Source organism: Triplophysa rosa, linkage group LG17 (assembly GCF_024868665.1).
Source record: "Triplophysa rosa linkage group LG17, Trosa_1v2, whole genome shotgun sequence".
NCBI lineage: Eukaryota > Metazoa > Chordata > Actinopteri > Cypriniformes > Nemacheilidae > Triplophysa > Triplophysa rosa.
Genome location: NC_079906.1, coordinates 21,223,225 through 21,295,313, shown reverse-complemented (window position 1 = coordinate 21,295,313; position 72,089 = coordinate 21,223,225). Strand labels below are relative to the sequence as shown.

The 72,089-nt window shown below is 39.5% G+C and overlaps 1 protein-coding gene across 2 annotated transcripts; it reads left to right on the top strand.

Annotated features, from left to right (window-relative positions):
* Positions 1 to 27,841: 27,841 nt before the first annotated feature.
* On the top strand, positions 27,842 to 59,935 carry lrrtm4l2 (leucine rich repeat transmembrane neuronal 4 like 2). 2 transcript variants are annotated; one of them, XM_057357423.1, is made up of 3 exons: positions 27,842 to 28,301; positions 35,862 to 37,465; positions 55,221 to 59,935. In XM_057357423.1, exons 1-3 carry the CDS (start codon positions 28,298 to 28,300, stop codon positions 55,284 to 55,286), a joined length of 1,674 nt encoding a protein of 557 aa, XP_057213406.1. In that variant the 5' UTR covers positions 27,842 to 28,297; the 3' UTR covers positions 55,287 to 59,935. The 2 variants fall into 2 exon arrangements, with proteins under 2 accessions (XP_057213406.1, XP_057213407.1); XM_057357424.1 differs by having other exon boundaries at positions 35,862 to 37,513.
* The last annotated feature ends 12,154 nt before the right edge of the window (positions 59,936 to 72,089 follow it).

The window sequence follows — 72,089 nt, the reverse complement described above, 5'->3', positions numbered from 1 at the left end:
ATTGGTGTCTTGTAAAGCATCTCAAGGATTCTTCATCTTTATTCTATAGATGTGTCGCTATTCCAGGAAAGTCCGTCTTTTGAGGATGACCTGTAGAGCAACGTTTCTTCACAGATGACATCCACACCTGTGGGGTTAAAGGAATATTTTTAGGGTTCTTTGTAACTAAAACTATGTACCAATGTGTAGCACGCTGTCAATCAAAAGAACAGCCTCAGCATTCAGAATGAATACACTACAGTTTACAGTATGTGTTCAAACAGACATCATACTGTATAACTAAATTTACTGTCTGACAATCACGCACAACGTCCAGACAACCACTAACAACACCACAACAACATCCCAACAAAATCCCACAATGCTTGCAATGCCCAGACAACCACCACCAATGCCCACACAACCACTGACAACGCCACATGCAACCACCAACAGTGCCCACACAACTAACAACACCCTGACAATCACCAACAACGCCCACGCATTTACATTTATTCATTTGGCAGACGCTTTTATCCAAAGCGACTTACAAGTAGGAGAGCATATGTGACCCTGGACAAACAAAACCAGTCTTATGCGTCAATTTTCGAAATTGAGAGTTTTACATAATCTGAAAGCTGAATAAATAAACTTTCTATCGATATATGAGTTGTTAGAATAGGACAATATCTGGCTGAGATACAACCGTTTAAAACTCTGGAATCTGAGAGCGCAAAAAAATCAAAATATTGAGAAAATTGCCTTTGAAGTTGTTAATCAGGGGCACTGTGGCAGACCATCCACTCACAAAAATAAAGTTTTTATATATTTAAGGTAGGAAATTTACAAAATATCTTCATGGAACATGATCTTTACTTAATATCCTAATGAGTTTTGGCATAAAAGAAAAATTGATCATTTTGACCCACACAATGTATTTTTGTCTTTTACTAAAAATGTTCCCGTGCTACTTAAGACTGGTTTTGTGATCCAGGGTCACATATAAACATTTTTGTCAACACGCTAAATGGTACCGTTAGTTTACAAACACACAACCACCAGGAACGCCCACACAACCACCCACAACGCCCACACAACCACCCACAATGCCCAAACAACCACCCAAAACGCCCACACAACCACCAGGAACGCCCACACAATCACCCACAACGCACACACAACCACCCACAAGGCCCACACAGCCACCAGCAATGCCCAAACAACCACCCACAACGCGCAAACAACCACCCACAACGTGCAAACAACCACCCACAACGCCCACACAACCACCAGCAATGCCAAAACACAACCACCAGGAATGCCCACACAATCACCCACAACGCACACACAACCACGCACAAGGCCCACACAACCACCCAAAACGCCCAAAACAACCACCCAAAACGACCACACAACCACCAGCAATGCCCACAAAACCACCAGGAACGCCCAAACAACCACCCACAACGCCCAAATACCCACCAGCAATGCCCACACACCCACCAGGAACGCCCAAACAACCACCCACAACGCCCAAACACCCACCAGCAATGCCCACACACCCACCAGGAACGCCCAAACAACCACCCACAACGCCCAAACACCCACCAGCAATGCCCACACACCCACCAGCAATTCCCAAACACCCACCCACAACGCCCAAACACCCACCAACAATGCCCACACACCCACCAACAATGCCCAAACACCCAACAGCTATGCCCAAACACCCACCAGCAATGCCCAAACACCCACCAGCAATGCCCACACAACCACCAGCAATGCCCAAACACCCACCAGCAACGCCCAAACACCCACCAGCAATGCCCAAACAACCACCAGCAATGCCCAAACACCCACCAGCAATGCCCAAACACCCACCAGCAATGCCCAAACACCCACCAGCAATGCCCACACACCCACCAGCAATGCCCAAACACCCACCAGCAATGCCCACACACCCACCAGCAATGCCCAAACACCCACCAGCAATGCCCACACAACCACCAGCAATGCCCAAACACCCACCAACAATGCCCAAACAACCACCAGCAATGCCCAAACAACCACCAGCAATGCCCAAACAACCACCAGCAATGCCCACACAACCACCAGCAATGCCCAAACACCCACCAGCAATGCCCACACAACCACCAGCAATGCCCACACAACCACCAGCAATGCCCACACAACCACCAGCAATGCCCACACAACCACCAGCAATGCCCAAACAACCACCAGCAATGCCCACACAACCACCAGCAATGCCCACACAACCACCAGCAATGCCCACACAACCACCAGCAATGCCCACACAACCACCAGCAATGCCCACACAACCACCAGCAATGCCCAAACAACCACCAGCAATGCCCAAACAACCACCAGCAATGCCCACACAACCACCAGCAATGCCCACACAACCACCAGCAATGCCCACACAACCACCAGCAATGCCCACACAACCACCAGCAATGCCCACACAACCACCAGCAATGCCCAAACAACCACCAGCAATGCCCAAACAACCACCAGCAATGCCCACACAACCACCAGCAATGCCCACACAACCACCAGCAATGCCCACACAACCACCAGCAATGCCCACACAACCACCAGCAATGCCCACACAACCACCAGCAATGCCCAAACAACCACCAGCAATGCCCAAACAACCACCAGCAATGCCCACACAACCACCAGCAATGCCCACACAACCACCAGCAATGCCCACACAACCACCAGCAATGCCCACACAACCACCAGCAATGCCCACACAACCACCAGCAATGCCCAAACAACCACCAGCAATGCCCAAACAACCACCAGCAATGCCCACACAACCACCAGCAATGCCCACACAACCACCAGCAATGCCCACACAACCACCAGCAATGCCCACACAACCACCAGCAATGCCCACACAACCACCAGCAATGCCCAAACAACCACCAGCAATGCCCAAACAACCACCAGCAATGCCCACACAACCACCAGCAATGCCCACACAACCACCAGCAATGCCCACACAACCACCAGCAATGCCCACACAACCACCAGCAATGCCCACACAACCACCAGCAATGCCCAAACAACCACCAGCAATGCCCAAACAACCACCAGCAATGCCCACACAACCACCAGCAATGCCCACACAACCACCAGCAATGCCCACACAACCACCAGCAATGCCCACACAACCACCAGCAATGCCCACACAACCACCAGCAATGCCCAAACAACCACCAGCAATGCCCAAACAACCACCAGCAATGCCCACACAACCACCAGCAATGCCCACACAACCACCAGCAATGCCCACACAACCACCAGCAATGCCCACACAACCACCAGCAATGCCCACACAACCACCAGCAATGCCCAAACAACCACCAGCAATGCCCAAACAACCACCAGCAATGCCCACACAACCACCAGCAATGCCCACACAACCACCAGCAATGCCCACACAACCACCAGCAATGCCCACACAACCACCAGCAATGCCCACACAACCACCAGCAATGCCCAAACAACCACCAGCAATGCCCAAACAACCACCAGCAATGCCCACACAACCACCAGCAATGCCCACACAACCACCAGCAATGCCCACACAACCACCAGCAATGCCCACACAACCACCAGCAATGCCCACACAACCACCAGCAATGCCCAAACAACCACCAGCAATGCCCAAACAACCACCAGCAATGCCCACACAACCACCAGCAATGCCCACACAACCACCAGCAATGCCCACACAACCACCAGCAATGCCCACACAACCACCAGCAATGCCCACACAACCACCAGCAATGCCCAAACAACCACCAGCAATGCCCAAACAACCACCAGCAATGCCCACACAACCACCAGCAATGCCCACACAACCACCAGCAATGCCCACACAACCACCAGCAATGCCCACACAACCACCAGCAATGCCCACACAACCACCAGCAATGCCCAAACAACCACCAGCAATGCCCAAACAACCACCAGCAATGCCCACACAACCACCAGCAATGCCCACACAACCACCAGCAATGCCCACACAACCACCAGCAATGCCCACACAACCACCAGCAATGCCCACACAACCACCAGCAATGCCCAAACAACCACCAGCAATGCCCAAACAACCACCAGCAATGCCCACACAACCACCAGCAATGCCCACACAACCACCAGCAATGCCCACACAACCACCAGCAATGCCCACACAACCACCAGCAATGCCCACACAACCACCAGCAATGCCCAAACAACCACCAGCAATGCCCAAACAACCACCAGCAATGCCCACACAACCACCAGCAATGCCCACACAACCACCAGCAATGCCCACACAACCACCAGCAATGCCCAAACAACCACCAGCAATGCCCACACCACCACCAAAACAAAAAGTTTAATCTTATAAGCATTTACAGTTTACAGTATAATATGTTCAAAGTTAATATGCAACATACTGTATATCAAGTAAATATTTCTTTAAAAAGTATGTTTACTGTAAATGACGTTAAAATTAAGTCTGTATTTCAGATTAAAGCAAGCGGATGCTACAGTATATGTTGGTCAGACATTTACAAATGTCTTATCTGATACGGCATTCAAATAAATTATTCATACTAACCAGCTCAACAAGTGAACTTTTCCTGTTGGGGTTTTTCACGTCTGTATCCCAGAGTTGTTTGACGCAGACTGACTCCTGTAATAGGGTGATAAATCATGTATGGCAATGCATTTCAACAGCGCCATCAATCAAAAAGAATGGTGTCGCTGTATTATTTACAAACATATCATTTAGAAGTCCAAATTTCACCCAGAAGAAAAAATGATGACTGACAGTTGTGTTTGTGCGACATAATTGTCTATTAAGTCTCTGAGTCAAATAAATAAAAACGCGCGTGAGAGGGGTCTCTATGCAATAATTGTTTCGATTTAAACAGTTTTTCATTTAACAATTCCCTTTTCAAACCAATAAACGGACAAATAAACAAACTCGATGACCCCTCTTTCAACAGGGTCATTACCGGGAGGAAGGAAACCTCACACAAATGGAAATATCATAATCAGGAAGCCAGAGTTTTGCCACGGGGAAAAGCTGGTGGTTAAGCTCAAGTTAAACAACCGGAATATTATTCAAACAGCAATGATGATTTCTGTCGTGAAAAATGAGGTGCCAGGAGGCGAACTTATGAGTGTTAAATCATGAAAGAGGTTTTACAGTGTTCAGTTTATGAAAGTACAGCTATAAAACAGCACTGCGGGATCTGCCTGTCAAATACACAAAGAGACTGTAAAAGACTGTCATTTCTGTTGATCTCGTTTATTCAATTCATTTCATTACAACCCAGCTTTTAATAGTTTTCATTATAAAAGTAAGTTTCATTTATTTTCTTAGCCTTGAATCCTAGTTTATCCTCTTCGTGTTATTTAAAGCCCATCATAGATTAAATATTTTCGCATTGCCACGTGAGTCATGCTGTGTGGTTAGTCAAATCAAAACATGCCAACGTTACATTTTTTCTCATTTGCAGATGAGAAAGGATTGTCACATGAACATGAATCATGACACAAATCATTTGACGTATTGAGTAGATTGAAGGAGGGACCCGAGTCATGTCCAGGGGACAGTTCACCTACAAATGAAAACATCTCATGATGTTCACAACATGACTTTTTCATCTGTAGGACACAAAAGAAGATATTTTAAGAAATGTCTCTGTGGTTTTGTGTTCATACAATGGAAGTCAATGTGTGTGTTGTTTGGTTATAAACGTTCTTCAAAATATCTTCTTTTGTGTTCTGTGAGTAAATGATGAAAGAATTTTCATTTTTGTGTGAACTCTGTATAGAGTTTTGCATAGCAAAATAATAAAAACATTTAGGATACAATAGAAACCTCAGAGAAACACCCTGACAACCACACACAAGACCTTGAGGACCCCAACCTACCCACAACGCCCGACAACCACACACAACACCCAAGCATCATGCCAGCGAGTTTAACACAAGAAAACACCACACAAAATAAGAAAATGTACTTTTTTTACCTCTGTACACCAACATTCACTCTATTTCCTGACCTTTTTTCTCTCAATAACACCTGCGTTTGCCTTTTACTCCTAATCTGATATTTCACATTTCACATTTGGGAAGCAAATCAAAGCACCATTACAGCACATCCCACCATTACTGCGGTTGATTTCAACTTTTGCATTTCTCTGATTGGACAGCGCGTCAGCGGGGATCTGCCGTGATGGGTTTTGCTGCCATGCATTGAATGTGAAAATGCCCCCCACACCCTCTGTGAGAGACTCCGGCTACGGGGAGAAACACTAAGCTTGTTCACGTCGGCTAACAAACGCATCTATTCATTACATCAGCACACAGAAGCCCAGAAGTCTCAGATACTGCCCGGATTCTGCTATCTCTCTCTCTCTCTCTCTCTCACACACACACACACACACAAACACCTACACACACAGTGTGTGTACACAAAGATGGCTTAACCCTGCACGTCTTCCCCGCCTGTGCATGGTCTAATTGTGCTGTCCATGTTTGGAACTGTAAAAGTATGATTGTTGAAATATTTCTTAATGATTTGATATAAAACATTTCTTCATTCTGTGTAAACAGAACATTCAGAATACGAACCTTCTCCACAGTCCAAGAAAAGAATTGATTAAAACTAGATCTGAAAAACCATTTCTGACATTAAAAAGAGGATGGACATTTGTTCCAACATCCCAAAAGGCCGAGTCAATAATGGCAGAATATGTTTTCACACACCATCAGGACATCTACACAAACTTAAAGGGACATTTACTCAAAAGTGGGAAATATTTCATCATTTACTCACCCTCATGTCGTTTCAAACCTGTATGACTTTCTTTGTTTTGGCGAACACAAAAGAAGATATTTGGAAGAACGTTGGTAACCAAACAACATTGACCCTTGTTGACTTCCATTGTATGAACACAAAACCACCGAGACATTTCTCAAAATATCTTCTTTTGTGTTCTACAGAAGAAAGAGTCACATATAGGTTTTGAATGACATAAGGGTGAATAAATGATTCGATAATTTTTATTTTGGGGTGAACTATCCCTTTAAAGCAATTTTAAGCAGCAATTCTGAGGATAAAAAAACTGTCAAAAACTAAGAAATAAGCATTTAAAAATATTCTAAGTGAAGCTCAGGGAGAAAAATCAAATACAAATCAAATGTATGATCCGACCCCTTTAAAAGATAATGGCAGCTCATTCATCTCTTTGGCTGTGGCATGATGAGGGATTTCTCTGTGCCATCCATTCAAGACTTAAATGACATCACCAGGCACAGCTTCTGTTGAGATACAAAAAGATATAAATAATTATAGTGTAATGGCCAAACTCTTTGGCCTGAAAATGATAATACTGATTACGGTATGACCCACAGTTCTGAAATTTAAAAAATACTTCTAAAATTGCACATCACAAACATTAGCAACAAGATACAGAAGAAGCAAAATACTTCTCATTCTGTTTCTATCCAAAGTTAATCTTAATGTTTATAAAACAGATCATTCAGAGATTCAATTCTGATTGTACAAGATTAGTTTAAAAGACACAATATGGGAGTAGTAATACAAACCGCCATGTTTTATCATCATGTGACCCTTATGCTCTTTGACCTATCACGTATTAACAACAACCTGTATGTAGGAATTGATAAAAACAAAATTTAGTCATGAGAAATTCATTTATCACATTACATTAAAAAAAAAAACGGATATTCCGCATTAAAGCTTTCTGCTATTTTTATTTGATTAACTTTTGAAATTTGACCGTTGCTCAGCTCCCGTGGCATCATGGGATAGAGTAGTGTCCATCCAATGCACAAATCTCGGCGGAAGCAATAGACCATCTGGGTATTTCTCGCCAAGTGGTTTTTACGTACTGAGGTTTTGGACATACTGTTCGTGACTCATAAGGATTTTAGCCTACTAATATATATATACAGTATATATATAGAGTATGGAAGTAGGCGATTTCGGACGCAGAGGGCGTATTGCCAAATGAGCAACTTTGTTTTGGATTTAGGGATCTTGACAACCCTTTAGCGAGTAGCAAAAAACATCTTTGGACAAGCCTCAGCTTCGTTCAGTAGACGATAGTGTGCACAGTTTTATTTTATTGTGTTCACTTACTATTTCATACTTGTTGTGTTGTCTTTCAGCTAAAAAAGACATAAAGTGCCAACATTAGACAGAATGTAAATACCACTAGATGGTGACACAAATATGGCATCAATTGACAACATTTAACAACTTTTTAAGCTACTTTCCATTTAAAATCGTTGGCAACACTGACCGTAAACAGCCTACAACTACCAATAAACAAAATTTACCGAACTGTTTAATTCAAATAGGAATATTCATAAATGTTATTACATATCAAACAAAATGTATTTTATTTGCCTTATTGATAAACTTCTAATCCCTCATTTGTTTTCAAAATCAATTGAAATCTACATTCATGTGGCAATGCCAAATACTCAAAATGTATTGAGCTTCAGTTTCATCTAGTTCTTTTCTAAGGCCATAAGTGCAGTTCATTGTAGTAATTTGCTGTTAAAATCACTGTAAAATACAGTGTCTTGTGACTTTAACACTGCACATTTACAGTGTTCAACAACGGCTTTGACATACAACACACATTATAATCTGTGGAGTAACGTCACGGTCCAGCACGCCGTCTGTTTAGCCCCATGTAAAGCCTGTCCCATTCAGTGACGAGACACATATATAACATACGACCAGTGTTGGGTGTAACTAGTTACTAAGTAATTAGTTACTGTAATTTAATTACTTTTCCCTTGAAAGAGTAAAGTAAGGGATTACTCTTATTTTTTCTGTAATTTAATTACAGTTACTTCTGATGTAATTAAACTAAATACTTTGTGTAATATGTGTGTGTGCAGAAGAGGAATTTACATCAAAATTCAAAGTCTTAACTTTAAAATCCGTGCTTTAATGTATAATTCTCACATTTGTAATTACTAATAATATTTTATGTAGTTTCATATTATTTATTTGAATGAATTAAAAGAGCCGTTTCATGTCCATCCTTGAATCACTTAACTCATCACGGTTGGTGTAGGATATAGAAAGTAATTAGTAATAAGTAATTAAATACTTTTTGAAGAGAGTAACTTGTACAGTAATCTAATTACATTATCGAATGTGTAATTAGTAACTAGTAATTAATTACTTTTTCAGAGTAACTTACCCAACACTGCATATGACATTACAGCGTGGATGTGATTTTACACTTTCATTACATAGTCAGACAGTCATGTAAGTGTTCTTCTAAATGAAAGGTCAAACATCAGAGAAAAGCCGCACGGATGCCCACTATAGACCTACATAGACAAAGACATTATGGGTTCAATTGCTTGTAGTTTGATTTCAAAAACCTCCCATTTCCGAGCATCTCAGGCTGTTACTGCAGGCGGTGGAGATTTTCAAGTGTTTTTGCAGTGGAGAGAGTGAACGCCGTGTCTTATGCGGGTGGGCGGCAGCAAGCTGCAAATACAACAGACGAGCGAGAAGAGCTGAACTCTACACACGCAAATTCTACACACATCATGTACTGAATAATAACCCCAGAAAGGAATGAAACGATCGCACGGTATTCTATCCATCCATTCTACACAGCCGTCTCATTTCCGTCCTAACATTGGCTTCCCTGCTGGAAAAAAAAATAGAACTCTGCCCAACCCACAATGGCAAATTGAATGGATATAATGGTTTTAATGGAAACTAATGGTGTCACTGGTATGTTATGGATTCTATTGGTGGGGTGTTATCTGGTAGATTAACCCTAAAAGAAATGGTTTTAATGGATAAAGCTCACAATGGTATTTTAATGGAAACATTAAGAATTTCTGTGATGGTTTCTATTGTTTTTAGCAGTGTTGAGCAAATGCACAAATAAGGATTGTTTCTAGACAGAATGGTGATTGCTATTAGCAGGAATTATTCTGTAGTTTCACAAAATGGGTGGAAACACAGTCTTACCGTCTTGACCCAAATATATGCCATTATTTCAGCCATAGAGGTTGTCTCACTTCAGACTCCTGCCATTGGTTGAGCTAGAACTGAAACAAACACAGTAAACAGAGTCACTGAGTTTACACTTTTCAAGAGATCAACCTTTCCATTGCTTAAACTGAAAGTATTCTGCATTAAATGTGTTGTGAATAAGGCAGAGTACTGTATATGTAGACAAGCTTTCTCATCGGCTGTTGAACGCCCTTGAACATCTTCCAATCAATGTCCAGAGAACTCTGTTTTAAAGTAATGCACTCGTGTAACAACCCATCGCAAACAGATGAAGCCATTTTATCGTCACTCCCAAATTCACAGAGATATCTCAGTTATTGTTCATAGACATTTTAATGGAGAGCAAATGAAAACGTTTGATAAAAGGGATAGCTCTCCCAAAAATGAAAATTCTGTCATGAATTACTTAACCTCAAGTTGTTCCAAACCTGTATGAATTTCTTTATTTGGTTGAACACAAAAATAGATATTTGAAAGAATGTGAGCAAGTGAGATATTTTGGGGTACCACTGACTAACATTAAAATGGTAGTCAAAGGTACCTCCGAACTGGTACAGGTTTGGAACAACTTGAGCGTGAGTAAACGATGACAGCATTTTCATTTTTGGGTGAACTGTCATTTTAGTCTGGTCTACATTTCAGATGTTTCTCCATTAGAGTTTGAGAAGAGATGCCAACAATGTGTCAAACTGAGCTCAGATTTGTCAAGTCTGCTATCAAAAGTCAATATTATTGAAGATCTCAATATGAACTCGATCATTCCTCATCAAAATAACCCAAATCCGGATTATTTTACCTTTAAAATCTACATTCATTTTACACTTTGTGGATTTCAACAATCACGCTCTCATTCGTTTCCGTTTTTATTTCTCATAAACAATTTTAGTTGAAACACCGAGACTCAGTCGTTACTTAAATGAAACACAACAAAGAATTAAATCACATCTCATGAGTTCTAAAAGAGCAGCAGTTTTCAGAATAAATGCACATTTCAGACTGGACGAGCTATTGCACTTTGTTCACGTTTACTGGACTTCACATTCTGAATACAATAATGAGAGCTTAAGCCACCCTCGAGCTTTCTGTCCTGAGCACACAAACAAACAGGGAATGATATACACACAGCAGAGTGTTACCATTACATAAACACTCACTTCATAATTGACATATTATGTTTTTAATAGGTTTAGCTCACCTCTGTCAACAAGTAGCAGTCCAATACAAGAGCATGCTTTAGAAATATTAGATAAACAGTGAAGCAAATGGATGAAGACAAAACTTTCATCTATCCATAAAGATAGCCTAGATTTATGTAAAACTCACATTTTGTTACTGCTGTTATTATTAAACTTTACTGTCAAAGTTTACAACATTTCGTAAGCCGTTTAGTATCTGCATTTGAACTAACATAACCCGATTCTTTCACTTTTTAAACACTCCCACTGGGTGAAATCACAGAACAGGATCATCTGAGCATCCAAAACACGTTGTTAAAGCCGAAGCGTCTCGCAGACTCTGTCTGTTTAATAAGAGAGTTACATCAGCTAGACAGAAAGATGTTGAATTGTCAGTGAGTCAGATCTGTGTAGAGGTAAGAGACAGATTTTATGCCGAGTGCTTGAAGGTCGAAATGAGACGGGCAGACTTGCATTGCAGATTAGCGAGAAAGCAAAAAGGAGAAAAGACCAACGTCACTCTGCCAGCCTCCACTTGACGGTGTTTGGTGTTTTCTTTCTGAAAAAGTTACTTGAAATGTTAAACTTTTGCAAAATAAGAGGCTTACTTTTCTAGTTGCAAATGACGTTTGAATGAAAGACAAATCTTACCGGCTTCTTACAGGACATCAAAGTCTGCAATTAAAGATCTTAATATGAGCTCTCATATTCTTCCTAGACCAAATTATCTACATTTTGGTCACTTTAATTGCATAATTCCATATTGCACTTTCAACAAGGTCTCATTTGGGTCAATGTTTACTGTATTTTTAAGGGATTTGTCGAGGGAAGAGGAAAAACAAAGTTAGTACATAACACATGAATCTTAAAATGAAAACTCAACGTCTCTTGAGCTATGCAACTTTAAAGCAAAAAAGTTTGCTCTTTGATTTGAACATTAAAGGTCTTTGCACATCTGGTCCGAAATTTTCGTATGCGTTTTTTCGTATTTGGCGCTCGTTTGTACGGTGTCTCTGAATTGTCAAAACGCCTCTCAAAATGCTTGCTACGCATGCAAAAAAGGTCAGAAAATCGATCCCAGTCCGAATTTTTTTATGACGGACGAAAATATCGGAGGCAACGTAAATGTGATTGATACAACGTGAGGTCGTATTTATTTTTTAACGTGCGGACGTTTCGGACGCAAATTTCGGACTTAATGTGCAATGGCCTTAACTTTTACATTTGTTTATAAAAGATGGCAAAAGAAAATACTTTCTGTCATATGTTTAGGACAACATATTTTGGGGGGGTTCAGTCAACAGTTCTGTCTAAAGTGACAAATACTGTCTCCAGGTTAGAAAAACAGATATAAACTGATATTACAGTGATCGTGGCCTGAATAGGATTCAATTCTTTTTTAAAAAATCATTGAAATTGACTAAAATCTCATGTAGACTGACTGAATCAATCACCTGCTGAGGGTTCAGTACTTCATACACGATCTATAATCCATTAAAAGTCTTCTTGCAACCTCAGGAAACATGAAATGACGATAATGGAGTTTGATTGGTCTTTGTAGTATAACCACTACCTCTTAAGTCTTTCTTTATTTTGGGACAAAAGCGGACTCATTTTAGAATTGCTTGGCCCATTACCCCCGACTGTCTCACTGATAAATTACAGTTGGTAATTTTCTGACCAATATTTCCTATTCAACAGCGTAAGAGATTATTGATTAGGAAAATGTTTTAGAGACCTCATGATGTGCTGCCAATGAGAACTAACAGTCAAGTCAGAGCAGGGTGTGTCTCATTTTTCTTTCTTCTCAATGAACCAGTGGACTGTAACTCATACGCAATAAATACCAATTCTGTGCTCTGCTATTTTATAGTAGTGGGAATAATTCTTTCATCCTGGCCCGCCCTGATGAGCTTACTGAGTCTCTTAAGCCAAGAGTTTAACTTTTAACTCGATGTAATGTAATGTGTATACATGATTTAAGGTTCAAAAACGCTGTGTTTTCCACCTCCGTGAAGTTGGCACCCCATATAAATAAATTGTCACCAAAACTATACCATTCGTTTGTGCTGTGTTTGTGCTGATTTGTGCCGAAAAATGACCATTTGTGCTGGTTTGGCGCTCAAGATATTAAACATTCTTTTTCTTGGCTGTGTGACGTCACTCTCCACCCCATGTCGTCCAACTCGTATCAAATTGGTGCCGTTCGTTTGTGCTCGATTTGTGCCCGTTTGTGCCGTTAAAATGACCCTTCAATGTTTTTCCCTGGCTTGGAAATAACAAATATTATTTGCGGCAGTGACGTCACTCTCCACCCCATGTCGTCCAAATCGTATCAAACTGGTGCCGTTCGTTTGTGCTTGTTTGAGCCATTAAAACAAACTCTGTAACTACTTTCCTTCCCGAGATAAGCTATAACAAGAAGAATTTTGGGGCAGTGACGTCACTTTCCACCCCATGTCATTTAAATCTCCACAAACTACACATACTATATAACTGTATTAAAACATTTTGTTGGGGTGAAAATACTATAACATGAGACTTGTACTGTATGTTTAGTTACCACTACTTTTCTTATGACAAGTAAATTTGTTTTTCATTTGAGTTGGATCTTTTTAATAAATTGATTGATTTAATTCACAGAATGGGTCTTAATGAATCTGCTATTTTCTGAATTCAATGAATTGGTGATCCAGATCATTGGATGTCTTTTTATAATTTTAATATATATAATATTGAAATTTCATTCTGTTTATCAAAGCCAGAGATGCCAAAACTAGGAACGCATGTGTGGTATGTTCACGTAGCTCAACATTTTTGGAGCTCAAAATTAAGTTTGGCATCTTTAACATATGTATATCAATAAGGATCCTGTAAATTATTCTAACCAGCACATATGCTTTTACTCTTTTTCTTAAGTGTTTTATCTTCGAGCACATGCTTACCTTTTTCCACAACAAGAGGTTATTTCCTGTTTTGTCTTCCCACGCAATGCTTGGGGTAAATCAACTTTTTTTAAGGGGGCAGGAAGACATTTGTTCAAAGGTATAAGACATCACACAGTTATATTGTTTTAATTTCAGTTTTATTTTAAAATCAAGGGTCAGGCCCATACATAGCGTGTTCAGTAGGTTATTGCAGGTCAGATGAAACCTATCTAAAAAATCCATAAATTATGACCGTAACCATAACAACCAGCACCATTCAATGGACAGGAAAGCAACTCCGTCAGAGATTTGTGCTATTGAAAAACTTAAATTATTCCAATTTCAAACATATGTCAGATTTATGCAGGGCAGCGCTGACCGATGGGCGTATGACATCAAGTACCGCGAGAACGATTCGAGAATTACGCAGCAGTACTGATCGTAGAACTGTGCTCTCATGGTACTTTGGAGTCTGCGTGAAATCTACATAGCTAATGTCTAAAGATGGGAATAAGTTATGTTGTTTCTATCTATGGCACAAAACAGCACAAATCAAGCACAAATGAACGGCCCCGGTAAGAAGCGATTTAGACTATGTGGAGTGTGACGTCACCGCTCCCGAAATGTTCTTTTTGTATTTAACGAAGGGAAGAAGCTACATGGTTTGTTTTAATAGCTCAAACTCGACAGTTTAGAGTGATTTGGACGACATGGAGTTGAGAGTGGCGCATCTACTCCTAAAGGCTACAGTCTTGTTATATTAAAGAAAAAAATCATAGTACACAAATTTCTTTTAACAGCACAAATCGAGCAACGTTTTGGACGATTTGGACGACATGGGGTGGAGAGTGACGTCACTGCCGCAAATAATATTTGTTATTTCCAAGCCAGGGAAAAACATTCAAGGGTCATTTTAACGGCACAAATCGAGCTCAAACGAACGGCAACTGTTTGCGGCGATTTAAACGACATGGGGTGGAAAGTGACGTCACTGCCCCAAAATTCTTCTTGTTATAGCTTATCTCGGGAAGGAAAGTAGTTACAGAGTTTGTTTTAATGGCTCAAACAAGCACAAATCGAGCACAAACGAACGGCACCAGTTTGATACGATTTGGACGACATGGGGTGGAGAGTGACGTCACTGCCGCAAATAATATTTATTTTTCCAAGCCAGGGAAAAACATACAGTGGTCATTTTAATGGCACAAACCGGCACAAATCGAGCACAAACGAACGCCACCTGTTTGGGGAGATTTAAACGACATGGGGTGGAAAGTGACGTCACTGCCCCAAAATTCTTCTTGTTATATCTCGGTAAGGAAAGTAGTTACAGAGTTTGTTTTAATGGCACAAACGGGCACAAATCGAGCACAAAAGAACGGCACCAATTTGATAAGAGTTGGACGACATGGGGTGGAGAGTGACGTCACACAGCCAAGAAAAAGAATGTTTAATATCTTGAGCGCCAAACCAGCTCAAACGGTAATTTTTGCGGCACAAATCAGCACAAACACATCACAAACGAATGGTATAGTTTTGGTGACAATTTATTTATATGGGGTGCCAACTTCACGGAGGTGTATTACCTACATACCACGCATGTTTGTATCACTTGTTTATATTCTGGTTGAAAAACATTACGCTAAAGCCAGACTCTAAACATATATGGTTGGTTCAACCCATGCTTGTGTGAAATATGAACAAACCAAATTGTTTAAATGAATTTAGAAAATGTCCAGTTGACCCTGGGTTAAAATGACCCAGAATACTCATTGAAGTTTGTCTATATGTAACCAAACATGGGTTGAAACAACACAGCAAAATCCCCAGTGTTAAATCAACACTGATCAGAGTGTCAAGAACTGGCGTGAAAGAGAACCCAAGCGCAGGCAGGCAGTGAAGGGGTTAACAGATATATTTATTAAAACACAAAACAGAACCAAAACACCCACAATGGGGGAAAACAGAACTAAGGAACAAATATAAAACCAAAAAACTTCCCACGAGGGGGCAAAATGAAAACAAGACAACTAACCTAAACTCAAGGACACGACCAAACGTCTTAAACACTACAAGGCACAAAACTCACAAAACACGAACAGGCAAGGCACAGCAACACAGGCAAGGCACAGCAACACAGGCAAGGCACAGCAACACAGGCAAGGCACAGGAACACAGGCAAGGCACAGGAACACGGGTAAGCACATGAACACGAAACGTACAGATACAATCCACGAGCACAAGACAAAGAAACAAGAGGGTATTTAAAGGGAAGACAAACGAGGGATAACGACACGGGGCAGGTGTGGGTAATCAAACACTTAGGGAAAGATTACGAGGAAACGAGAGGAATGGGACCAATGACAAGACACTGGAGAGAACGTATATTATTGTCAAACGGACAACAATATGTTTCTCTCCACACATAACCTAAGGACTCTGCCCCGATCCCACCACACGACTAGAATTTCATAAACAAGACGGTGGGACCGTGACAGAGCCCCCCCCCCCTTAATGAACACCCCCAGGTGTTCACCAAGGGGTTGACAAAAAGACATGACAGACTGGGAGACAGACAGGACAAGGCAAAACAACAAAACAAAATCAAGGGTCAAACACGACAAGACAACAACAGGACTTGGGTGGACATCAAAAATAACAAACATGGGAGGGGGGGAGGGACCAAACAAGGGCCCATAGGGGGCAGTCCATAGGGTTGGGGAAAAGTCCCAGTCCCCGGCTGCACTCGAGGGCGCGGAGTCCTGGGGGACTTAGGGGGAGTCCTCGGGGGGACAGTCTTTGGCCCTGGCAGTTTCCCAGGGGCCGGCTGGAAAGGGCTTGACGCCGGCGTCCAGGCCGGTGATCCAGCCGGCGTCCAGTCCGGTGATCCAGCCGGCGTCCGGTCCGGTGATCCAGCCGGTGTCCTGTCCGGTGATCCAGCCGGCGTCCAGTCCAGTGATCCAGCCGGCGTCCAGTCCGGTGATCCAGCCGGCATCCAGTCCGGTGATCCAGCCGGCGTCCAGTCCGGTGATCCAGCCGGCCTCCGGTCCGGTGATCCAGCCGGTGTCCTGTCCGGTGATCCAGCCGGCGTCCAGTCCAGTGATCCAGCCGGCGTCCAGTCCGGTGATCCAGCCGGCGTCCAGTCCGGTGATCCAGCCGGCGTCCAGTCCGGTGATCCAGCCGGCATCAAGCCATGTCCAGCCGGCCTTCCAGCCGGCGTCCAGTCCGGTGATCCAGCCGGCGTCCAGTCCGGTGATCCAGCCGTCGTCCACTCCGGTGATCCAGCCGGCGTCCCAGCCGGCCATTCAGCCGGCGTCAAGCCCTGTCCAGCCGGCCTTCCAGCCGGCATCAAGCCCTGTCCAGCCGGCCTTCCAGCCGGCGTCAAGCCCTGTCCAGCCGGCCTTCCAGCCGGCGTCAAGCCCTGTCCAGCCGGCCTTCCAGCCGGCGTCAAGCCATGTCCAGCCGGGCCTTCCAGCCGGCGTCAAGCCATGTCCAGCCGGCCTTCCAGCCGGCGTCAAAGCCATGTCCAGCCGGCCTTCCAGCCGGCGTCAAGCCCTGTCCAGCCGGCCTTCCAGCCGGCGTCAAGCCCTGTCCAGCCGGCCTTCCAGCCGGCGTCAAGCCCTGTCCAGCCGGCCTTCCAGCCGGCGTCAAGCCCGTCCAGCCGGCCTTCCAGCCGGCGTCAAGCCCTGTCCCGGCGGCCCCTGGGAAACTGCCAGGGCCAAAGACTGTCCCCCCCAGGACTCCCCCTAAGTTCCCCAGGACTTCGCGCCCTCGAGCGCAGCCGGGGACTGGGACTTCTCCCCACCTCCCTTTTGGACTGCCCCCTATGGGCCCTTGTTTGGCCCCACCCCCCTCCCATGTTTGTTATTTTTGATGTCTCACCCTAGTCCCTTAGTCTTGTTGTCTTGTCTGCCCCTTGTCTTGTTCACCATGTTTGTTTGTTTTTTGTCTTTGGTCCAGTCTGTCAGGTCTTGTTAGTCAACCGCTTGGTGAACACCTGGAGGTGTTCATTAAGGGGGGGGGGCTCTGTCACGGTCCCACCGTCTTGTTTATGAAATTCTAGTCGTGTGGTGGGATCGGGACAGAGTTCTTGGGTTTTATGTGGGAAGACCATGAGATGTTTATGCCTCTCATGTGTTTTTCCAGTGTCTCGTCTCTGTTCCCGCCATCTCGTTTCCTCGTTATCCTTCCCCGAGTGTTTAATGTCCCACACCTGCCCCATGTAATTATCCCTCGTTTGTCTTGCCTTTAAATACCCTCGTGTTTCTTTGTCTTGTGTTGGTGCATTGTATGTATGTGGTTGTTCTCGTGTCCTACGGTCCTTGTTCCTGTGTTTGCTGATGTTCCTCGTTTCCTCCCGTGTCACTTGTTCCTGTTATCATTTGTTGTAGTAAGTGTTAGTTTAGTTTGTCAAGTGTTTATTCAGTCTTGTGTTTAGTCAGTCTTCGTTCTGTGCTTGTTTATTATTTCTTGTTGCTGTTTTACCCCATCGTGGGTCCTTGTTTTGTGTTGTTTAATAAATATCTTGTTTAACCCCTTCACTGCCTGCCTGCGCTTGGGTTCTTCTGCCATTCCCTGACATCAGAGTGTATATGGTCCAACTCTACATAGTGTTAAAGTAACACTGGTAGTGTTGAAGATAATGAGGCAATTAAGTAATTAATTAGGGATGATTAAGCTTTAATGATGAACACCTGCCTTTAACAAGCAGAATCACTAAAGGAATGAGAAACACCAGAACTACAATTGACATCCAATCATAACAGTATGAAATCAACTGAAGATAAAAGAAGGCATTACATTTCTCAAGATTTGAGTAAACAAAAAACAGGATTAACAACTTAACTTACTACTAACCAATGTTTTTTTTTATGTGAAAGGTTTAGATGTTGCCGTTTTATTGGTCAAAATTATGTCACCATTATGGTGGACAGTGTTTGCTTTAGCTGGTCTCTTGACCCTTAATTACATATACTAGGTTTTCTCTGCAACAATATAGATATATATTGTTGTAAAGCAGTAGCGCTAGCGTTTCTAGAGTCATTCTGGCTTGTTGTGGTTGCATTAAAAGACACTATTCAATATGCCATTATTAATACATCGCAGTTTTTTTTGTTGACTATTCTGTAAAACTGAACATGAGAACATCATTTATCATGCTTAAATTTTAAACTGATCCATTGTTTGATTTAGACGCACACAGACATCAAGAGTCAGCGTATGAATCTTGACAATGGTGAAAATAAACAGACAGTTTCATGCTGCAATGCATGCTGGGTACCGCCATAGTACAAAAATCCCAGCATGCACTGCGTCATGCATACATTATCACCACTGTTGAGGACTGTAGGAGAAGTGTTGATATCTTCTCTTCAGCAGTAAAATTTCCCATTTCCAGCACTGTCGGTTGTTCTAATGCCTGTACCTTGGTCAAAGATCCAAAGAAAATCATGAATCTTAATTATGACGTTCATTCTAAAGACTTGCAAGCAGAAAGAACTGGCTTGTTGAGTGCATTTCTTTAATTATGCACACGTGTGTATCATGAAACACTACACGTTTAATTAAAACATTGTTTTTAATGGTAAATGTGCTAAGAGCCCAACTAAAGCAAACACGTGACAGAATTTTTTGACCAATGAAACATCAATATTAATTCTCAATAATGACTTCTGTGGACGTCTGACAGGAATAATCTGGTTAGTAGTAAATTCAGCTGGTAATGCTGTTTGTAGAGTTGTTTAATCAGATCTTGAGAGATTTCATGTCTTTTTTTCTTCAATTGATTTCGTCTAATGTTGTGATTGGATGTCAGTTGTAGTTCTTGTGTTTCTCATTCCTTGAGTTATTCTGCATGTTAACAGCAGGTGTTTGTCTTTAATGCTTAATCATCTCTTAATTAATCACTTAATTGCCTCATTGTCTTCAACACTACATCAGTGTTACTTTAACACTCTGTGGAGTGGGACCATATGTACTCTGAGTAGTGTTGATTTAACACTGGCCATTTTACTGTGAACCCAACATTTTTTACAACTACCCAATCAAATTTAGCGTTTAACATGCATGTGTAATAGAAAGTAAAAAAATAATCATTTTCTCCACACAGAACAAATTTGTAATGACAACATTCCATAAAAATCTTTGCAAAAAAACAATTTGTAATGATAACATACATTACAATGTATGGAGATGTCCAAACTTAAAACAGAACATCTAAAATCTGAAAGTATTTATGAAGATCTAAAATAAAAAACGTTAATGAAAATGGAAATTAAGTATATGATGATTAATAGTAATTTTGATGAAAATGGCCAACACACCAAACATGCCAAAGTTAAATGATAAAATTATAAAATAAATGAATCAAGTTATAAAATGCAAAAAAAAAGAATTTTACTCTGATGAAGCATAGCAGAAGAACCTGCTAAACACTCTCTCTATTTTGTCTCGCGCCTTACGCCTTGCCAGGAACTAAAAGCTTTCTCATCTCGCACTCGTTCCAGACTCATGGTTCCCTCATCCACTTCATCCAGCAGCAGACTCAGCGTCCCGACGGCTCGCCTGCCTTCTGAAGCATTTCTTAATTACTTTCAGATGAGAGCTGACAGCGAGCGCTCTCTGTGATTAACTGGACTCAACCGGAGCTCATTCCACTCACAGCTTTTAGAAAAGTAAAGACTTCTGGACCATTGTCATGATATCATTCTCCATTTCTCCATCGCTTCCTGACGTCTTGAATGAAGTGAAGAAGAAGTTTATTTTGTCCTCTCAGCGAGTCATTTGCGGTTAAGCAAAAGTTCAAGCAGTAACAAGCAGAACTGCTTGTAATCCCGGCCGACACAAAGAGTCATCACAACTTCTCCAGTCAACTGGGCTCATCAACCATTACATCTACCAGAACGGCCAGAAACCTGGGAGTGGTTCACTGATCATGTTGCCAGCACCACCCGGTCCTGTAGCTTCATCCTCTACGATATTAGGAAAATTAGACCTTTCCTATCCGAGCATGATACGCAAGTCCTAATACAGGCTCTTGTTCTGTCCAGACTGGACACTGCAATGCGCTACCGGCTGGACTTCCAGTTTGCACAACCAAACCTCTACAGATGATCCAGAATGTGGCGGCAAGAGTGGTCTTCAATGAACCGAAGAGAGCACACGTCACTCCTCACTTCACTAAGTTACACTGGCTCCCTATAGTCGCTCGCATCAAATTCAAGACTCTGTTCCTGGCCTACAAGACCACCACTGGTTTGGCACCCCCTTACCTTCACTCGCTAATGCAGACTTATGTACCCGCCAGATCCCTACGCTCTGCAAACGAACAACGTCTTGTGGTGCCATCCCAAAAAGGTAAAAAATCACTCTCACGTACCTTCTCGGGATAGGTTCCACATTTATGGAATGATCTGCCCGCTGCTACAAGATCAGCAGATTCTATAGCCATCTTTAAGAACCGTCTGAAAACACATCTCTTCCGTCAACACCTGACTGATCAGTTCTGACTTCTATTTCTTTTCTACAATTGATACAATTTCTACACAACGGGTGATATTTTTTTGAATACTTTGTCACGTACTCTCTCAGATAGTATATATAGAGAGATTAATAAAGAGATTCCCATCATGTATGTGAGTTTGAGGGCAACAGAGCAGTGAGCAGAGAATGTTTCCATTCAAATAAATGAACACCTTAATACAGTGGTTCTCAAACGGGGGACCCCAAAATGGATCCAGGGGGGCCACAGATTTTGTGGCATTTTATGAAATATAGAAATTGATCATAGATTATATGCAATCAAACATCAGAAAAATAAGACCACCACCACCAAAAAATGTATGTTCCACCATTGTTTAAGTGAATATGATTTTGGTTTCATTAACATTCTAAGTTTAAGATATTTAGGGGGTCGCAAAGCAATGCACTCTACACAAAGGAGGCCTTACAACAAAAAAGTTTGAGAACCACTGCCTTAATAACATTATGTCCATTATTTATAGATATAATTTTTCGGTCAAGACATAAAAATGGTTTTGTTCAATTCTAGTGTCACAGTTGCACACCCAAAATCCAAAATCTCGTACAGCACGGCAATCTAGCGATAAAACATATAGATAAAACAGAAAAAAACATGTAGATTGGAAGGCGTCGGAACTCAATTAAGAATCTCAGGTTATGTCACGTCACGCATTTGAAATGTAATTCAATGTGTCAGCTTCACAAATATATCATGTGGACCACAATATTGTTTTTGACATTGAAAGGTCAATACACACACACACACACACACACACACACACACCAAAACCTAAAACAGGAAGATGCTTAATAAAGCAAAATAAAGTATGTATAAATGTCATGTTTTTCTCTGAGGGACACCTTATTCTTCCTCTGAAGATGTTGGAGAGAGGCTATACATTATTAATTCATGTTGACTGTATAATGACACACTGAACAATGTTAAAGCGGTTAGTGAACGGAAGAGAAACAGCAGGATGTGTTACAGCACCAGTAAATGCCAAACAGTCATCAATAGAGTCTGTGTCCACATGTTATAAAGACTTTCGAAGTGTCAGTCATGGTCATAGAATAAAAGATACAGCTACAAAACACTAAGACATCATATGGCCCTTTTTACAGCCCATTTACTGTAAGTAATTACCCAGAGGTCAAAGCAAAGAGTGTTGCGTAAGTTCTTGTATCTAGCGCTAATGTGATCAGATCCTCTGGCACTGAAGTTCTGGTCTCAAAAGCTGGGTGAACTTTCAGATTACACCAGCGTGTCCTGTTAGGAGAGTTTGTCTCAGACACAACAGCGGCCACAAAGATGAAAAAGTACAAAAACTAAATCGATACTGGAGTTATACTTTCTTCCAATGCATTGTATTCATTTTTGCAATCAAACTGTCAATCAAAGTCATTTCAACTTACTGTTTTAAATTTGGACCAGCGGTGAGTTACCGTACACGTACAAATGAGCTGAAATTGCATCAAACTTACTTGTTCTGAACCATTTCATAAAATTGAAATTGCATCAAACTTACGGTGAGTTATGAAGTAACGTAATAACATTTAAAAATGTAGAATAGTTCGCTGAAAAAATGACTTGTAAAGCCAATTTAATTGTATCTAAAGGGTCGGTTTCCCAGAGAGGGCTTACCCAGAATACCTCAAAGGTGTCTTGATCGTAAAACACTGCACTGGCATATTTTAACATTTATCAGCGCGATTCTTTTGTCTCAAGATGCACACAGTAATCTTACTTTTTTGTAAAGTATGTTTTTTAAAACTACTTAATATCCTAATTTAACAAAGGTCTAGTCTCGTTATTATTAGCCAACATGTGTTAGGCAACCATTTTTTCAGTGTATACATTTAAGATGAACTTTACTAAACTGAGCTGAAGGAAAGCGACTGCTTAAATGATCAAAGACTTGCTCCATGTGGTCACAGTTTAACGACTAAAAACCATTAGAATAACCTCTCAAGCCATCTAAGAGACTGGAACCTCACAGAAACATCCATTTTTCAGATACTTGAATAACCTTGACCTGGAATATATGTGGACTATTGATGCTGTTTTTATTTTGAAACTCAGTCTCAGTGCGCTAGAATCCTCAACAGAATCCTCTGGGAGTTTGTGGAACGGCACACAGACCACTGTCTACGTGTGCTGTATATAAGGATATATTTCTCACTCCCAATGACATTTAAAAGACATTCTTTTTTTAATTCAGTACGAAGACAGTCGGTCCTGTAAATGAAAAGTCATGTTTTTAAAATTAATTTCATGTCTGTAACGAGCTCTCTTCAGTCGTCAGCATCTGCACCTTCCCCCGGTTCACTCGTTCCCTTTCACCGGACTACACTTCCCATGATCCTTTGCACCAGCCACTCACCATGATTGCACCCACACCTGATCATCATTCCCTGGACACTATTTATAGCCTGTGTTTTCTCATGTTCACTGTCAGATCTTGTTGTTGTACTGTTTCCTAGTCTGCACCTCTTTGACCCTCCCGTGGATGTTCCTCGCTTGTTACCTGTGGCTGTTTACCTGTCATTGGATGTTTCTCGTTTATTGTGGATGTTACTTTTGGGTTTACTCACCTGTTCTTACCTCTGGATTAAACCTACATCTTGCACCTCAGTTCGTTTGTGTGGCATCGTCCTTCTGACCATCTGTAGTGTTACAATGTCAGCTTAGAAAAACCCACAAAAACTTTGTACTTTGAACATTTGTAGTACAGACTTTATACATTCTACATTTTCTATGAATAATAATATTCATAATAATTATAATAACAATAATAATAATGTTATTTTTGTTGTTGCTATCATTAATATTGTTATTATCATTAATATCCATATTAATATCATTGTTATTGTTATTATTAGCATTCATATTATTAATATGATTATGCGTATTATTATTATTAATAAACATATTTCTTTCATCTGGTCAGTAGAAAACAGCTTTGCAGTTATTCTTATATAACTGTTATTTCTCATAAGAACATATTCAGACATGTTTTTGCATTCAGAACCTCTTTACCACATCATTACTTTAAATGAATTAAGCACATTCATCTCCAAAATTGCTCCTCATTATATTTATGCATGCCCACAAAATGCACATGTTAAAAAGATGAAGTCTGACCTAAAACCACTCCGTCTGTTATGGGTTCATCATAATTTGATGGAAATGATTGACTAGTGATTGCATTTTCTTTAGACTATAGGGTAATTTTGTAATGATAGCTGCTGTCGCGTTATTGCTGTGGGCGAAGATGAATAGCAGATGGTCATGTGATGAGCTGGATAGATTTAATGTACTTTATGAGGGTCTGAAAGATGGTCTCAGAGAACAAATCACATCTGAGTTTTCAGCATAAGCTATGAACAAATGACCATCAGAAAAAACCCTTATCATCATGTTATGGCCCAAAATACACTAAGGAAAAATTCATTCTATTTCACCTCCTTGTTTTTCCCAGAATGTCGTACTTCAGCAATATAAGCTTAGCTGTCCTGACATTCTTTCTGAATGTCAGGACTGCAAGATTGAAGAAAGCGAGATTGTAAAAGTGATGTTTACAGACCTGCTGCATTAAAGGAACAATCTGACATCAAGCAAGTTGCATTTTACACACATCAGGTATAATTATTTTCAATCTGCTAATAAAAACAATTTTAATTGAAGACTAAAAAGAATCAACCATCAAACTGGAACAACACAAACACAGATGAGCACAAATATATAGTCCTAAACAGTGATGCTTACCAATGATGTTCTGCCATATATTGGCATGTTGACCGTCCAATCAGACCAGAGGAACAAACAAATTGTATAATAAATGTTACTGCACTACTTTCCTGAACAGCTATATGGCATGCAAGCCTGTCAATCAAACAATTGAAAACACACAATTTAGTTAAGGTTAATTATGAAGTTAAATAAAGTTAAAGGTTAGTTAAAATAAAGTGCAATCAACATTTGTAAAAATATATGTAAGGGATTATGATCATCTAGCCGATCATTATTGCAAAAAGAAATCCTGGAAGCTGCTTAACACCTGGCCACATGAGTAAATAATTAGACCAAAAAAAGATGATTCAAAATATTTATTTATTAGCTCATGTATCAAATGCAAACTTTCGTGAAGAAAAAAACTTGCAATTTGGTTGCATATAATTGCAGCACAACGACATGATAAACACAGTCAAACTGTATGAATGAGGTTATAAAAAGTCATTTAAAAACACATAGCACCGGATCAGAGCTGATACGGATCCAAACCAATAAGAGCTGTTTATCTGTGATAGCTTGTGAGTCAACAGCAGCTGTAGAATTTGGCTGATGATGAGAGAATTACAACATAATTACATTTGACATTCATTAAAGATCACAAGAGCACCCCGACCGCCTGCCAACAAGTTTAATGTATTCAAAAATTGATTTCAATGAAGCAATAAATAGTCAATATCTTTTCCACGGCACGCCAAATCATTGCAAATTGTCACTTTCGGATTGCTGAATATTAGTTTATTTTCTAAGCACACTGTGATATCACTGTTGATGGAGGACATCCACAGACTGCACACAAAATTAGATTCCCTTAAAAATGAAAAATCAGCTACCCTTATGCCATACCAAACCTTATCGACTGACTGATTCTGTGGAACGCACACACAAAAAACAAAAGAAAAAATGTGAACATGGTAAATGACACAAAAACAGAATCAGTTGTGGCTTTCAGTTTCATCAGTTTGAGAGCTAAAGGTGAAAGTAGCAATTACTGTGAAAAAATGTTTCCATCTATTCTTCATAGTAACAATTCCATAAAAAAATCTTCTAAAGACTTGATAAACAAAAGAAATTCATACAGGTTTGGCAGAGCACATGATACGTGTAATTACTTGTAATGATGTGACCAAAGGTTTGAGATTCAGATAAGTGATGCGTTCTGAAGAATGACAATAGTTCTTCTAATACTGTCCAGTAACATTTTAAAAAGAACTAAACTTTGTGAAGAGAAAAGAGCTAAGAGATTAGATGCATAAAAGTCCCTTGGATAAAAACACATCTGTTGAACAATCAACAAACTTCTGAGGACACAGTGAATACATTTTCTCTGAAGAGTCTGTGACATTCTTGGCAAACTTTTCATGGCCTTTCAAAGCCGAAGGATTGTCTGCTATCTGGTTCTTCCATAGCTGGACAATATTACTGCTTCAATAAAATATCATAAAAGCAAAAAGACAGACACAGGCTACAGTCTCTATTTCCCTGAAAACATCTTAAATAAAGCCTGAATGTATGTGCTGTTGTCTGCATCAGAGACAGAGATGTGATCTGAGGTCAGATCAAGCCATTCATACATCAGAATAACAGTTCAATGCCATGCCCATCAGTGAATCATGAAAAAAACATGAAATGGATCGGCTCCCGCTATACCTTTATTACTGTTATTGTTATATTTTTATTCATGAAGACACGAAATGAACTGTAAACACCTAATCATCAAATTAAGTGAGCTTTAGATACAACCAAATGAATATCTAACAACAATAGTGCTTTTTAATATACCTAGAGTCATAAAATGCTACAATTGAATGTTATACATATGATCATTTATTAAGTAAATGTTATAAATATATTCTATAAAAATGGAGAGACAGACAGAGTGTGTGTGTGTGTGTGTGTGTGAGAGAGAGAGAGAGAGAGAGAGAGAGAGAGAGAGAGAGAGAGAGAGAGAGAGAGAGAGAGAGAGAGAGAGAGAGAGAGAGAGAGAGAGAGAGAGAGAGAGAGAGAGAGAAACGAAAATATAAAGAAACACCTGAAATATTTCTTAATAAATTGACCGTTTTTTACTTTAGAAATAACAGATACCACTAATACCAGCAGGGAGCACATCACATAATGAAAATGCTGCGCATATTAATTATATACCATCATATTTCAGCTTCAAATTCAATTCAAGTGCGCAACGGTGATTAACAAACACTTTCATATAGGTTCGACCCCACAGAGTGCATGTCAGATCGAAGCCCCGTTTCTAACTACTCCACAACCCACCCACCCCCCATCAATCGCGTGACGCGTGATTTCTGCTCTGTTCGCTCGCTCGCTCGCAGCGCAACATTGTCACCGGCGCGCATGCAACACGTCCCTTCAGAAACACTGGGCTGGTGCTGATGCTGCGAGCATCCCACGGATTATGACGCTCTGCATTCAGCACCATTTCACATTTACACTATGGATCATGACTGCTTTTCTCATCCACGCCTGATAAAACTTCTGCGTGTTTTGTTTTTTGCATTAAACGATCGCGTATCAGGTCCGTCTCGCATCTTAACGTGATCATCTCTGTTTCTGGTAAGACTTGATATCCGTGGGAATCGGAACCGGGGATTCTAACTCGTTTTGGGGTAGTTATGCTTTCACGGTCAACTCCGAAGCCATTGCGCGTAACAAACTGACGCTTTTTATTTACTTGCGTTCTTTTTTGGCATCGCCAAAAAGCTCAGAGGAGATTTCTGAAGTCGGGGACTGAATTGGCTTCTCAACACCAAACTGAAAAAGAACCTGTGCAATGGGTAAGAACATGAAGCAGTGCATATTTTCTATCTCGGTTTGTTAAATGAACACGTTGTCGCATTAAAGTGCGTATGCCGTGCCAAATTCACATTCGCCAGAGGCACGTAACGGGACGCATGCAAATTAAACTTAAATCCTCTGTGCCAAATGCAATAATTGCGTAATGTGTTTTTGAAAGCGCTTAATGAATACGCAATGTGTGCATATGCAATTGTTTTCTAATTCATTTCACTGGGAAATGCATTTCTCAACCTGATTTCTGGCTGTTGTGTTTCGCCTCCCTGATCGCAAATCACTACACACATTCATCTACAGATGCCAGGAATGTAGTCTAAAGAGAATTATGAAGCTAAAATATTTTATAATATGTATTAGCAATATATTTAATGACATACAGCCTATAATTGAACCTGTTGTCTACAATTGTTGAAACCTTTAACTGTTTATTTTCTTATTTTTTGTGGTTCAGACTTTAATAGTCTTGAAAAAGAGATACAATGCATATTCAGATTTATAAGCCTCAAAAATACTTAATTGGATAGAAAGGGCAGTCAGTTATATAATTGTTTTTTTAACAGAGGCATATATGTCACATGCAAACGCCTTGCGCTTGCTCTGACTGATATTAAAGTGAGGCTTTTTACTGTGGTGTAATTGGTCTCCCGCTGGCAGTGCAGTGGAATATGATCAAGATCGTCTGGGTATCTTTGCATTCTGGACTTTTCTCAGAGGTCGGCTGGGATTCATAATTCTACATTTCTGTGATGGCTTCCACTGAAATCCACAAGTAGTTCTATCCTCATTTGAGTCAGTAGCCATGTTACCATCAATTACGGCCGTGTTTTAGAGAGAGCGCCTGCGTCCGTGGACACTGCTGATTCTTTATGCAGCTTCTGTACGTGGTATAAATAGACGTCCGCCCCGGCAGTCACTGTACTCAATCTCTGGCAGTCACTCCAGATCACCTGGTATAAAACAGAACTTGTCCTCGAATGCACCGATGAGTCACGATTAACTTTTAACATCCGAGATTCATTTGACATGACAGATAATCAATTTAATTCCATATTCCTGGAATAAAAAGTGAGAACCTAATGGAAGTTCTTAGCCTTCCTATAATGAAGTTTTAATATGATATCCCTGATTTAGTGAGATATGCTGTCTGTTTGAAATAAACACTTTTGGATTAAAACCAAGCAGTCTTGGCCATGGTCTAATCCATTTGAGCAAAACCAACAGTTGTGTTGAAATAAACCTGGAAGGACCCACCTTCCCCCAGTCTGTAAAGCCTGTAATGTGGTTCGAGCTGAAAAAGCAGAAGGGTTCTCCTCACGGGAAACCGAAGATGAATAGATAAATCCTTCAAAAAAAAAATATTCAAAGGATGAAACCATTCCCGAGGCAAATCAGTGTGTCATATTATGTAGACATGAATAACACAACAGATATGTTAATCTGACTGTACACTCAATGTATGCAAAAGCAAGCAAGAGAACACCCCAGCTGATAGATGCAAGGTCCGTCAAGATTCATTTAATTCAATATTAAGAATAAAATGCATTTATCTTAAAGACTCCTGGGCACGGAGGCCCTGCACATATGGCACAGGTCTAAGTGCATTAGAAATATTCAGAACTCACAGTCGTGCACTGCAAATGAGCAGTAATATAGTTCACCATCTCTAGTGTTTTTAACAATGGAGTCTATTCGAATATCCCAGCAATAATGGAAACACTGGATTTGACTAAGCAGCGATACCACTGAGATATGAGGTGATGCTGTGGAAGATGAACTTGACCTCTATGTCCATAACAAAAATCTGAAAAGCAATTTTTTTTTATTTTAATTTTTCAGATTAGCACCTTTTAACAATCCAATCAATTCCTGAAAGATAAAATCAAGATCCGCATTTCATTCACATTGACATTCATTTGTATAGCGCTTTTCAAAATGGATATCATCCACAAAATGCATGTTAAAGCAACATAGTTTTAATCAAAGTTGATATCAAAAGGCATAGTAAGATACAGTACATGCATACATTTTTTGTGTGTATTTTACAAAATCAACACAATGGCAATTTATTAACAGAGATTTGACATTTGTCAAATTTGACACGTCTTGTTTTGTACTATCGGTCTTGTTAAATATCTGAAATTTGGGGCTATGAATGCTGTTTAATGTCGACTTCAAAAGCAAAAAAGCTACGGGGAAAGACGTGGTTGAATGATTCTCAATTCCAGCCGCACCATTCACGGAATAATTGAAATACTCACCACCATAAGATGTTTTCATCTTCTCCTCAGGCAAATGTTGGTTGGCTCTCTCTTACACGGTTTGTGTTTCAATCATTTGATGACGCATAACGGACTCAAATTAGGATTAGCTATGCTTTTATGACGGTCATATCAGAAAGAAAAAAAAAAGAAAGTCCAGAAAATCTTGCAACAACGGTCCACCGGGGGCACCCTGCCTCTCCTCGTGGATCGACAACTTGAAATAGCTCGAAAACTTTGATGAATCTCAGCTTAAGGTGTTTTACGGTTAGTAACTCATTCTGTGAACTGGGGATTGACTAGACATCACAAGTCTGAAGGATGGCTGGAAATGAATCCACCACAAAGCGAAACATCAACCAACATCCTTCAAATGTTTAAACACAAAGGCCGACCCGAGAGTAACGCTCAACCTTCTCCCATCTGCTGCATTTCTAGTTGCTGTTGGTCGGCTCTTTTGATGAAACGATGACTCTCTGCCGGCATCAAAGATGTAATTACTCTTGTGTACCCAAGAATTGGCTAAACGTGGCTCGCCTGCCACATTTGCTTTATTCGGTTTGTTACCCTGGTACTTTATTCCTCCCACCTCACAGCATTACATCTAGTTTCTTAATCATCTCCTGCTGGGTCCAGTCCGGGTATTACACTTCATGTCAGGGTAATAGACCACTGCAGCATTCCTCTGAAATATCAACTTGTCTTTTTGCCAAAGGAGACGGCCGCGCTGTTTCTCCCACTCGCTCGCTTTTGCTCCTGATGTCCACATCAGGCTTAATGGCCTTTGCGAGAAGAAACATGAATATGACTGTCATGAATTGTCAAATTGAAACCTAAAACAGAGAACAGATGTGTAAGGAATATCCTAGCTTCCTTTCGGTTGTATATTGACAGAATGAGGCATTGAGAAGATTTGTTAATTCTTTAAGAAGCTTTGTAATTCTTTAAGAAGATTTTAAAAATGTTGGTTCAGCGTAGACACAGCAATTGTCACAAATGAAAATGTAGGCTTGCGATGGATAGACGCGTAGTCCCATTTATTGGGTTGTCATATGTCATGTCTAAGTTACACAAGCCATAGTGTTTTGTCACCTGCAAATGTTTCAGAAAGCCGTTTTGTTGGCTGAATGATTGATGCTTTCTGTCCCACAGCTTCATTTAGATCGAGTTGAATGCGGTCTACCCTGAATATGTTCATATGTTTAAAGAATGTTAAAGGGATTTCATCCACAAATAAAAAAATCTCTCATCATCTTTTCACCCTCGTGTTGTTCAAAACCAGGGGCGCAACTGCACATTTTCTGAGGGGTATGCGAGATCAGTATTGGCGCCCCCCATCGGCCACCCCAATTTAGAAAACACACAACAAATAAAAATCCGCAGACAAGTTGTATATTACCTTTATAGTCATTCTATTTTACATCATGTGAAGGTGACAATCAGATTTGCATCTATAACACAAGCATAAAGGTTTCCTTTTACAGAAACACTTTTCCAACTGCTTCACAGTGTAACAGATACACAATTCTGAAAAGATAAATAACAATCTGAAAAGTAATGAAACAAAGCAGCAAAAAGTACATAAAGTTTATGTTCAGACATACACAATAAATTAGGGCAGAAACTAACGATTATTTTAATAACTATATAATTGGACGATTGTTTTTTTGATTAGTCGGATAACAGGCTAAACAGTTTTTAAATTGATCTTTTGCTTATAATAACTAAATAAGACTTCAAATAAGGCTATTTATTGTATTCTTTGAAAAGTGAGTTTCACTTATGTAGTCTAGAATTTTGACATTTAAAACCTTTAACAAAAAAACTTGTCAAGTTTTAAACAAAAAAACATTTTTAAATATCCCAAATATAAGTAACAATCGAGTTGTAGCCCATAGATGTGCTGATGAGGAAATAAACTTATTTTGATCTTTAAAGTTATACATTTAGATTATTGTTATCAGAATAAGACGTATCACATGATATACTCGCATTGTATTTTTTTGTTCTTTTCCCACTTAGGCCTACTTTAAAACGAATGCTTAGTTTGTGGTTCATTAATATTGAATAAAAACACAACAATAAAATTAGCCTATGTTAAACATACCTTTACTGTGCACTTATAATTAAAATATTATTGAAAAAACGAAATAAGATGGATAACAGATATTATAACGCAAATAAATAAAAAATCTTTGGATTTTCCCCTTGCTTTAAGCATTTTTAGTTTGTGGTTCACATTTTATGAAAACATAATTAAAGTAAAACAAAGACAAACTCACTTACATTGAACGCTCAAATTATTTTTTTATTAACAAACGTTCTTTTGCGCTCTTGTCTCTGTCATCCTATCAATCATTGCGCTGTTTCAGTGTCCACACGCAATATCTCCGGTGCTCTGTGCTGCGCGCTGTTTGCAGAAGACGTAACTGCTCGCGTTATGTGAAGGACACGGACCTGACGTTCAAACTGCACAGCTCGCTTTGTCATATGGGGAAAACGCGTCCGACGATTAATGAAGAACCCGATAATGCGTGATAGTGGGAGACGTAACAGCTTTAACAACTCAGACTCACCCGAATGTAATTATAAAGTGTCATGAATGGTGGGTGGTGAGAGACACGGAGACAGAGGACCCAGGTGCAGACAGCGGGTAAGGGGTTAACACAAACTTTAATAAATAAAAAGCAACAAAACAAAGACCCACGTGGGGGTAAAGTAACAAACATNAGTTTCTTTGCTCAATCCATTTGGTCATTTGACTGTGAAAGAGTGATTGGTTGACATAATAACTTGATTAAATAAATTATATATTCATTGAACTCGTTTAAAATGCTAGACAAAAGTGAAACTAAAACGTTTTAGATAATGACTTTTTCGTTATATTTTTTATAACGTTTTATTTAAAAAAAACGTTAAATAATATTTTGGCACAATGGCGCCCCCACTTGTGCGGCGCCCCTATGCACCGCATATACTGCATACCCCATTTTTGCGCCCCTGTTCAAAACCTATATGACTTTCTTTCTTCAGTGGAACACAAGAAAGAAAACGTCTCAGTGGTTTTGTGTTCATATAATGGAAGTTAATTGGGGACAATGTTGTTTGGTTACCAACAAAATATCTTCTTTTGTGTTCAGAAAAAAGTCAAACAGGTTTGAAATGACATGAGGTGAGTAAGTGATGAAAGCATTTTTATTTGGGGTGAACTTGCCCCCCGTAGACCTCTCAACGGAATCTGTTTCCACAGAACACTATTTTGACTTTCTCAAATAAGAAAAATAAACAGGAAAGGTAAAAAATTACGAAAGGAGAACTCTAACGTTGCACCATTTGCACGTTTAAACCAGAATGGGATGTGATGCAACTACCTGTAAAATACTGTTTACATGGAGAAAACGGCTCTCATACTTACTTTGGTAATGCATAACCAAGACCCTCACTTCAGATGACAGCTCAAAAATTAAACTTGAGTTTTTTATTTTGTATTTATTCTTTTTTATTTGATTGCATCATTCATGTACAGCAGTGACCTTAAAGTGATGTCTGGAGGATGCGCCGTCAGATTAAATTAATCCATCAAAAAATGAGGTGAAATGTGATAAAGGCCTATTTATGTTATCCTAATATACAGCACAAATGATTGGAAATGAACAAAAAGCACAGATCAAATAAAGCAAACATTGATAAAGTTTTATAATTTATCATACAACATTTTTAATACATTTTTAATACCCACATGAATAAAAAGCAAAGATGTCAATTTCAAAAATTGGACATCACTCATGGCTCCATATAAGCTCATACATTTCAGCTTTTAAACCCTCCACCCTCCTGACCTCTTTAAGACAAAGTAGTTTCTATCAAGTCACAAATTCTAAACTTTGTACCCAGAAAAGAGTTGTGAGCTGAAACACTGTGTATCTCAATGCTAAATTCCTTTACAACACAAAGTTAAAACCTCAGTCCCTGTATCCTCCTCCATCCATAAAGACCACACGAGGTGGCTGTGCTTTTGAAAACAGCCCTATCTTCTCTTGATTTTAAACAGTTAAGTAAGAAGAAAACATTAAGAGAATCTCCCCCGCAAACCTTTAGCTTCTAATGACTCTCAAAGGCTTAATTTCCTCATTGATTTCTTTAGCAGCCAGACCTGAAGATTGATCGCCCAGCTTTACATCCAGCCTTCCGTGGACAAAGTTTTTCTGTTGTGCGAATTTAATAACCGACGAGAAAAAATGTTCACGAACCATCGAGTAACCCATTGCTCATGAAATACCCTAAAGATCAACCTCAACATACCTCCATATCGCCACCATTCTCTTTCGGTGTTTTGTCGGCAATTAAAAGAATATGCAGTATTAATGGCTCATATAATTACTTACATGATATTGTCTAGCAAGGCATGTAAGGCACTAGGGAAAACAAACCACCTTCTCGGTTGCAGCGTCTCTCGTCCGAAGAATTACCGCATTCTTGTGGGTATTTATCCATTAAGGCCATGGCACTAATGATCTCCGCTGCTAAGAGCAGCCATGCTCTTTCGGTGCCATCTCTGCTTTTCGATAACTAATCAGCAGACGACGGGTGACTGGCCTTTAGACACAGAACAAAACATATTTACTGCACCAATAGGATGCTATTATATAAAATTGATGACTGTGTAAAGCCTCACTGGTGTTGCACGGCTCCTCTTGTAACAGGAGCGGAGCAAAGCAGAAGAACAGCAGGGTACGAATCGTTCATATGTTCCCGGCTAATGATACAAGTAAACTTTTTAGAAGAATGACACTGATGTCGCTTTCCCTCGCACGCAATTTAAGATGCTTAACTATTGGCTGCCTTGAGCCGAATGGATTTGTGAATGTATGCTATTTTTACCCAGTGCCATTAGTTGAATCTTTGATGGGGGTGGAAACGGCAAGTTGTTTGGCGCGAATGCCGAGTGCACACGTTGGATGTATGCTAATGAGTTCTGCTCCATTCATTAAAAATCTCTTCCCACTAACCTTCCCATTTTGGCCTAGGGTACATTAAATGGTGTTGTGCTAAATCACAGATAATTTTGCTCAAGCTCAGTCAGCTTCCCAATGCATTTTCAGATTTTGTGCATTACGGCCCCCACACTTCATAGGATGTTCCCTACCCATTGTTGTCATGACTCATCTTGCTCTGTTTGATAAAGAAATGGGTTGTTACACACACACACGTACCTGCAAACCTCGAGTGAGCACTTTAACTGACCCAAAATGTCCGTCTGTGTTTCTGTCTGTCTCTCCGCAGGGCTCTCACTATGGGACGGGCGTCTGTCATGTTTCCTTCTTCACATTTCTGTTCTCCTGCTGCTCAGCAAGGGGGAGAAGATGTGCCCAGCGAGCTGCCGCTGCGAAGGCAAGATTGTTTACTGCGAGTCTGGCGGCTTTCAAGACGTCCCGGAGAACATCTCTCTGGGGTGCCAGGGGCTATCCCTGCGGTACAACGGCCTCCTGGTGTTGTTGCCGTACCAATTTGCTCACCTCAACCAGCTGGTGTGGCTCTATCTGGACCACAATTTCATCAGCATCATGGACAGACTGGCCTTCCAGGGCCTTCGCCGGCTAAAGGAATTAATCCTGAGCTCTAATAAGATCACGCTGTTACAAAACGGCACGTTCGAGGCGGTTCCGAACCTGCGCAACCTCGACCTGTCCTACAATCAGCTAGAGGATCTGGCAGCGGGGCATTTTCAAGGGCTTCGCAAGCTTCAGACCCTTCACCTCCGGTCAAACAGTATCAAAAACATTCCCGTTCGTACGTTTATGGAATGTAGAAGCCTGGAGTTTTTAGATTTGGGTTACAATCGCCTGCGGACTATAACTCGGACGACCTTTCTGGGCCTACTGCGGCTGACGGAACTGCATCTCGAACACAACCAGTTTTCCAGGATTAATTTTTTCCTTTTTCCACGCCTCTTAAATCTGCAGGCTCTGTATCTGCAATGGAATCGCATACGGACGGTTATTCAAGGATTACCTTGGACGTGGCACACCCTGCAAAAATTGGATCTATCGGGCAATGAGATTCAGGTTTTAGATCCTGCCGTTTTTAGGTGTTTGCCCAATTTGCACACGCTCAATGTGGAGTCTAACAAGATCAGCAACGTTTCACAGGAAGTGGTGTCATCGTGGATCTCCATCAGCACCATCAACCTGGCAGGTAACGTATGGGACTGTAGCGCTAGCATCTGCCCTCTAGTGTCCTGGCTGAGAAATTTCAGAGGAACGAGAGATGCCAGCATCATCTGCAGTACTCCCAAATCCCTACAGGGAGAAAAGGTCATGGACGCCGTGAGGAACAACTCTGTATGTGAGGAGATATTCACGGTGGAACCCACCACGGAATTAACTCTTCTTTTAACCACAACAACATTTTACGTGACAAAGCCACCCACAACCACCACGACAACACCTTTCACCACCACTACACAGCTTTCTCAAGTTACCCAAAGACTTTCTCCAAAGCTTTCGTTCCCTGTTCAGTCCGATAAAGGATTCCCACCACGTCTCACGGTCACGGCCAGCACCTTACCTTTCACCCCGGAGCCGGAGTTCGAGCACATGACTTTCCACAAGATCATCGCCGGCAGCGTGGCGCTGTTCCTCTCCGTGTCGCTCATCCTGTTGGTGATCTACGTGTCGTGGCGTCGATACCCCAACAGCATGAGGCAACTCCAGCAGCACTCCATCCGACGCAAGCGCAGGAAAAAGACTCAAGAGCCAGAGCCCGACATCAACTCCCAGCTGCAAGAATATTACCTGAGCTACAACCATGCCAATGTGGAGACCATTGACTCTTTGGTTAACGGGGGGGCATGCACCTGCACCATCTCGGGCTCCAGAGAGTGCGAGGTATGACCGACCGCTAACAAACGCATTCTCTGCACCGGGGAGTCAGAGGTAAACTTTTTCAAGAGCATGACTGCCCCTCTTTTTCTTTGCTTTTTTTTCCCCAATGAAGCTTTAGCCTATGGTTGTTAACACATTTGAAAAGCTCCCATTTAACTGCATAAAGAACAGTTGAAAATTACATTTTGTCATTATTTACTCGCCTTCATATCATGCCGTTGTTTTCCGTGCGGAAAGAAGGGGAATGTTTTTGATTAACCTTCGCACGTTTCTTTCATGCAGTTCACAGTCGCCGTGTCTATTAAGTTGGGAAAAGGACTATATATATAGATAAAGATCATGTAGTCCACATTGCTCATGCACTGTGTTTTTCAGAAGCCACGGGGCAGCTTTGTGTGAGAAAGTCATGTGGTGTTGAAATGATGTGAGGGCGAGTAAATAATGGCAAATTTTATTTGCGGTGAAACTTTTCCTTTAAGTTCTGTTTACTTGGAGCTGTGGCACAGTGAGTAGAAGATGTGCTCACATCATATAAGATCAGTGTGCACTTGGGAACACATTTGAATATTGCCTGTGGCATTCCCCTACTCGCTCCCCTCACTCCCTAACTTCAGACTGCGGACCCCTGTTTTCATATACCCCCTATACTGTACTGTTGTCTTTGCCTTTACATACAGTACATATAGAGACAGACAGGCAGGCAGGTAGACAGACAGACAGAGATAAAACAGCTAAAAAAATAGAAAGTATTGACAGATAGACATACAGACAGACATACCAAAACAATGAAGAGAGAGAGGTGGAGAGAGACAGATGAAACAAATTGATATAAGAGAGTGTATAGATAGATAGACAGACAGACAGACAATGAAAAGAGTTTGAGGAGAGATAGACAGACAGACAGATAGACATACAGACCCAAGTGGAAGAAAGGGAGGTGGAGAGTGGCAGATAAAACAGATAAAAGAGAACAGATAGGTGGATGGATGGATGGACGGACGGAAGGAAGGAAGGAAGGAAGGAAGGAAGGAAGGAAGGAAGGAAGGAAGGACGGACGGATGGATGGACGGATGGACGGATGGATGGATGGATGCATGGATGGATGCATGGATGGATGGATGGATGGACGGATGCATGGATGGATGGATGGATGCATGGATGCATGGACGGATGGATGGATGGATGGATGGATGGATGGATGCATGGACGGATGGATGGATGGATGGATGGATGGATGGACGGACGGACGGACGGACGGACGCACGGACGGACGGACGGACGGACGGACGGATGGATGGATGAGAGAGAGATAAATGAAGAGAGGGATAAAACAGATGATAGAGAGAGAGGAGAGGAGAGACAGACAGAAAAACTGAACGATAAAGGACAGACAGACAGACACACACACACACAAGACGAAGAAAAGGAGGTGGAGCGAGACCGATAAAACACAGATAGATAAAAGAAATATGTGGAGAGAGACAGGTTAAACAGACTAATATAAGAGAATGTATAGAGAGACAGGCAGACAGACACATGAGGAAGAGACAGAGTTGAAGAGAAACAGAAAAAACAGACCGATAAAAGACGGACAGACAGACAGACACAAGAGGAAGAAAGAGAGGAGGAGAGAGACAGATAAAAGAGCAGAGTAAAACGGCTTTTTATCTCTCTCTCTCTCTCCACCTCTCTTTCTACCTGTTCTGTCTGTCTGTCTATACATTATCTTATATTAGTCTGATATAGATAGATAAAAGAAAGATGTGGAGAGAGACAGATAAAACAGACTAATATAAAAGAGTGTATAGATATACAGACAGACATAAGCAAGAGAGAGAGGTGGAGAGAGACAGAAAAAAACAGACAGACAGACAGACACAAGAGGAAGAGACAGAGGTGAAGAGAGACAAATGACAGACAAATGAAGAAAGAGAAAGATAAAAGACAGACAAGCATGAGATAAATTCATCCTGTGACCATGGCATAAGTTTATTCAATACAAGGTTTTAAGTGCTTTATAATAGTCTCTATACTTTTCACTTCATAGTGTTATAGTCTTAATTCAGAGCAAACAATGTTGAAGTGTGGTGTTAGTTGACTAACATTAAACCAATCACAGCAGCATTATTGTGAGTCCCTGTTATCAGCCTCGTGTTTATCATGAAATAAATAGGAACCGACAGCGTTCAGTAATTATACACTTAAATTATGACGTTTATGTTGCAAGGCATTGTTTCTCTCTAGATGCATTATACTGCATGGATGCATTCTTTAGCCTTCACCAGCACCAGCTGTTAGAAATCATTGTACATTCATGTATTCCATCACCTTCAATTACTGCCTAGTGTTTAACTCCAGCATCGTTCATTTGATCCCATCTTCAGCACTCTCTCACAAAGAGTATGACATATTCAGTTTTTACATTTGTTAAGTGGGAATGCTTATTTGTTTGTGCGTGCGTGCTTGTGTTTGTGTTTGTGGCCAAATGGCGTGGTTCTAACAAGCCTAGTCTATCTCTGTCTTTTTGGAAGGTGCAAAATAATTACAGGTGCTTTATAAAAGCTTTCACACATCTAACAAGAAAATAGGCAACCTGTTTGAAGGAGAATAAACTTTAATTACAGCCAATTTGATTTCTAGTCCCAAGAGAAAAATGAAGGCAAGTCGCAACAGGTCATCCTCCTTGCGTTCTTAAAGTTTAAACATCATTTTTTCTGCCAAGCATCACAAAGTGGCCTTAAAAGGGGTCACGTCATAGGAACCTGAAATTCCTTTACTTTCAATGTACCATGAAAATATGCAGCGCTTCAAATGACTCAGAACTGCAGACTTTCCAGCAAAAAAAGCAAACTTTTGCAACTATCTAACGTCGGACAGATAACAACTTCTTTTCCCAGGGTAAGGAGAGAGGGTGGTTATTTAAAAAAAACTTGCAGGTCACACTAGGTCAACGTGATCTTCCTTGTTCATCATTTTTTGCCAAGCATCACAAAGTTAAAGGGGTCTAAAACGAATATTACCGTTTGCTTTAGATGTAATGCAATGTGTATACTCGATTTAAGGTTCAAAAACGCTGTATTTTCCACATACCGTGCATGTTTATATCTCCTCTTTGCCCCGCCTCTCTGAAACAAAGCTGATGTGCTATGATTGGTCAGTTCACCAGTGCGTAGTGATTGGTGGAATACTGCAAGCTTGTGACGGAAATGTAACGCCTCTTACCATATTTGGAACATCAGGTTCCTCTTCAATTGTGCTGACAGGTACGCCCACCTTACTTGAGTATACATTTGGGCGGTCTCAGTCAAATCAGACCACCAACTGATGTAGATTTGTGGGGGTGTGGTTACACGAGGCGTTTCAGGCAGGTCTGTGTGAGCGTTCGCTTTTAGATAGAATGCATCTTTTGTTCTCACACTTTCATTTTTGCAATTTTACGTGTCTAATACATGCACGGGCAACTTATAACACACCAAAGACACGGAAAAACATGAATTCGCGCCATATAACCCCTTTAAGACGAATGGTGATCATAAAAATATTAAAGTTTTATATATTAAAATATTAAAGTTTCTATTAAAGTTTCTGAAATGACGTCTTTAAACTTTAACAATAGTGATAAAAGCCTGATGGGTGATATTCAATGCCATTTTACTCTGCTCTGTGGTTTCATACTGACGTTCGGTCAGCGCCCCTCTGCGTCACCTAACACGCAGGATACCACTTTGCCGTCGTTTTTCGGCGAGCGGGGTATTCCGTTCGCTATACACTCCAGGCCGAGACACGTTTAATTCATCGCATTTGTAAAAATACAATTGGTTTCATAAACATTTATTGTTTCAAAGAAATTTGGAGCACCTAAACTCACCCCCGCCCTTAACCCAACCACTTTTCATAAACGAATGAAAGTACAGTCACAGGTATTTATTGCACAAACAGACCAAAAACAGTATAAAAGTATTACAAACAAACAACTCGCGTTGCAGACCTTTTGAACCGAAGCAGTACGATAACTTTCTATGGAGAACTCCACGTAAGCATGTCGGAGTTGACGACGTGAGCCAATACCGTTTCACGTTCAAAGCAGACATAATGATGCAATTAGTCACGAGACACACGAGAGCCAATGCTTTATTGCACAAGCAAAACTGACGTAATGCTTTCTTCTTGGCGGCAGATTTTGAACGACTCTGTACACGAGATGTACGGCAGATGGTGATCACTTTCGCAGCTGTTCCTCATACTAATCGATCGTTGGGCTTTGGTACACTTATTTGTATATTTGTATTTTTTGAACGACACTGTGACTGCTTGTATCTTGTATTTAATTTTATATAATAAATAAACTGTTACGTTAATTGATCAGACTGCCTGAATAGCGTCACGTAAACACAATTATTCTGGCTGTTAAACTGAAAATCAAACCCCAACACGTCATCATTCCAAAATTACACCCCAATATATAATTTCAAAATGACAGTAAAATTTGCGTGGCCATCGCGTCTGCGTGTTGACGCCAATTGTTTCTCATGAAAAGCAACATATTTCCAACACTACTGTTGAAAACCACTTAAACAAAAATAATGTCATACTCTTAAAAACTCTTTGATCTGAGAGCATGTCTAAACGAGTGAAAATAGTTGTGGAGAAAAACACAGTCACGCCAACAAATTAATTTCATTACAAAGATAAAAATGCTTTTAATAGGCAGACAACAATAACTCAGAATAGATGTGAACTTCTTTAATGCTGTTTCAAAGCATCTCAGACAGAGACCTCAAGAATCTGTTTGAAGAAATAATTCTACACAAATAGTGAGTGATCAAATAGGACAGTCTAGATCTAATTTGAATTCTTTGGAGTCACAACATAATTCCTATAATAACATTTATGTTCTTTTATGAAGTAATTTGAATTGGTTTACTAATGTTCTAAAATATGAGGGAAAAATGAAATAAAACCTTTGAATGGTGGAGAACAGAACATATCTATCAGGCCTGATTTTAAGAAGCCTTAAATATTTCAGGATTGGTCACTTTCAAATATAATTATTGATCATTATTGGTCATTATAGAATCAGCAAATATAACCAAATCTGCCTTTAAAGGGATAGTTCACCCAAAATTCTGTCATCATTTATTCACCATCTTGTCATATCAAACCTGTATGACTTCTGCAGAACACAAAAAAAGATATTTCGAAGAATGCTACCAAACAACGGCAGCATCCATTGACTTCTGTTGTATGAACACAAAACCAATACAACTCAATGGTTACCGCTGTTGTTCAGATGACAGAATGATGACAGAATTTTCATTTTTGGGTGAACTATGCCTTTAAATACAAATGTTATACAGTATGCTGTTCAGGCACAAATGTGTCTCGTGTCAAGTGGATGCTGTAATTCTATATTCTGCATCTCCAATCTTCTGGTCATGGTAATCATCAAGAATGTTTCCTCGTCTTGTCAATAGCCCTTCCACCTCAGACCTCCGACTCTCAGCATGAAATAGTTCCGTTTTTCCGCTGAAGGTTTTTAAGAGGATGCTTGCTTGGTTATTTATGTTTCTGGTGAAGATGTTGTGCCCTAGGCACCATAGAGAAATCGACTGTACCTGAAGCTGTAATTCTGAGGCCTAGCACGGGTTTCTTCATGACAAACAGCAGGATCAAACTCTGGAAATGTATTTCAATGTATATACGCAGCAGGTCTGCGTAACGCGGCTCTTCAATAAGGAGATTTGTGATTATTACAGCATACGCCTGAGTGAATACAGATTCACAAGAGATTAGAGTCCCTGTGTGATTCTCTGAAACTTTGACAGCTTTTATTTCATTCCCAACTCAAATGAGGAAGTAATACAATTAGATTCTGCATAAAGCAAATGAAGCCTATTTTAGGACAATTAATATTTTTCCAATGTAATCCTATTATGATGACAACCACATTTCCTCCCAAATTCTAGTCATCATACGTTTTGGGTTCATTTCCATCACTTATACTCAGTAGATTTACATTGAAGCTTTAACAATGAAGGCATTCATCTTAAATGTAATGTCATACAAAAATTACTACACAGCATACAAAAAATATACTGTATATATATATATATATATATATATATATATATATAATATTAGTATTATGTAAAGTGATAGTTCACCCAAAAATGAAACATCTGTCATCATTTACCCACTCTCTTGACATTTCAACAAAGGCATGCACTTGCATTGGTTTTGTGTCCATGCAATAGTTCTTCAAAATATCTTCTTTTGTGTTCTGCAGATGAAAGAACGTCATACAGGTTTGAAATGACACGGGGGTGAATAAATGATGACAGAATTTTCATTTTTGGGTGAACTATCCCTTTAAGCCAATATAACAAATACAGTACATCACAATTATTTACAAAAGCCAGACTTAATTTCTATTGTTTAAAACGTGATTTCTGCAATACTACTGTCATCATTTTAATGACTTTAAATTTGCACTCAGATCAAAAACGCGCATTTCTTCCCAGGGGTGAGCCAAAGCCATCATCTTTAACACAACAGGCTAAATAGATGAGTCAGAAAGTAAATGTGTATTAATAGACAGCACTCGGCACGTTCCCGCAGGACAATCAAGCGTTTGTTTGGTTTCAGGAGTCTTCTGATATCAGACTGCAGACTGACAGATCCGAGTAAAGATGCTAATATTCTTTGTATCTGCATGACACGGTTAACGGATGAAGAGGGATTTGTTACATGAGACGCCAAAGAAAAGAACCAAAATGACAAAGATCTGTCGTCGATAAGAATTAATATGGAGCACTTCTGTATCTGTGCTTTATTTTAAGATTTTTAGATGAAATATAACTCCTGTAAAAAATGTACTTGGGTTATGGAGAGTCCTGGCGGTCATATAAAATTTATTCCGAGGAATATTACATCTTCACAAAGAGATGTGCTCATATATTTCACATGTTGAAAATGTCAAGTCGGTGTCGTCATCCTGAGGGAGTCATTCACATCACCTCAGAATATTTGTGAGAGGAATAAAATCCGGCAGATGATCATAGGCTTCGCTTTCATCTTCCCACCTGAGCCCCCAGTTTGCATTTATTCCTTACTGCAAAGAAAAAAAACACCAGTCCATCTTATTTTTTAAGCCCTCGTCTCTGACCAACCATACAGGTTGTCATACAGATCACTTTTACAAAATCTATTTCCAGTGAATGAAACGAACGCTGCCTGGATTAGACTGGTCCACCTTACACTCTTAAAAATAAAGGTGCTTCACTATGCCATAGAAGAATTTTTTTGGTCTAAATGGTTCCATATCGAACCTTCAACATCCGAAGAACCTTTCTGTTTCACAAAAGGTTCTTCGTAGCAAAAAGGATTCTTCAGCTTATAAAAAGGTAAGAAAGAAATGGTTCTTTAAAGAACCTTTGACTGAATGGTTCTTTGTGGAACCAAAAATGGTTCTTCTAAGGCATCGCTGTAAAGAACCTTTTAAGCACCTTTATTTTTCAGAGTCATTTCTATAAGATCAAACCTTTATGCTAAAACACACCAAAAATGACGTGATTTTAATGTTGCGACATCAGTTTGTCCTGCCCCATGCCAATGTTGTTGCGTCAAGCTGGTCACGATCCACAAACAAGCAAAGCCATGTTTTGAAAGCACCACAGAGGTTGACATCTGCTTGACACTCAACACAGCAGGTTGGTGGTTTTGCGCCCGCTTAACATTTCGCCTTAAGAGTCACAACGGTTACGAACTCTCTGTGCCACCCCACACCATGACTCATTGGCCAAACAGGAGAAAACACAAAACAAACAAAATCATTTGCATATCGACCGATAGCATCATTTATTTCATTTCAAAAGATACCGCAATTATATTGTCTTTGTGAAATCTTTTAGCCGTGATAACCGCGTAATGAAAATCTGATACTGTGACAGCAGTAGGCCTATACCACCAGCAAGCACAATTACATAGTGTATATGTGACATCTTATGTTGACTTTAAATGTTTAGGTTTTTCAAAAGCACTGTTGTTGTCTGTATCTAGCTGATATAAAGTACAATGGCAGCAATGATTTCACCTTTATTTCGCTCCATCAGCTATAGAGCTATTTAGTGCCCTGTTTGTTGAAAGCTACTGCCCTCTCAAGCTCTTACAACACACACACAAACGCACGCAGAAAGACCCACACACACACGGAGGCCGCTGGCTGGCCCACACTATGTACAGTAGGTGATCTCAGGTCCACAGGCAACAAGAACACACACACACCCACACACACACTGACAGACACACACACGTCTGGTTTATTATCCTCATGGGGACAGTCCATAGGCGTAATGTTTTGTATACTGTACAAACTGTATATTCTATCCCCTATCCCTAACCCAACCCCTAAACCTAAAGATCATAGAACACTTTTTGCATTTTTAGATTTTTAAAAAATATTGTTCTGTACAATTTATTAGCTTTTGTGCCCACGAGGACCTCAATTTTGGTCCCCACGGTGACACGAGTCCCCATGTGTTGGTGTGTATTCAGGTTTAGGTCCCCACCGGGATATACAAACATGAACACGCACACTCACACATACACTGACAGACACACACACACACATACATACACTGACAGACACACGCACACACACACACACTGACAGACACACACACACACTCACATACATACACACACAGACACACGCACACACACACGCACACACACACACGCAGACAGACACACACTGACAGACACACACACACACAGACAGACACACACACGCAGACAGACACACGCACACACTGACAGACACACACACACACGCACGCACACACATGTCTGGTTTATTATCTCCGTGGGGACAGTCCAGACAGACAGACACACACACACACGCACACTGACAGACACACGCACTCACACACTGATAGACACACACACATACACTGACAGACACACGCACACAGACACACACACATGTTGGGTTTCCATGTTTTATGGGGACATTCCATAGACGCAATGGTTTTTATACTGTACAAACTGTATATCATATTCCCTAACCCTAACCATCACACACAACTGTCTGCTCTTTCACGTTTTCAAAAAAGTGAATTCTGTATGATTTATAAGCTTGTTTCCTCATGGGGACAAAAAAATGTCCCCACAAGGACAAGGGTTTTGGATTTTGCCATCTTTGTGGGGACATTTTGTCCCCATACCGTATGGTTTACCCTTTCCACACACACACGCGCACACACACACACACATACACTGACAGACACACACACACACAGGCTTTGGTTGACTATCCCCGTGGGGACAGTCCATAGGCGTAATGTTTTTATACTGTACAAACTGTATATTCTATCCCCTATCCCTAACCCTATCCCTAAACCTAAAGATCATAGAACACTTTTTGCATTTTTAGATTTGTAAAAAATATTGTTCTGTACAATTTATTAGCTTTTTTGCCCCTGGGGACCTCAATTTTGGTCCCCACGGTGACACAAGTCCCCATGTGTTGGTGTGTATTCAGGTTTAGGTCCCCACCGGGATATACAAACATGAACACACACACACACACAGACACACGCACGCACACACACATGCACAGACACACACAGCGTGAAGGGAATGTATGCAGAGTTGGAGGGACAGTTCAGCAGAGGGGGGTCAGAGGAAGACCTGCCTTATTACAGAAATCCATTGGCTCAATCTCTTCATTACTGCTCTCTCGCTCTCTCTCTCTCTCTCTCTCTCGCTCTCTCTCTCTCTCTCTCTCTCTCTCTCTCAGCACTCCATCTTTCTTTAAGGAGTGAGGGAGGAAATTAAAGTGAGCAGGAAGCAAAGAGCAGAATCCATCTTGGATTAAGGGTGCAGATTAAAAACAAACGGTGCAGCGGGATGTTAAGGCTATTTTTATCATACTGCCGTTGCACTTCATCACAGAGACGTCGAATTTGCAGGAACCTTTAACCCAGCGGCTAATTAAATGCTCGATCGTTAACTCATGTGTAGGCAGTCAATCTTCAAACTTTTCTCACCTGTTTTCTTTCTTCTGTAGAAATTTTGCAGACACCCTCAACTGCTCTTTTTCAGTAATGAAGTCATGCTGTCAAACTCCAGAATTAAAAGCATCATCAAATACAGCCGCAGAAAAAAATGAAGATACGTATTATGTATTGTGGTCATTGCAGTGCAGTGTCTGTGGAATTTCAACAAAATCAAACCTCAGGAGTGACAAAGTCATCCGACAGCAATGTGAAAAATAATGTTTGAACTTTTCCTAAATACATGTCGAAATATTACTGTCGTATTGCTTAAAAGTGAATATGAACTTGTTTTGTTTTTGAGGTCTGAAAAAATACAAGAGCATCTTTTCCGTTATGTTCACCTGTTTCTCCAGTTTTCATTTTCTGCAAATAAATGCAAATAGAAATTTGAAAATTGGGAGAAATATTGTTTTGAAAAAAACATTTAAATTTGGGTCTGTTCCACACATCAAGCTATTAAAGGTCTTAAGTAGGGGTCGGGTCGCAAGGCCGCGAGGGTGGGGTCGCAAGATGATTTCCAGAAATCATTTTTTATTATTAGGAATACCGTATTTAATCAATAAGTGTAACAAAACATAAAAATATTAGTTAAGTTAAAAATAAAAGCATGCAAATAAAAAGCCATCAGCCTTTGGAATTTCCTCCCCCTCGATCGTGACCGCTGAGGTGATTACGTCACATTAGCAACCGCATTAGGTTAGGTGCAGCAAATCAGTTTACAGCACCACGTTAAACATTCCCATTTGTGCACGCAGATTGTTTTTCAGGCTTTAAATTAAGGATATTATTTCGCAGACAGAAAAGCCATCATCCTCAGGTAGCTACGAAAAGAGGCTGGCATTTGCATAAAGAGGACATCCATCAGCACTCGAATCAGTTTGATGAAATTTGACTATAAAGTCAGATTATGTTAGACTGTGTTCTTTTGTGTTGTCATTATGTGCGTGTTTGGACAGACCTAGTGCGCGCAATGTTTGTATACTTTAGCCACCTCCGAGGATAGTGGGGGTCTCGAGTCCCTGGCACTGTTATTTTGGGGGTCGCGGGCTGAAAAGTTTGGGAACCCCTGATGTAGAGGAATGTTGTGCAAAAGTGGTATGAATTACCTTTATGGTGGTTTTCTTGTGAGTTTTGAAACTTGACTTGGCTAAAGTATTCCTGCCATATTCTTGAAGGTCTGAGACAAAGACAAAAGCATTGTGTTTAGCATAGTACTTTGTAATAATGTATGCATAGATATATATACCTATGGCACATTCAGACATGTTGACGTAAAACATTTCAGTCACAGTTAATGGTTTTCCAAGATGCCACAACATTGAACAAAAATTCCTGATGAAATATAAGATAAGACAATTGACAAATGCAAAATAATGATGTACAGAATGCCGCAAACAGTGCCGTATGCTTGTCTTCCATTCTGAACAAAACCACCAACTACTTAAACATTCACATCCAAACACGAGTCTATCCTGCAGAGCGCTTTGAATGTAAAAATATAACATTTAAACATTGAAAATCCCAGAATTACAAAAAATCTGGTTACTGGGCTGCATTGTAAAAGTTATTTAACTTCATTTAGTTCTTCGCCGCTAAAAGCTGCTCCACATTTTCCCTCACACAGTTTTTCACCTTTTGCTTAAAATGTTCCCCTCCGAGAGCAACGCAGAAGCCTGAATACAGCGCGCCCCTGCCTGCAGATGCCCGTCTATTTTTTCCACCAACATTTGACTTATCAGAGTCGCTCTCCTGCGAGTAATAGAGACAATTATAAAGATCCAAACTCCTCAGAGCCTCTGGGAAACGCATTTGCATACCGCAGTCGCAGCCGTCAAAAAGAGAAAATTGTTGCATGACCTACATGCTCGCTCTCACGATGCACTTTTTTCATGTTTCCATGTTACCTGATGGGAGCGCGTGTGTGTGTGTGTCATCTCTGGGATCCGATTCAAATTGGAATAATGTAAAAATAAACCAGGTACAAATGAGGTCTGATTGCCAAAGCATTTTTCTTCCCACACACCGTTATTCGACACATCTGTCCTTGTTTTTTCTTCTTGTTCTGTTCGCAGCCAAACACCGTGTAGTCAAAGGCTGGTTCCCCACTGGAGCTAAGAAGGGCTGAGCCTGGTTAGTACCTGGATGGGAGACCTGCTGGGAAAGCTAGGTTGCTGCTGGAAGAGGTGTTGGTGAGGCCAGCAGGGGGCCTGTGGTCTGTGTGGGTCCTAATGCCCCAGTAAAGTGACGGGGACATTGCACGCGCAAAAAGTACCGTCTTTCAGATGAGACGTTAAACCGAGGTCCTGACTCTCTGAGGTCATTAAAAATCCCAGGATGTCCTTCCAATAAGAGTAGGGGTGTAACCCCGGCATCCTGGCCAAATTCGCCCATTCGCCTCCTAATCATCCCCATATGTACTAATTGGCTTTGTAACTCTGTCACCTCTCCACCAATAAGCTGGTGTGTAGTGTGCGTTCTGGCGCAATATGGCTGCCGTCGCATCATCCAGGTGGATTCTGCACATTGGTGGTGCTTAAGGAGATTCCAGCCTTCCATGCAAAGCGCTATATAAATGTAACAAATTATTATTATTATTATTTTCATTAGATAGGCAAAGAAACTATAGCAAGCTGTCTGACGCAGTTCTTGTCATACAACACTTAGTTCACAGTGAGCATATTTGACAAGCTTGAAAAAGAACACAAATAAATATAAACTAATATCAAATACACAAATAAATATGATTTAAATATAGAATATAACACATACAAGACTTTTTAAGACATACAGCCGTGGAAAAAACTAAGACCAATCTCAAAATTATTCTCAGTTTTTCGGAATTTACTATTTATAGGTATGTGTTTAGGTAAAATGATCACAAAATTTCAAATAAATATATGTTTTTTATTTGCATTTATTCGCAGAAAAGGACAGGTCAAAATAACAGAATAGACGCTCAAATTCAGACCTCAAATAGAGCAAAGAAAACAAGTTCATATTCACTTTTAAGCAACGCAACAGTCATATCTGTATGATGTATTAAGTTTTTTTTACAGTTTTCATGCGTCTTGTCATGCTGTCAATCTTTCACGTTGCTGTTGGAAGACTTTGTCACTCCTGAGGTTTCAGTTTGTTGAAATTCAACAGACACTGGACGGGAATGGCCACAATACATCTAGAAATGTTGATTAAATGAACATTTGGAATGATCACTTCATTTTGTTCACAGCTGTATATAAGTTGATAGTAAATACCCAAATATCTGTATAAGTTAGAAATTTGTATATGAACTCACATGTTTCTCATTGAACACTCTGATGCAATGTGCAAAGCACATTTCTTTTACAGTTGATCATTTTACAAAGTACTTTAACCTTTAATTTCTGAGTTAAAAGAGAGAAACCTCCAGGCAAGAATATCTCTTTAGGACATGCCCACCATTATACTCCCATCCCTTGTCTGCAGGCTTCTGCAACAAGACGAAATGTGTTCAAACCTGCCCAAGTGTCGATGTGTTTATCTGTCATCATAAGTATTGATCAGTTTATTTGCATGTCTGCATGATTCACGATTGCGTTGTGCATCAGAAAGGTGGAACACATCGAGGTTTGTGCGTGTGGTGCAGTGCTACAGATGAATATGCATGAGTGTGTTTTGAGCGTGCATGTGTTGATAAAGCATGTACAGAGGTACATTAATACTGACCTGGAGCTATGCAGTAGTACAGAAACTAGGAGTTCTGTTCAAAACTGATGGATGAGTCAGTAAGAACTAGTCGCTCTTTTCTGGAAATCTCTACTGCAAGGATGATGAGGTGGAAATTAAAACGCTATTAATGATGCATCTCCCCAGCAATGAAGAAGGTCCTCGGGTCAGAGGCTGGAGTGATTTATGGCAATAAAGAAGAGATCATAGAATCAAGATCAAAGGAAAACACATGAAGATGTGCTCTGACAGACTGTAGTGTGGGGGTTATAGGAATCTGGCTTGCATCATTTCTCACAGGGATAGTTCACCCCAAAATAAAAATGAATTTCCTCACCCTCAGATTATTCCAAACCTGTATGCATTTCTTTGTTCGGCTTAATACAAAGGAAGATATTTGGAAGAATGTCAGTAACCAAAAGATCTTCCCCATAGTAGGGATGGGAGTCAATGGGGGATGAGATCTGTTCCTATATAAAAATATGCATAATAAAAAAAAGATATCTTGAAAGGAATCTGCAAAGTGGAAAATGTTATTGCTCAGAAGGTACTCTTTCATGGCTCAGGAGGCCTGATGTAGTTCTCAGTTGTGTTTCATGTATCAACTTAGCCTCTAAAAATGTCCAGGAGAAATAAAAACAGACAAGTGTTAAAATACATAAAATACTCTGGATTTGGTTAGATTTGAAATGAGAAATGTTTTGAGTTTAAATTGAGATCTTCGATAATATTGACTTTTGATTACAGACTTCAAATCTGAGCTCAGTTTGAGACATTGTTGAGATCTTTTGATTTCTATATGCTTTTTCATGAGAAACATCTGAGCAGAGGTGGACGAAGTACACAACTTCCTTACTTGAGTGAAAGTACAGATACTACTGGTCAAATATCACTCCACTACAAGTAAAAGTTGTAAAGACAGATTCTTACTTGAGTAAAAGTACAGAAGTACGTGCTTTTAAAAGTACTCAAGTATTAAAAGTAAATTTCCTTTATGTCAGTTGTGCATTGTTTTATTGTCGTATACCTTATGCCCCTGAAGCACCCTACTGAATACACAGAGTAGCTCACAGTATCAGTGGTATAAAGGAGTAGTTCACTTCAACATTTACCCCCATTGACTTTCCATAGTCGTTTTTATTCCTACTATGGAAAGTCAATGGAGGCCAATTTTGCAGTGAGCAACTCCTTTAAGAGTTTTATATGTTTAGCACATATATGTTTAGTTTAGATATAATCCTGTATGATCATTTAACCTAATTATCCTCATTAGCCCCCTAGGCCTATATGTATTTATGAGCAGTGTTCTTTAATTTGTATATTCCCTTAACCAGTTTTAGCAGCAATTTACCAGTAAGTAGTAAGGTTCTTGTAAATAGTAAAGTGTAGAAGCCATGTGTTTGTTGGATTTATTACCATTTGTGTGTTTGTTGGATTTATTACCATTTGTGTGTTTGTTGGATTTATTACCATTTGTATTACCATAATTTAACTACAAACATAAACTATAGCTAGTATAATGAAACTATGGTATGTTTAGTTGCTGTGGTTTTACTAAAGATTATTAATTGGAGTATGGTTCCTATATTTAGAAAATGGTAAATTTGTGGAAAAACAATGAATTTTTTAATTAGAATGAGATTTTTAAATTAAATTCCTCTTTGTAGTGTGTTTTGGGTTTTATTCCAATAGGATTTACCATCCCACCAATAGAATCCATCACATACAAGTAGACAACAAGTAGTACAATTCCCATTATAACCATTAAATCCATTACATGGTATGTTGTATTTTGGGCAGAGTTCCATTGTTTTTATTTCAACAGGAATACTTCAACTATAGTTACTTCAGTAAAAACATCATTCATTCTCCAAATCGCTTTAAATGATATAGCAGCAGATCAGAAGTTAACACGCACGTGTAGCTCAAGGTGTATGTGATGCTTATTTACCGTTTAGCCGTTATGTCGATCATTTTCATGACAATGTTTCAACGATCTTTGACTGATCGTAACCCACACATGATTACACTACACTTTAACATGTGCCTTTTTCGTCTTTTAATGGTCTATTTGCCTTTTCAGAGCGCTATCAACGGTGTAGCAGCGCCTACGTTTACATTAGTTTAGCGGGGAAGATCCCAGAGTTGCCAGATTTGCGTTAAAAAAAATCTGCCAAATGGCCATTCAAAGCTTGCCGGAAAACCGCGAGCTTAAAAAAACTGAAATACTTGGCAACAGTAAAAGGTCCTGGAAGATCGCAAGCCAGATAAATTGCGCACACAGGAAACCCCGCTGCATAGAAACCATTTTCTACTTTTGGACCTTTTTATAAATGTAGTGGAGTAAAAAGTATAATATTTGTCTTTCAAATGTAGTGAAGTTAAAGTACAAGTACTCAGAAAAAATAATACTCAAGTAAAGTACAGATACTCACAAAGTGTACTTAAGTACAGTACTCAGGCACATTTACTTCGCATGTCCACCTCTGCATCTGAGACGCAGGAAAGTTTCATTTTGCACTCCATTTAATCTCATTAATGTCTAGGAGACAAGATGTTAAAGTGATATCCTCCCAACCATTTCATTGCTTTCTTATTTTTCAAACTGTTTCATTGACTCAACATGACTTGATTTATTGGGAACTTCGCTTCTGCATTAACGACATGCATTCAAAGATTTTCACGATTTCTATCAACAGTTATTTGTGCAGGCGTGTTGTGTTTTGCATGTATTTTGCCATTGAATGACGCTCTAAAGACTACATGTCATTTCCACTAAAGGCAGATCCTATAATACACGCTCATCTGTCTGTTCAAAAACAGAAGCGTTAGTAATTGTCTCATATCTGTATCCCGGGGTGCACCTGATTGTCAGATAATCGTGATATTTCGTTAAATTTTCTCAGTGAGAGACGAGCCAAAAAAGATAAAATATTCAAAAACTGCCTTAAAAAAAACAAATGCCATCATTTTTACGAGCTCACACAACTAAGCTGTCAGTCGCAGGAGCAGAATTCTGGGATTGCTCCATCTGTTTTGATAAAAACTAGTTTATTCCCGATAACTCGTGTTGCCTGCACTTTTTGTAGCCAACAATCTCCCTATCAACTCTTTCAGTAGTTACACTTTTTCCCCGAGTGTTTCATTGCAATAAACGTTTTATCACCCTCGCCGTAGCGGCGTGGTCATGTGATCGTGTGATGTTCAGTCAAGGACAAACACAGATGTTGAAACCCAGTCTGTCCACGTTGCGAGGCATAAAAGATGATTTATTCATAAGAAGATAATTACAACTCTCAGTGGAGTTGTGCCATTGAGAGATTAGACCCCTACTGCGTTTGTGTCTCTGGAATGGAGCGTAGATCACAATTTCAACAAAACATAAAACAGCATGTAAACGTCTCTGTTTGGCACATAATTATCCAAAGATTCTTGTTGGTGGGAAGACATATTTAACCAGGGAGTTTCTGAAAACCAGACCCGGAGTTCTAGACGGTTTGGGCATTAATTCCGAGTAACTGCGTGCATGCAAATCAACGTAAGACAGCGTTTTAATTTCACCTCTCTCTCTCTCTCTCTCAGGTTAATTACTATTTTGAAATGTAAACACGAGCACGAGTTTCTTCTCTCTATGCGTAAAGGTGAGCAAAAGCGAGGCCGCGTGAGGTGAAGCGCTCCACTCAGAAGTTAATCAGAAAAAGACATGCTTTCACATTTCTTTGGGCTGCGGGAAAGAAGATGCCAAATATATGGCCGTGGCGGTTAATTGATTCTTCAACGTAGTCAAAGACAGCTTAGATTCAAAATGGCAGGGCTGTTTACGCGAGAAATATCGTCTCGGGGACCCTTTCAAATTAAACACATTTGAAAGCTAATTTGTTTGAGTGCATTCCGTCTGGGTGCGAACAACACGCTTAGCGCATTTCAATTGTGTCAGAGAAGTGCTAAACAAGACGCTATATTTGAAACTAATTTGTTCTCGCTTGTTTTCGCAGAATGCATATACGTATCCCAGACCGCTCCCGGGGCCCTGGCTGAGAGACATCCACACAATTCACTGAGGGAGGAGGCCGTGAGGACACGGAGCGGTGCAGATAAAGCCTTTCTTGGATTTGCAAACGCGAAAGAAGCCTTACTGAAAAGAATAAAGCCGGGCGACACGCATCTCCTCTCGGACAGAAACCATTCATTTCGGACTCTTTCGAAAGTGGAGAAAATCACTACGCCATGAATCTGACACCCTGTCCTTAAACTAAACCGGTCCGCTAGTCAATTCAACAAACACTAACCGTCCCCCACAACACGGCACTGGCAAACGTGAATGGCAAAACCAAATGTAATGAACTGGCAAAACGGCTTTGGAGGCTGCCATTGTTCCTGTATGATAGCTACCTGCTCTCTCCGTGGAATCTACGCCCACCGTTCGGATCTTTCCCACCTCCCGTGCCGCTCATCTCTTTGTGTCGTGTAGTGATGTGATGACTATTCATGCCGAACCATTGAAAGCGTCTCTCCTGATCACTGGACAGTAATTGCTCAATTGAGCACAACTCACGGGGATGTTTCTGGAGGACTACACGACAACAGGAGCTATTTTTGACTGCTGCGGAAAAATGATTGAAAAGAAAGCGACGAGAGCTATTTTGTAGGGCCGCGGCTTCACCGCGAGTTGCCACTGTGATTTGATTTCGGCACTGGCTGAGCTCGGACAAACCACAGGAGAATTGAATTGTGGGTAGAACGTGTTTGTTGTGGATGCGTCCTTTTTGTTTCCTGTTTTTCAGAGATTTTCCTGGATTTTTTAAAGGAGGCTTTTCTCTTTGTCCAGACGAGTTAGCAAAGTTGACTATTTTTGTACGAGGACCTGTCATCATAACTCGATGAAGCGTAGAGAGATGGACTTCAAAACATTCACATGCGTGTTTTGGAACATTTGCATCCGAATGCCTTTCTTCACCACACGTCTCCAGCCACCGATCGAAAACAGCAACTGGATGTTTTCTAGAACAAAAAACAGTACTACAACAAAACCTGGTGGAACATCAAGCAGCTCTCAACTGGTGGGTGTCAAGCCAAAAACAGGTCACGTGTATGCTAGGGTCAAGAGGGGCAGTGAAAAAATGATGTGAAAATGCGACTAACCATCATTCGTAATCAGAGCAAAAACAAACGTTTTTCATCTTTTGTGGTCGACATTGAAGGCTGTGCCATGCAAACACTTTAGCTTGGTAGAATCAGGCCAGATTATACAGATGCCAACGTGGACGGGCTGAATGAAATGCCATTATCACTGAAAACCATGAATAAAACCACACACAAAAAAATGCTGTTGTTTTAACCCCTGCTTGGGTAAAATATGGACAAACCCAACCGTTGGTTTAAATGAACCTTAAAAATATCAATTTTAACCCAACCATAGGTTGAAAAACCCCAGCATATGTTAATTTGAACTCAACGGATGGGGTTAAATGAATAATATTAAGTGAAATATAAATTGTGCATGTATGAATAACAATTATTCATAAAAATCAAGAATACACAAGCTCGACAAACCTGGTTTGTCACATTATTATCAGACCTTTGGCAAAATTAATACATTTTAATGCAAAAACAAAGCTGGGTTGCTTCAACCCACGGTTGAATAGCATATGGACAAACCCATCCGTTAACTTTAAATTAACCTATGTTGGGTTTCAACCCATGTTTGGGTCCAAAAATGACATTTCTTAGTTTATTTAAACCAATGGTTAATTTGTCCGTTTTTTACCCAACCATGGGTTAAAACCGCCCAGTATTTTTAAGAGTGTGGTACCGAAGTAAAATCCCAGTTGAGAACTGCTGACATAATCATCTGTGCCAAGTTTTTCACACTTAACCAACCACATTAGCTTCCACATTAGCAGCACCATAAGCAGATTTACAGTATTTCTGGCACAACGGTAACAAGCCACAGGTAACACGTGCAAGAGACAAAGTGCATTAATGAAAGCCATGGCAAGGATTATGTAGAAATGCACACCCACCGCCATCTGTCCGGGAGCCCCCACGACTGTTACGTAATTCTTTTAATTGCATTCAACAGAAAAGTTAACATACTGTATAGCTGCTCCTGTAACAAGCTGAATTACAGTGAAACCTGCCAAGGCTAATTCATATCTTTCGATAAAGTTACTGGCTGAAGAGAGATGAATTGGAGTTGAAGATAATATGCTGTAACGATGTAGGAGTGTTCCCGTGCGGTTGCTAGGGCATTGATAAATGGTTTCTAGGGTATTTTTGTAGTTGTTTACGACTACATTACCTACATTCTCAAACAAGTCCACACGCTATATGTGGCTTGGGCTCCTCTTTCAATGTTCATAAAGCCAAACTTTATCAAAATCATGATTCGTACCTTTAGAAATACTGCAATAGCACACTTCAACATCAACAAACCATGTGAGTGGCTGCAAACATAACTAAAGACAGCTTAAACATTTTCTATTACGTGTTCTTTAGCGAGAACTGGCCACCCTTAAAGATTCTTGTATGAAAAAAAACGTCAATCTGCCAGAAATCTATCAATGCCACTGAATCAGTGGACAGACTGCAGGGGTTCTGCCTGGTGACTTGTGCAATTTAAAGCTTTACTCTGTGATTTATGTCAGAAATTTCTAACTCAAAGGTACAAAAAACATAACCAAAAATGGTCATCTCTGATACTTTTCCATGCCATCTAGTCAAAAGTAAGAAAAGATTTCCTATGATCAACTTCTCTTGAAAAATCCAGACGTCTTTATGGTTGCATTAAAAAAACATTTCCATAGTTTACTGCAGTCAAGACAAACACATATATTTTAGTTCCTCGTCCCTTTCTTAGAATTAACAACGACCTTCAGTTTGTAAAGCAAGACGAGAATGCTGCTGATGAAATGATGTTGTTTTTTTAAATGTCATATTCAACAACATCCTAATCAACAATACATTTCTATATCTGAATTTCTATTGCATTAGAAAACACCATATGTTGATGTTTTGAATGTGTTTGTGAGGGTTTGTTTATATGCCCAGCCCATTTTAAAAATGTGTTAACTAAAATAATACATATTTCAACCCAATCTCAGTCTTTTAACTAGTTAAAAACATTCTATATTTATTCATTTTAACGCCATATCAGCACTAAAAGCTATTCATGGCAAACTAACACAATTTTACACCAACAAAATACCAATATCAACAAAAAAATGTGTCATTATACACAACGTCTAAAGGTCTTTGCACATACAGTCCGAAATTTTCGTATGCGTTTTCGTATTTGGCTCTTGTTTGTACGGTGTCTCTGAATTGTTAAAAAAGGCCACTCAAAATGCTTGACGGATGCGAAAAACGCATAAAATCGAACCTGGTCCGAATTTTTTTGTGACGGACGAAAATATCGGAGGCAGTGTGTAAATGTGATTGACACAACGTGAGGTCGTATTTATTTTTTTAACGTGCGGAAATTTCGGACGCAAATTTCGGACTCAATGTGCAATGGGCTTAAGACTATTAAAATCTGGGATGTCAACTATTTTTAAACCATCTATATCCTAGTACACTCTCCCACGCTACACTACAAATTGCTGTATACTTTTTCTCATCTGGGAAATTTAGACCAAAAGTTGATTACTCATCTTGCACTTACTGGTTTATGTCCAATAAAAAACAATGTTCCGCCCACAGCTAGCATAAACAAAACTGAGAAAACATGAATGGATTAGCAGGTTTAACACACATTCATGTAGTCCTTTCCAGTTTATTAAAGCAAAAGAGATATTACTATTATGTTATGAAATATGTTGTTTTTCAATTTAACATTTACATGCTAATAACACAATCTATATAAAAAAGAAAAGAATCTTCCTTGTAATCTCAGACTTTTGGACATCTACATATATAATTTACATTTATAAAAATAAAATTCGCAGCATAATCTGAAAGGTCAGTTTAACTACGCTGACAATTGTCTGAAAGAGGTTGAACTGCTTCTTACATATCGGACACATTGTGCATTAGTGGAAAGAGAACAAAATAACCACCTGTTATTCATCACGTCAGGTACAGATGTGCCAGACTCTCAGACAGACTGCGAGACATAATGTGGATTAGCTCAGAAAAACAAATCTCATACTTTTACTTCCCCAAAATTTTGTTTCCAGTAATACACATACAATGGACGTATATTGGAGCAAGGTAATTATATTTTAAGGACTTACATTCATTCTAATAAATTGAATTGGGTATTTTTGAGTCTAACTGGTATAATTATGGTTTGTCACCATGTAAACTTACTGGTATCCTTGCATGTGTCATATAAAGATTACCGCATTTACATGGTCACTAAAATAGTGGAAATACCCCAGAGACTTCCATTAGCTACATTTTTTAACAAACGGACAGGCGAACATGTAGAAATAAAAATCAAGTAGCTTAACTTCTATATCACATACATCACACTGTGACAAACTCTGCATCTATGTTTTATGTATGCTCATTTTCCTCTGTGGTAACTGTTAACATCAGAACACATTTCATGCAAACCACAGCAGAAGACGTGTTCACATGTACAGACTTCTCTCCTTTGACCTCTGCTCCAACAGTTGATATGTTGCTATTTGTATTTTTAACTGTATCCTCGGTATGTCTGTGGCTCTTCTTTAGAAAAATAAATGAAATACTTTCATAAAACTTGTCGGGGTGACTGTGACTTGTCATTGTGGCTTGAAGGCCTAGAGAATGATGTAAAATGTATACAAATTCTGTAAGAAAATGTCAGGATTTATAAAAACGACTTATATATTCCATATGGAAACTCTTGACTTTGCGTTCACACATTATACATCAATGCAATGTAAAAAGAGATTGACTTTCTTTCTTCTGCAGAACACAAAAGAAGATATTAACCAAGCAATACTGAACCCCATTGACTTGCTTTGTATGGACACAAAACCACTGAGACATTTATCAAAATATCTTATTTTAAATAAAAGTGTCAAATACAGGTTTCGACTGACATGAAGGTATAAATAAGTAAAGAAATACAATTTTTTAACTATTTCAGTATAAATCTGCTGTGCCCCAGTATAGATTTCAAGTTAAAGTTTTAACAATTTGTTCATTTGTCAGTGTATTCATTTACATTGATAATAGCGGCAAATAAATGGATCTATATGAAACGTAGTAACCTAATTCATGCTTGTAAAAGCGACTCATGCCTACTTTCGTGCAGAAATCCACGCAAGGGTGACAACACGCGACTGAGGTAGGCTATGAAAACATGGCGAAACTAAAGTACGTTTCTAAATAATATCGATCATCTTATTTGGACTCGATCACTAATAGCCCCTGTAGATGGACATCAGAATTTGTTTGTGCAAAGCAGGGAAATGGAAGCAGAAAGGAGAGATAATGAGTCTGAGGGAGGTAAAGACTTGATAAACAAACTTCTGTAAATCCCCAGCCAGTCAGGTCTCCGATATTAGAGGAAAATGTCTCAGGAAAACCTTTGTCAAGTCTTTAAAATTGCATTGTTGCTTAGAAAAACATTTGTGTTCTGTACTTTCAGAAATGAAATTAATATTTAATTTAATAGCTCTAGTTTAGGACATTACATAAAAAGTAGTCAGTACCTATGGCTGAGATAACTATGTGCTAGGCAGTACAGTTTAATGCACTACAGTTGGTTGAAAAAATGAACCAACTTTGTTTGGACTTGGCTGTGAAACCAGAAAGTATTGTTTTTTTTTTAGATAAAATATGTTCTTTATATTAGTTGGAGCCATAAAGCGACTGGTTTCTTAAAGTATTGTAATTGTAAATTCTTGAAAAGATGTAATTATTCATTGTTATCATTGTGAAATGAATAAATGAATTGTTCCAAACCTGTTTACATATTTTAGGTCTGATGAACACAAAGGAAGATATTTGAAAGAATGTCAGTAACCAAACAGATCTCATCCCCAATTTACTGCCTTAGTCAATAGGGAATGAGATCTGTTTGGTTACTGACATTCTTCCAAATAACTTTCATTTGTGTTTTGCAGAACAAAGAAATGAAAATTTGGGGTAAACTATCCCTTTAAATTAAAACCTGAAAAAGAAACCGACGCTCTTATCAAGAAAGTTTAGTTATTAAAGTGCTTTCATTGCAGACAGAAATTTTTCCTCATTTCTACAGCGACATTAACCGAACTCCTTTCAATACTGTCTTAAAACTAAAACACTCAACAGAATACAAATACCAACCTTGAACTACGATTACTATCCCCCACTGAAAAGACACAAAATTCACATGTGTAAAAAACACATGTGATCACGTGTTTTGGAACATTTTGGTGTGAATCCCATGTGCAACCCATCGGAATACATGTAAAAACCCATGGGATGACATGTGGTGATGTGTCTCCACATGTGATCACATGTTCTTCACATTTAATCACGTTGCACATGTCATCCCATGGGTTTTTACATGTTATCCTTTGTGTTTCACCTGGGATTCACACAAACATATTCCAAAAACACATTTCACATGTGTTTTTTGCACATGAAATTCGTGTGTATTTTCTGTAAGACAACCATGGTTCATTTTACTTCCTTTAACTGTAGGCCACATTAATAAAAACATCTGCTGAATGTCTGCTTACAGTGTGAAAAGCTTCTTATCCCAAAACCGCTGTGTTAATGTGGTACAAAAGTTGAATCAGAAAGTCTGGCACCCAATCAGCCCCATTCTGTATTTGATGATAGCGCAGTAAAGAATGAATCGCTGCTCCATTCTTCCTCTGCGGGGGTGAGATCTCTCTGCGTTTTCTTTTAGTTTCTCTTCCCCTCGCTTTTCCGCTCACACGGCGAGACTAGAGAGTTACGGGTGCGGTGATGTGAAAGTAATGGATTGCCAAGCTGTCGCTGGCTGGCGTCATTAAGAGGAGGACACTAATGCGCTTTTAATTACAAGTGTCATTACAGAGAAACATGAGTGACACTGTTGCATTCATAGCAACATCGGCGTCTCAATCTGCAGGGCTTGCTGTTTTTTTTAGTTATTTCAGTGGTATTAGCAGTAATGGAGTTGCGAGACGCACTAACAGATTTCTGCTGCGTGCCAATGTTCTAATGCGCTGTAAGTTATTAAGCGGACGCTTTTATTTAAAGTGGCATGCGGCGCACTTACACCTGGGACTTTATCAAGGACACAACGTCCTCATTTATACCTGGTGTAAACATCTGTCTCTGGTCATCCCGTCTCGAGTGGTCGAGGTGAGCGGTTATCGACTGGCAGTATAATGTACATCTTGAGTGAGGTCTCTGTGGGATCACATGGGGTGACATTTTGAAGGCCGGGTCTCCAAGACATACAAACATCACTTACTACATCTGTTAGTGTATGTTGATAAAACACAGCTCCAAAACACCAACAAACTGCCCTTTTAAAATCTGGCCTTTAAAATACTTTTTATGCCAAAAAATTTATTTGCAAGCCAACAATATATTGATAGTATAGCATTTATGTGTAGTATGTTTGGGTCTTTCCAAATGTCTTCAAGGGCTGCACAATATATCAGATTATCACAATCTCAAGAATGTGGATAGTTGACAAATCAAGAGTTTGGTTCCACACTGTAAAAAATGATTCTGTGTCATAGTAGATTTCATGAAATTAACTGAGTAAACTTGACTTAATACAATTGTGTAACAAAAGTTCAATACAAGGGAAGGAAGAGGCTGGAATCAGGGTAGAGCTGACGACTACGTACTTTATTATTTAACAGAATAGCACAGGCGCTGTACGCGCTCAAATCAAAACACCCTCTCAAAGGGTAAGAACAGTCCTTTCTGGTCAGAGCTTCCCGCTCACAATCCTCTGCTCACTCGCCCGAACTCTCTCTCGTCTCCAGCCGTCAGCTCCGGTCTCTCTCCCCGAATGTCTCTGCCTTGCTGCTTTTAAGCCTCTCCACACCAGTTACTGGAAATAAGGCACAGGTGTTAATTATTTGTGCGAGCGCCACTCACTCACCGCTCGTCTCCTCACTCTCTCTCCCGCTGCAGACTTCGCTGAACCACGCCCACCTTGCCACAAATTGTGTCCTTGTTTTTTTAACCAAAATTTAAGTTACATTGATAGAAATATCTTGGAATTCTAAATGCACAAATAATTGAGTGAATTCAACTTAATTTTATCATGTTCAACCCCCTTAAAATTGGATAAAGGATCTTTATTTAATTATTTTGTGGTGGAACTACATGAATTATTTAAGTTAATTTCCCTAACTGAGCAGTGCATTTAGAGTTCCCAGCATGCTCTGCATGCGACAGCATTAGGAGAGTCATTTTTGTGAAAAAGTGCTATTTTATGTGCTATAGAATAAAATGAAAGACTTGATAGTGTTTATTGTTCAGTTGTCTTTAAGATTTAGAAGATATTCTGTTTGTATTTCTGAGTTTCGTGGTTACCATCTTTCAGAAGAGTGGCGCTTGTGCTTAGGTTGTGGGAGAGCTCAAGCTGTTTGTTTTTTCACTCAGTGAACAGTAATGATGCTAATGTCAGTACTGAGTCAACCCTCAGCTTACTTGTACATCACATATGTTATAAACAATAATAAATGTTAAACTGAACTTAAAAAAGATCAAGAAGTTATCTCCAATGCTCAAATTAGTATTTCTTCTTGATTTTTTAAAGTTTATCATGTGACGTGCTTAAATATTTTAGGTAATTTTACTTGATTTATTCGTGGAATATTGCGTTAAAAATATGCTTTAAAGTACTTAAAAATATTTTATGTAATACTGTTACCTTAATTTTTTAAAGTAAATAGCTGTGTCATTTTTACAGTGCAAAATGAGATAGCTCCGTTTTTAATTTTTTTCAAAAATCATGTTTTTTATTACATGATCATGTTTTTATTGTGTTAGTTAGCTGTATTTTTGAGTTATTATGGCTTAAATCAAAACAAACCAACTGCAGTTTGATTGATATTAATTGGAATAAAAAAACATGATTTTGCAAAACATGATTTAAGCCATAATAACTCAAAAATACAGCTAACTAACACAATAAATACAAAAATGTACTGGTAATTTTCTGCCAGTACTTTATCCGTTTTTTTACGTGATTTTTTTAGAGTGTACGACTGTTTCCCGAAACCGTAACTCTGTCGGAGATCAATCCTTTGAACCAAGTTGGTTCAGCAATCTAGTTGATGACGCCATACAGGTGGTGGAGTAATGACGTGCTAATAAATACGTTCAGATCGAATTAATATCAAATTCTTGCTGTAAATAACATACATTGTATTTAACGGCGACTTTAATTATCCTACTTTGTTATCTGTTGTTTCATTTCACGATATTTCATTTATTCATAATGTTCCTCCTACGTCACTCTGCCCAGGGATTCCCCAGGGTCCTAGTGCACGTACTATCGTGAGCATGTGCACTTTTCAAAAAACAGCGCTTGTATTTTCTTAACAAACTAAAAGATGTAAAATTAAATTTGTTTGTATTTTGAATTATGGATATAGAATTCACTGCATGTTGCTTGCTTAGTTTGCTCCAAGGCATTATGCTTGTAAGTCTACATGTCATAATAAAAAGGAACTATGCTTCTAACCACATTCTGCTTCACAACTCCTTCCTGGTGGAACATTCTTCCTAACTCGGTCCAGTCAACCACAACTCTCACAACATTCAAAAAACTAAAACCCATCTCTGTGAATACTTGACAGACAAATGAAAAAAACTAACCCTCTCTCTTTCTCTCAACAGGTATTGTTCTGGCTTTTGTTGAAACTAGTAACTTTGTATTAGCACCTATTGTATTATTGCTCCTGTATGACATATCGCTTATTGCTCCCTGAACTCTCTGTAAATCGCTTTGGATAAAAGCGTCTGCTAAATGATTAAATGTAAATATAACCACATTAATTTATTTTGTATTTGACAGCACTAGGTAAAACAATAATTTTGTGTACGAATCCAACTTGAGGCTTGATAAGATGAGATAACTTGCTAAGTGATGTAATATAGCTACAATATGGCGTCATCAACTAGATTGCTGAACCAACTTGGTTCAAAGGATTGATCTCCGACAGAGGTACGGTTTCGGGAAACAGTCGTACACTCTAAAAAAAATCACGTAAAAAAACGGATAAAGTACTGGCAGAAAATTACCAGTACATTTTCCATTTATTTTACGGACATTTCCGTTAATGCTGAAATGTTATTTAATGCAGTGCAAAATGTAAAATACAGGTAAAACAACTGTAAAAAATGAATACGAAGAATTCCTTCATATTAATACTGTATATTGTGCCCTGTATATTGTTTTTTTTTTAGAGTATTACTACATCGTTAATTTCCCCAATGATCCATCGTACTATGGTGGTCAATCAGCGAGTTATGTCGTTGTTCGGGAAACGCACCCCAGCACAGATCTTCAACCACTACACCACAACCCCTAAAGTCCTAAACAATTCCATATTTAATGAAAATTCAAGCATAATGTTTGTTTTGCAACAGCAAATTCCTTGAGGAAAAAAACTAAAAACTCAAGTTACATATTAAGTGATATATTTTCAGGATTACTTCAGCACGAATCTAATTATTCTCCTCACACCATTAATTTGCCGGTGTAGGGTTTTGCTGTGCAGACAGACACATCAGAAATGAAGGGTGGAATTAAAATCACCGTGTATCAGTTAAAAACCTGCAACGCCTCATCTGACATGATGGGCTCTGCTCTGCTGATTCAGTTTATTCTGTGGCAGAAAGATTTAATTTGTCCCATCACCTCGTATGAACCACGCCCCAACGTTATTGCCATTGAAAGAGGTGAAAAGAAGAGTTAATATGACATGAAACACTTGGGGACTATTAAACCTCATGAAACATTGGAAAATAAACAAATTCCAGAATAATATAACTTAATGTTGACAAAAAAAATGAATTAACATAAAATTGCTCTTATTTTATCTTTTCGCAATGGAGGACAATACCAATGAAAGTGTGTTTGCAAAAGTGTGAAATTTGCCTGTAGATCTTATTTTAATAGTGGTTATGTAATGTATTCATTTGCAGTTCACATGCAGTTCAAAAGGTAAGAACTCGCCTCAGATGTGTATATATAACCCTCATGATATAACACAGAGACTCTGCGCAGAACTGAATACTAGTTTACTGTATCAAAAAATGCAGTATGCAGTATGCAATGATAAATGTCTAAAAGAGTAGCACGCATGGTTGTCACATGACGGCATTATGTTGATGTTCAATTATTTAAATCTCATAAAAACAGTTTATTGGGAGTCAGGAATAATACATAAATGTACATAAATGTTATTATTTAACAATATTATTTCCTGGTAAATTTGTCACAATAGAAAAGTGAAAGTCTAATAGAGTGCAGTGCATTGTGGGATGTAGTATTTCACATAATGTGCTCTTGTAATGTTATTTGGCAGATATTATCAGACATCTTACTATTCCAAGCATACATAAAACATGCACACTGCCTAAAGTACTGATAGAACAAAAATAGTACAGACTTGGCCAGAGTCTTCTTTTACCAATTATGATGGAACACGTGGCTGTTTTAGACAAAAAAAAAACACATCATGAGATGAATAGCGGCTTTGAAAATGAATTAAACATATCAGCATGCAAATGCATTTTTCTCAGCTCACCCGAGCTTGCAATTTCCAATTATCAGCAGCGCTGTGTTTATGAATTCAAATATTATGACTAAAAGGCATTGAAGTGGCCGTGCGAAATCAAATTTCGACGTTTATGACGGAACATATTGTGGCTAAATCAAATCAGCACTCATTTATCACTCCATTATCTCATATCATGAGGTTTTAAAAAAGCCAAAACTTGCTGAATCCACATCTCGCAGCAATTATTTATCCTGATTCGTTAACACTTTACAATAAGGTGCTATTTGTTAACAATTAGTTAATGCATTAGCTAACATGAACTAACAATGAACAATATTGATACAGCATTTATTAATATTAATTCATGTTAATTTCAGCATTTACTAATACATTGTTAAAATCAAACATTGTCACTGTTTACATGAACTAACATGAATAACTGTATTGACATGAACTAACATTAACAAGGAATAACAAATGCTGAAAAACTAAATTGTTAATTGTTAGCTAATGTTCGCTAATGCATTTACTAATATTAACTAATAGCACCTTATTGTAAAGTGTTACCCCTCATTCTTCAACGCATTGTTCTCCCAGACGACTTAAGCGAAGACTTGTTTTTGTTTTGACATCCTTAAGAAAAATCACAGTTGCTAAACTGCAGAAATTATTTTAGAAATATGATTAATTCAGTCCATGTCAACAAGTATGATAAAATATAAGCGCATTTATTCATTCAAAAGGGTTCAACGTAATTCCATGCCGCTCATTGAGGCAGAAGCTTAAGGGGTCTTTTGGTTAATTTATAAAGTCCCCAATTCACAATACACTGCTTATAATAATCATCTAGCACTGCTTAGTGGATTCAAATTTAACCTGCTTCACCCAAGCACTTTGCCCACCATGTAGAGCTCATCTTTTCTCCGGCACACGCTGGTTTGCATGTCTATAACATCCATTCAGCTGTTTTTTAGTCCTGCTGCCATTTGAGGCTTCACCCACAGCGCCCTTTTCCAAAACCTTTTAGCATGTAAGAGCTTTTGTGCTGCGACACCGAGCCGTTAAGCCAGCGCTACAGCTGACATCCTCAGCACTGATATTTAAGCCACTTTGCTAGCTTAGGCTTCAAGATTGTGTCTGTGTTTCTTATGCTTTATAAATGATTTATAGTTTATTTTTAGAAACAGACCAACTGTAGGCCGTTCCTCATGTTACGTGTTAAACATGGCAATAACGTAAATGATCCCTAACAAAAATAAAATCTATTAAGTAGTACTACCATGTTTTTTCCTGACATGGCACCGCAGGACACATAACATCCTAATACCTTGTAAATATATGAAGTACTTTGGGGTTCCATGGCAAAATATGATTCACATTGCCGTACCACGGTACCGACACAGTTTTTCTAAACATTGTATATGTTAACTGTGATCAATTCCATTCATACACCCAGACAATGTGCTGAAGCGTTTCTCGTGGCATCTGTACGATTTTTCTCTATGTGACTTTACAGAAATCTGCACGCAGAACGCTCGCTGCCTAACAAGAGAAAAACACTCAAATGAGTCTGACTCCAGAACTAGCTGGATTTGACCTTTTTTCTGGCTAAGCAGACAGGTTGTACAGATGCTCAACCAATGAGGTCCCCAGTGACAGCAGAAAGCACTTTATGTCAGTAACGGGCAGATATTGTTCCAGCGATTTTCAGCCAAACCTGTCAATTTGTGCATTTTGACACGGAGAATCTGCTTTGGAGAGAGAGAGGACACGGCAACACAGAACTCTGTTACAGGCTCTGATTCACATATTAATCATCACAGTTTGTTAAAGCGTCACTGTTGTAGTCTTGATACGGACATAATAACACAACGGACCCCAGTGAAATGCACTGTACAAATAAACACGTTCATTTATCAAGGTAGACTTCTCCTATGATCAACAACATACTGCTGGAATGAGACAGCGCGAGTAATGGAGACTCTGAAGGAACACACGTTACTTTGTTGGACAACATGAGACAGATGTTTTACTTCCGAACGTGATGGATTTCTGAGAAAAAGAGGATATTTAATAGGGATGGAAGGGTCGACCTTAGAACAGATGCTTCAGATGATGATGGCATATCAAGAATGACCCTTACAGAAACAATTTTATAATACAAGCGACGCATTTATTTGGCAATAATATGGTGAATGATAAGCAAAGCAGTATAAAATGTATAATGAGAAGCTCTCATCAGCATAGAAGTCTGAACACAAGGTCAACTGAGTATGAAGGTCAACTTCACTCCCCTGAGCACATTTTTTGAAGACGATTTTTTGGCACCCAATGATTTTCATTACAAGCACACAAAACCACCTAGACATTTCTAAAAATATCTTCATATATTTTATTAAATAATTTACCATGACAGAAATGGTATCCCTTTAAGTTACGACTTCAGATGTTAAAGTTTAAACTTTTTCTTTCTTAGAAAGGACAGTGAAACTACTGTAGGAACATTCACAAGCCAGTAAATGGGGACAATTTTGTAAATGTGGTCAAATAAATGAATATCACTCAAAGTGGATTTGTCTCTTTCCTAGAAGTGTGTGAATAACGTTCCTTAACTATAGAGAGAAGAAAAACATGATGGTTCCCAGGCTTTTGATTAAGATGTTTAATTAAAAGACATTGTGCAAAGGTGCTGTTTGCATCTGTACAGATTAGACTGCGTCTAAAGAATATTTATGTATTAACTTTCTTCTCCTCACCGACGTCTTATTATCCTGTTTTTTTCACTCTTGTGAAAGATGATTGTAATTGCAGCGTTGTGAATTACAGGTTTCCTGGGCCGGATGCAAATGTTTTTTTCCATTCATATTTTGACAGGAGCCTTTCAGCTCTCTCACAGTCACAGAAGCACACACTTGTCTTTCCCTCTCGGTGCGCATTTGATTTTACACGTTCCTCTCTCAGAGTGTGTCATTTGTGGAACACCAAACAGAGTCGGAAAAAAATTAGGATTCCACATTTGATAAATCAGCGATAAACAGCGTGACGTTTGACCGTGAAAAATCACAGCTTAAACCATTAGTGCAAAGGCGTTTACAAGCTTCAAAAAATATCTACACACAAAAATTATTTAAAAGAATGTATTTTAACACTGAAAACACTTTAACTCATTAACAAGCACTGACAAAAAATCTAGAAGTCTGCGTGTTGATCTTCACCAGTGACCTACGGCTACATATCAATACTCATTAACAGAAGTCACACGTTTGAGTCATTATGCTCGCTGAAGTGTTTCCCTTTCTAAAGAAAGACTGCTGGTACGTCTTATATAAAAACAATAGACGTTATAATAATATTAGTGTTTACTGAACTGTAAGATTTTAATTCTACAGAGGATAGATTACTTGCACATAAATACAAGCAACTTTGTTGTTTTTGATATCAGACTGCCATTTTTAAACAAAATCTTGCTCACTCCCTTCCTTTCCAATCGACAGACGAAAAATATTTTTTAAATATGACTATTTAACTATTTGTGCTGTTGGTTCATAAAAACTAGTTGATTCTTCTGTCTTGCTAAACTTTCATAGCTTGTATCCTAAATGGTACTAAGTAGGGATGCACGATAAATTATCGGCCATATACTGTAGGTATTGGCCGATAAATGGACATTTTTAATTTTATCGGTATCGGCCGATAATAAAATGTATGCCGATATATTAAAGCCGATAATTCTTAAATCATTTCCTCTGGTTAACTACTTCATCTGCACGCTGCTCGCAGTTAAAATACAGTCCAGTACTGTCTTTCTGTCGTGATCATTCTCTTACTGCTATTAGCAAAACATTGTTGATGTAGATACAATATTTATGAATGTGTAAATTATAGGAATAAAAGCATATTGTTTGAATCAGACTGCTGTCTGAATGCTTTCTGTCTTGAGACCTGTTAGACATGTGGCTACTGAAAACATTTTTCTGGAAGAACATCTATAATTTGTTTAATAAATATACCAGAAAAGTTTGAAGGTTAAAGAATCGTTAATGAGTGTAAAGTAGGCTTGGTACATGATTTTTTTAGGGAAAAAAGAGAACTCATGGTTACCTTGTTTTCCGCTTAGAATGTTTCAAATAAAAGCAGTTGTCCACTTTTTGCCTTTCGTTTCAGTCTCAGGTAATTTTATATTAATATTTAGATACTGTATATCGGCCAATATATCGGTTATCGGCCTCCAATGTTAAAGAATTATCGGCCAAAATTTACATATCAGTGCATCCCTAGTACTAAGTAAATAAAATGTAAAAATTTTGCATAATTTTCCAAATTTGAGCCATCTGCTATGATTTGATGGGAAATGTCAGTTGTGACATCATTTGACTGCAAGCTACAATTAACAGTTAAGTTCCCAAAGTAACCTGCAATTTTACATTTCAAGGTGGCGTAGAGAGGCAAGTGACAGATCACGGCTTTAAAAAAAGTTTGAAAATGCCTTTTTTATGTGATCCACATAACAGAAATATCCGTTGTTTTTATTAAACATCTACCCCTGGGATAAATAAACGCAGATAGTTGAAGAAACATCCATATTTGATGTGAACGCTTCAAAGTGGTCCTTATTCAGTAGCACAACACATCTATCGGCAAGCGGCGGCTTTGTGCCGCGTTGTCCCCAGCGGCGGATCTCTCTGAGCTCCGTGTGCTCACTGATGGCGTTCGAAACAATAAAAACACTCAAACTATACATTTATTGGCGTGTGTGTGTGTTCCCTAGAAATCAAACTCATGGCTTTTGTACTGCTAACTCAACCCTCTACAAACTGAGCTACAGGAAAACAAAACATGTACTGCAAGTTCAAGGGCAGAAAGACTTGTGACAGAGCTGTAAGAAGGCGGAGAGCTGGTGGGTGTTAAAGAGGACATAGACGCAACAGAAGTGCAACAGTCTGAGAGACGGGAAGTGACTAATGTCAGACACACTGCAAACGTTGCATGAGTTCTTACTGTGATATTTTAGTCATTACCGGTAATCGAAGTGTCTTGAAGTACTTTCTCCACACAATGAGGACTATGAATGTCTGATCTGATTATAAGAGACACAAATCCACTGAGGGAAAGAAAGACTCGTGCAGCACTTATAATTTATTCACTTTCTGTTAGACAGAAACTTTCTATTATATTTTTATAAGATCCTGTATCAGG

What these genes read in the sequence shown, in the direction of transcription:
- lrrtm4l2 (XM_057357423.1), top strand. An exon ending in CGGGCTCCAGAGAGTGCGAG is followed by an intron (nt 37,466 to 55,220) that starts GTATGACCGACC and finishes TTGTTTTCGCAG; the next exon opens with AATGCATATACGTATCCCAG.